The sequence below is a fragment of the Triticum aestivum genome, chromosome 4A (genome assembly GCF_018294505.1).
Source record: "Triticum aestivum cultivar Chinese Spring chromosome 4A, IWGSC CS RefSeq v2.1, whole genome shotgun sequence".
Taxonomy (NCBI): Eukaryota; Viridiplantae; Streptophyta; class Magnoliopsida; order Poales; family Poaceae; genus Triticum; species Triticum aestivum.
Genome location: NC_057803.1, coordinates 511,664,433 through 511,736,521, shown reverse-complemented (window position 1 = coordinate 511,736,521; position 72,089 = coordinate 511,664,433). Strand labels below are relative to the sequence as shown.

The 72,089-nt window shown below is 43.8% G+C and overlaps 3 protein-coding genes across 3 annotated transcripts; 2 read left to right on the top strand and 1 right to left on the bottom strand.

The window, feature by feature from the left end:
- Window positions 1-5,992: 5,992 nt before the first annotated feature.
- LOC123083872 (uncharacterized) lies at window positions 5,993-10,051 on the top strand. The gene is made up of 4 exons (XM_044505755.1): window positions 5,993-6,480; window positions 6,834-7,540; window positions 7,614-7,624; window positions 7,683-10,051. Exons 2-4 carry the CDS (start codon window positions 7,011-7,013, stop codon window positions 9,701-9,703), a joined length of 2,562 nt encoding a protein of 853 aa, XP_044361690.1. The 5' UTR covers window positions 5,993-6,480; window positions 6,834-7,010; the 3' UTR covers window positions 9,704-10,051.
- A 32,981-nt stretch (window positions 10,052-43,032) lies between these two features.
- LOC123086641 (uncharacterized) lies at window positions 43,033-48,985 on the top strand. The gene is made up of 7 exons (XM_044508416.1): window positions 43,033-43,400; window positions 43,642-44,316; window positions 45,419-45,771; window positions 46,271-46,482; window positions 47,847-48,103; window positions 48,183-48,361; window positions 48,441-48,985. Exons 1-7 carry the CDS (start codon window positions 43,172-43,174, stop codon window positions 48,519-48,521), a joined length of 1,986 nt encoding a protein of 661 aa, XP_044364351.1. The 5' UTR covers window positions 43,033-43,171; the 3' UTR covers window positions 48,522-48,985.
- A 168-nt stretch (window positions 48,986-49,153) lies between these two features.
- LOC123086642 (uncharacterized) lies at window positions 49,154-50,568 on the bottom strand. Its single transcript, XM_044508417.1, has one exon. It carries the CDS (start codon window positions 50,431-50,433, stop codon window positions 49,390-49,392), a length of 1,044 nt encoding a protein of 347 aa, XP_044364352.1. The 5' UTR covers window positions 50,434-50,568; the 3' UTR covers window positions 49,154-49,389.
- Between the last annotated feature and the right edge of the window lie 21,521 nt (window positions 50,569-72,089).

Below are 72,089 nucleotides of genomic sequence, written 5' to 3'. Positions count from 1 at the left end.
TATACGATCTCATGGTCGAAGGAAGAGATACTTTGACATTGCAAAAACTCTAGCAAACGAACTATACGATCTTGTGCTATGTTTAGGATTGGGTCTTGTCCATCACATCATTATCCTAATGATGTGATCCCGTTATCAATGACATCCAATGTCCATAGCCAGGAAACCATGACTATCTATTGATCAACGAGCTAGTCAACTAGAGGCTTACTAGGGACATGTTGGTGTCTGTTATTCGCACATGTATTACGATTTCCGGATAACACAATTATAGCATGAATAAAGACAATTATCATGAACAAAGAAATATAATAATAATGCTTTTATTATTGCCTCTAGGGCATATTTCCAACACGATCCACCCATATATCAAATTATCAAAGTAGCGAACGTGAATCAAATAAGCATGATGAAAGTGACTAGATGATAATTCCCATGTGTCCTCAAGAACACTTTGCCTATTATAAGAGAACATTCCGGCACGTCCTTTGATATAAAAAGGATTGGGGTACCTTGCTGCATCTTTCTTATTATTGCTACTTGTTACGAATTACCTTGCTATCAAACTATCTGTTACCGATAATTTCAGTGCTTGTAGAGAGTACCTTGCTGAAAACCGCTTGTCATTTCCTTCCGCTCCTCGTTGAGTTCAACACTCTTACTTATTAAAAGGACTACAATTGATCCCCTATACTTGTGGGTCATCAATCAACCATAGTATTACAGGACCAACCAAAGCGGGGGGAGCAGCCACATGGGTGCTTGGAACATGAGTAGTATTAGAGCCAATGTTAGGGTCCGGAGACTCACCAACGCCCTCCTCCAAATGGTCATCCTCCTGCTCATAGCCAGGATTTAAGAAGGGCACACCCAACTCAATCCAAATGTTGGTAGACTCCGCATCAAGCGGTGTTTCATTGAGATCAAACATTTCCCCCTCCTACTTGTTATTTTTCTCAACTCACCCTATAGAGAACTTTTTTGTTAGTTTTGTGGAAAGTTATATGTGAAGCACAATGTAACATCTCTTTGTTGGGAGGAGAAACAGAGGCAAGATTAGTACTATAATAAGGAGCAACCCTATGTAGTTTTTTGGGCAGCTAGATAGATAATCAGAGGCAAACTTTTTTGTTTTTTTACACAAGTGCTTTCGACTTTTTCTGTTTCTAGAAACATCAAACACATATGTCAACATTTTTTTTTCATTCACATGTGTTTTCTTTGTTCTTTTTCGCAGGAGATCACAAGTTTTCTATATGGAAAAAATGTGCATCTGAGGGTGAACTTAGCAGTGCGGAAGACCTATTTGGCGTAGAGATGACATTTTATTTCTTGTTTCTTTTCTTTTTCCTTTTATTGGTGAGACAATGCGCACCTAGTGAACTACCTGAAATGGGTTTATTTGGCATTTTTTGTTGTTTGTGGTTTGAATTAGCGAAATTGTATCCATGTCACTGCTACGTACACAACCACTCTTTTGTTTTATTATATACTCTATGTGTTTTGGGGTGTTATGCATGATCATTTTTAGGTGTAAAGTTCCTGATGCAAAATGCAGCTAAATCACACGGGAGTTGCCTCATCTTAATACTAGACTTGCCTTATTTCTTTCCAGTAGGTGTATCAAGCTACAAAGCGGACATGTATCTTTTTTTCTAGTTTCCAGTTGATCCATGCATACAATAGAGTTGCCTAAAAACCGAGGACTAGTTGCGCATTTTTTACAGGCATCTTAAACCCTATATTTTTCAGGAGTTGCTTGGATTTTTCTTTTGTTTACCTGCAACCTATAGTTTCCCAGCTTTGTACTATGTTCTTCTTCACCTCTTTTTCATCATAGATTTGGCAAAAGTTGAACCAGGTGGGGATTGGGGTGCAGAACAACGAGAGAGGGTGTGGATCAATGATTAAAGATCAAGGGGTGAGAGGGGGCAAGTTTTGGGGGTTCTTACCTTTTGATTCAAGACGCCATAGATGGGGGGAGCTATGGCTGGTTCTTTTCAGGTCTGTTTAGGAGGGAGAAAGGAGGAGCAGGGAGAAAGATGGAGCAGGTGGGACATGGGCTTGCTCTTCAATAGAGAGAGAGAGGTCACGTGAGAGGAGCGCGGAGGGGACCAGATGGGTGATACGTCCATTTTGCATCATGTTTTTGTGTTGATATTTATTGCATATTTGACTATTATTATACTTTATGATGTAATTATTATGCCTTTTCTCTCTTTTTTTGCAAGATTTACATGGAGAGGGAGAATGCCGCCAGCTGAAATTCTGGACCGGAAAGGAGCAAATCTGAGATCCTTATTCTGCACAACTGCAAATGTCTTGAAAATTTACGGAGAATTATTTTGAAATATATAAAAAATATTGGACGAAGAAATACTAGGAGGGGACCCACCAGGTGGCCACAAGCCTGGGGGCGCCCTACCACCCAGGGACGTGCCCCTGAGCTTGTGGGGCCCCTAGCCATCCTCCGGTGCCCATCTTCTGCTTATGAAGTGTTTTGACCTAGAAAAAAAATCAGAAAAGGGCTTTCGGGATGAAGCGCCGCCGTCTCGAGGCGGAACCTGGACAGGAGCATTTTTGCTCTCCAGTGGAGCGATTCCGCCGGGGAAACTTCCCTTCGGAGGGGGAGATCGAAGCCATCATCATCACCAATGATCCTCTCGTTGTGGGAGGACCAATCTTCATCAACATCTTCACCAGCACCATCTCATCTCAAACCATAGTTCATCTCTTGTATTCGATATTTGTCTCAAAATCTCAGGTTGGTACCTATGGGTTGCTAGTAGTGTTGATTAATCCTTGTAGTTGATGCTAGTTGGCTTATTAGGTGGAAGATCATATGTTTAGATCCTTAATGATATTTAATACCTCTATGATCATGAACATGAACATGCTTTGTGAGTAGTTACTTTTATTACTGAGGACATGAGAGAAGTCTTGTTATAAGTAATCATGTGAATTGGGTATTTGTTCGATATTTTGATGAGATATATGTTGTATTTCCTCTAGTGATATTATGTGACCGTCGACTACATAACACTTCATCATTATTTGGGCCTAGGGAAAGGCATTGGAAAGTAGGAAATAGATGATGAGTTGCTAGAGTGACAGAAGGTTAAACCCTGGTTTATGCGTTGCTTCGTAAGGGGTTGATTTGGATCCACATATTTAATTTTATGGTTAGAGTTATCTTAATTCTTCTTTTGTAGTTACGGATGCTTGGGAGAGGGGTTAATCATAAGTGGGAAGCTTGTCCAAGTAAGGACAACACCCAAGCACCTGTCCACCCACACATCAAATTATCAAAATAACGAACGCGAATTATATGAGCATGATGAAAACTAACTTGATGATAATTCTCATGTGTCCTCAAAAGCGTTTTGCTTTATATAAGAGTTCGTCCAGGCTTGCCCTTTGCTATAAAAAGAATTTGGTCACCTTGCTGCACTTTTGTTACACTTGTTACTTGTTACTCGTTACGAATTATCTTACTATCAAACTATATGTTACCAATAATTTTAGTACTTGCAAAAAATACCTTGCTGAAAACTGCTTGTCATTTTTTTCCGCTTCTTGTTGGATTCGACACTCTTACTTATCAAAAGGATTACGATTGATATCCCATACTTATGGGTCATCAGTGGGACGCCCGAACGTGTGAGCGCGGGGTGAGGCGCGACGCGAGGACCATGAGCCTGATCTTGAGCGTGGGGGCTGGCGGGACCAGGCGTGGGCGCGTGTTTTCTTTTTGGGTTGTCCGCGTCCCGCGCATAGCTGCTCCTTCCATATCGGGAAGAGCGCTCGCTCCTGCAACGGACGCCCGGGCGCCGTCTAGTCACGCCCAATTTTAAATCTCACAATTTCTTATTTTTCATTCCCTCTCTCTAATTACCTCCAATCAAATAAGCTGTTATAGAGGTGAACCTACCCAGCCCAGTTCATTTAATAAGAAAAGTAAAAAACATAACCCAGCTACCCCCTCGTCTTTTCTCATCTCTACGCCAAATAGTCATCCACCTCAGTCTTTCGAAGATGTTCATAGAGATAGGGTGTGCGTGCGTGTATTTATAGAGATGAGTGTATGCGCGTATATACGAGCTTCGGTGTGTACTATGTTAAGAAAAGAATAAATGCTACTCCCATCGGCCGTACTGGACACAAGGCCAGAAAGTAGAGTTCGCCAGTCACCACTTCACTTCACCTCCACAAGCCGCCGTCAAGAAGAAAAAGGGGTTCGCCTCCACAGCTCCCACTCTCCCAAAAGCCAAAACCCCACCCCGCCCTTTCAAAAAAAAAACCCACCCCGCCGATTGCTCCCGCTCCCTCACCGCCGCGCTAGGCTCGCCGGCTTCCGGCCACCGCCGATCGCTCCACTCCCAGCGCAGGTTATTTCTACTGCCCATGCTTTGGTTCCCCTACCTTACCCGTGTAGCATTTCAATTTCCCCTCTTCTCGTCTTTTGGCTGCGACTAATTCTGGTCGATGGGTGGCGCTTTGGTTGTCCGCTTGGCTCACCACTACTTCCGCATGGGCATTCTCGTCTTGCGCGTAGGCGTGGTTGGATCCTCGATGTATCGGCCGCCGCCGCCATGCCGCGAGGTTGCCGGACGGTGGTTGCGCGTAATCGTAAATGTGGTACCAAATTGTGAACGGAGGTGGTGGGTAGTGGCCTCGCAAGATGGGAGTGGGAGCAAATTTTACTTCCGCCTCCCTTTTTTTAGCCCTAGGGTTCGTAATTTAGCCCTAAATCGGGATGCTCTTAAGAGGATTAGTGTCCGTACTTAAGTAGAGTGGCGCCCATGCTGCAACAACGCAATTTTTTCCATGCGCTACTACTAGTTTTATGGTCTGATGGTCAAGGCAGTTCTTCAAAAAGGTTTTTTTTGGGTGGTCGCATAGGAGAGCAGATAAATGCTTACCAAAATTCGGATATCCTGTGGAGTTGCTTAAAGTCCTGGCAAAAATAAAAATAAAAATGGTGTTGGTTAAAGGAGTGAGCTCTTCAAGTGGTGTCACAAACAAAATAAAAATAGTATTATTTCTGATGATATCATCTATAAAGACTAAGAATGTGCAGGGGCACTACCGGCTTTTAGTCAACACAGAACTTGGGGCTTGAAATCCTGACCTCAACCATCATATCAAAGTGGTTTACCACTGCTACATGGTCTCATCAAATATTCTCATTAACACTGCTCATACCTGTGGAATTGCCGTCAAGGTTGCTCTGAAGATAGAACATTGATTAAGTTGCTTGGGATATGGTTTTGTGGAAATACCAGTCTTGTTGCATGGCGAGATATATTTTCCACAATCATCTCTGTCATGAAGAATTTTAAGATTGATGAATGCATAAGTGTGAACACTGTAATTTTACATGTATGCATTGTTCTAAGAGATGATCTATACAGAAAGTAACATTCAACTATGTCTTGTTAGGAAACTCCAGTTTCTTTTTAAAAAAATCAATCTGAGGTAAACTATTGTGCTGGACGCGGTCTTAGGCTTTTAGCGTAATCTGTTCCAAACCTGAAACTAAGGTGGTTATTGAATTTAATCTAGACAAAGGAGCAGTTCCATTTCCATTCGTTTGAGTCATGCCATTTGTGATACATTTGACAGTAGTACTGTCCCAAGCAAGTTGGGTTAAGCTACATTTGATAGTAGTATGCTCGCACAATTCTTTTCACATGCCAACCACATCAGAATCAAAGGTTCTAATTGTGATTTGGATGTTTAAATGTTATTTTAGCCACCTAGGTATTATAACAGTAATACGTGCTTAGAAGATCGTAAAGGCATGTGTATTGAGCCATGTAGGACATTTTTTATGATAATGGAAGTTCTTTCATGGCCAAGAGGTGAGAGCCATGATGGTCTATTCAAGCGTTTATCGTCAGCTTTGAGAAAGAAGAGAGAGAAAAAACTCTAGGGTGGGACAATTGAACTTATCATATTTACAACATTACTACTGTTCATCCACCATGAAAGACAACGCCAAACACACATCAAATTCCCTATTTGGTCCGCATCATGTTCTCGCTCACAAGTTTGAGTAATATTGAACTTAGCGTGTCATATGATTTATGTAAGTCGGTCTGATTACTTCACCAGGTGGATGGATACTCTATAGTCCATGCGACGATAAATTTTCAAAGAGTGTCTTAAAGCAGCTGCTCCCACACAAAACAAGCGGCTGCTAAGAAGTTTACTTGTCAGATTCCAGCGATTTGGTTTTCTTCTTTTATGGACTTGCTCCCACTAAGTTTGTGATCCAATTGTTTATGCTCATGTAGCCATATTTAAAACCTGCATACACCATGATCTATCTAATATCTACCTTTGGTTGTCCTATTCCATCTTTCATATGTTCATCATGCATCTCGTCCTACTTAACACTGCCTTCAGGAAGGCCTAGGAGTTGGTTAACCAGAATATGGCATACATGTTGGTCACAAGTTTAGGGCAGTAACAAAGGTATTTTTAAATTACTGTGTTGCTGAGAATGCACTGTTTCTTAAGTCTGTCGTATCTTGTTACATTCTACTACGTGATAAATAGTTTTTTTGTTTTATTCCATTTATCCTAGCATGCATACTGGCATATGTAGGTGGTATAGTACTTCATCTGCACTATAATCCTTGTTGTGGAATTTACATAACTACTCCCTCTGTCCCGGAATATAAGAACATTTTTGACACTATGCTAGTGTTAAAAACGTTCTTATATTTTGGGACGGAGGGAGTATGTATTTATCTGATCATAATAAAGGTTTTATCAGTTGTACATTTCTATTACCAACAGTTGCTTATTCTTTTCTATATCTACAGGGTGCAAGCGTGATGCGCTGCAAATTCTCTTTACATATTGTTGTTGCATAAAGAGATCAGAAGGTTTAGATCTGCTCTTACTAGATCATCATTAGAAACCTGTTATTTGGAGCATATTAATGCCAGGCTGCTAGTAGTATATGTGAAGGCTTTTGTGGCAATTTGCTAGATAATTTGATGGAGTGCAACAGAGAAGAGGGGTTGAGGGCCAGAGAAATAGCTGCAAACATGCTGGAAAGCAAAGACTTTCTTGGGGCTAGAAGGATTGCACTTAAAGCTCAAAGGCTTTTTCCAGGGTTTGAGAACATATACCAGCTGTTAACTATCTGTGAAGTGCAATGTGCAGCAGTTGCAAAAATCAATGAAGACTTAGATTGGTATAGTATTCTCCAGGTGGAGGCAACAGCAGATGAGACAGTCATAACAAAGCAATATGAGAAACTTGCCTTTTGGCTCCATCCTGATAAAAACACACTCCCTGGTGCTGAAGTTGCTCTGAAGTTGGTCTCAGAAGCTCGCAAGATACTGTGTGATCGTACGGAGCGGTCTTTGTATGACATCAGAAGGCAGTATGCTTCCAAACATGTGACAAGCAAAGCTACACAGCTACCAAATAAGACTGGTGGAAATGAGAGTCATGTGGATGGATGCAAACAACCACCTGATTTTGTGCTGGTGTTCTGGACTATATGCCCGCATTGTCGGAGGTGATTCGTGTACTACAAAAAGAACTTTTTGGTCACCTGTGATAACTGTGGTAAATTGTTCTTTGCATTCAAGCTGCATGAACAGCCAATGCCCTCGAGTTTTCTATCTCATTCAGCAAATAATGCTGAAGTTTCACCTGAGAAGATTTCATGTCAACAAAACATGGCATCACCAATCAGCAGGCCCAGACAGGGGGGAACATTTACTCTGAACCTACCATGAATGCTACTCGAACTGATGAACATAGAGAAAGGATTGACAGGGCAAGCGGTGATGAGGAAGGTAATTGTTCAGAGACAAGAAGCGATGTAGTTCAGCTTTCAGCAATGAACCAAGCTAAATCTTCTGCGCCTGCTGCAGGCAAGGAATCAGTTAGCAATTTGACATCAGCTCATCCTGATCCGAACTTCATTTCCACACAGAACTTTAGAAGTGAAGATGTATCTCTAGTGCCAAATATTGCAAGGTCCTCCAGCCTTCAGAGATTAGGTAAGAGAAAGCAAGATGATGGCCCAGACTGCAGCCACGGCACAGACTCCTCTAATTATAAGATGCAAAGGAACCATGACTCACCATCTAGTGCTTCTGAGCAAATTTCTAATGACAATGCTGCTGTTGCTGAGAATCAGTCTGCTGAGCATCATGCCTTAAGTAGCGTGGATAGCCAAGGTGGAGTAACTGCAAGTCGTGAAGCCAATCAGCAAAGTTACAAGGAAGCAAGTGGTAGTGCTCCTCAGAAGCTTGGCAGTCCTGTGATTACCTATCATCATCCTGACTTTTTTGACTTTGGCAAGATCAGAGATGTAAACCTTATTGCAGTTGATCAAATCTGGGCCTTTTATGATAACCTTGATGGCATGCCAAGAGATTATGCTCAGGTAAAGCACATTGATACTTCTGACTTAAGAGTTCAGCTGACATGGCTGGAGTACAATCCAAGGAATGAGCAAGAAGCCAATTGGAATAATAAGGAATTGCCTGTATCTTGCGGAAGCTTCTGCTTAGGAGGAGAAACAACAACCCTATTACAAGATCCATCCACATACCTGTCTCACAGAGTTCCATTGACAAGAGGCAAAAATGGGAACTCCTATGAAATAAATCCTAATAAGGGTGAGGTATGGGCTCTTTATAAAAGATGGAGCATGCAATGGATCTCCGATCCAGATAACTGTCGATCCTATGGACATGATGTTGTGGAAGTTATCTCTGATGGCTCAACGAGTGGCGATGTCATTGTTTCGCCGCTTACGAGGATTGAAGGCTTTGTTAGTCTGTTTGCACAAGCTAAGGACAAACGCTTCTTTTCGATACCATCAAGTGAGCTACTGAGATTTTCTCACTGTATCCCCTTTTATAGAACACATGAAAATGAAAGGGTGGGCGTTGCAGAAGAGCTCCTGGAACTGGATACAGCAGCTCTTCCAAGTGATCTGGAAACAGCATTTCCTTCCATTACTCTCAACTCTTACATGTCTTCGGAACTCATTTCTTATCCATATCCAGAATCTGAATTCCACAACTTTGAAGAAGACCGGTCATGTGAGAAGTTTGAAAGTGGCCAAATTTGGGCTCTCTACAATGACGCTGATACATTCCCGAAAGTGTATGGCTGGGTGAGCAAAGTTGAGATACAACCATTTGAAGTGCATCTGACCTGGCTCCAGGCCTGCCCTCAACAGGCACAGGAGAAGCTTTGGTTGGGGCAGAATGTACCTGTGAGCTGTGGCAAGTTTAAAATACGAAGCTGGAAAGCCAAGTATGGTGGAAACCACCCCTTCTCTCATTTGGTAGAAAATAGCCAAATCGATATGAACTGGCAGGTTAAAATTCTTCCCAAGGTCGGTGAAGTTTGGGCCATCTACAAGAACTGGTCACCTGATTGGGTTCCTTCCAGCAACAAGCACACTACTGATTATGCTATCGGGGAGATCGTCGAGTGCAGTAAACGAGGCACATTATTTTCTTTTCTGACTAAAGTTGATGGCTATGTCGCTGTGTTCAAACCTGACCTTACCAAGGGAGTACTGAAAATACCTAGGAAAGAGAACCTGAGATTTTCTCACCGAATTCCATCATTCCGTCTCACAAAGGAGGAAGGTGGCAAGCTCCGGGACTTCTACGAGCTCGACCCAGCTTCTGTCCCTGGCGATTTTCTATAGAAGAGCACCCCCTTGAATTGACGCTTGCCTTTTCCGAGGGCAGCAAGAGGGAATTAACCTCAGGATATAGCTATACAATGTTGTGTTTTGTGCCTGAACCTAGGGCACAGTATATATTGGCTAAATGTGACCATGCGTGCTAAGTTTCTTTCGGGGTCTCTTAATTTAGTTAGTACTGTTGGCGGTCATGTTGAACTGAAAGTAAACTTGCAGTGAAGCAAGTGGTGTTTGCTGGACGCAATGAAGCTGTTGGGCCATGGATTGATGCATGCATGCTCCATATTGTTGTTGTTTGCTTCATAATATTCCTGGTTACGTATTTGTGGCATGCTTGTGTGCCAGTCCAAATGCAGGTGTGAATTTCTTTCACAGTCAGCATGTAGTCAGTCAGCGACCACTAAGATTGGGCACACTTGTTTTGATGCACTGAAAATTTACAGGCTCCCTGCCTTTTACTGCTTATACTTGTGATGGTCTCTGCTTGAGCATCCGGATATTCAGGTTGAACTAGAAGGAACTTACCATTCAAGAACGTTTGCAAGAATTTAGTAGAAACGTATCAACAAGCCCCAAGCTTGGGGTTGGCACGACCGCACGCAGCACGCAACAGCATCAACCGCTGAAGAAACGCTCGATGAGGCTTTTTCTCGAATACACACAAGTGTGCATATCATATATTAAAGGATAAAGACCCCAGTCCACATGGAGGTGTTACAAATTACAAACTGTTTGTACACCGCCACATCGATCTAGCCTACTACTCACTCCTAGCCCACCTTTCTACGTCGGAGAGGCACACCTCCCAACTTCCCGGCTTGAAGCCATCGCTGGGCTTCTTCCAGTATGTGTGCCGCAAGTGCTGCAACCAAAGGCAAGGCTCCATCGAAGACGATGGCATTTCTGTGCTTCCAGAGTTCCCACATTACCAGCGTGAAAAGGGTTCGTATGTCCGTGGGTCAAGGTTCTTGCAAATTTTTGTGGTGTTTGAACATCTGAGGAGCTTGTGTCAAAACAAACAAATTTCCGGTGTGTGAGAAATGTTGAGATTAATTAGTAAATGTAATTAGGGATAATCTCCCTTTGACAACCAGTGTGTGCAGTTGCACTATGCAATGGACGCATTGTTGGGGAACGCAGTAATTTCAAAAAAATTCCTACGCACACGCAAGATCCATCTAGGTGTTGCATAGCAACGAGCGAGAGAGTGTGTCCACGTACCCTCATAGACCGAAAGAGGAAGCGTTTAGCAACGCGGTTGATGTAGTCGAACGTCTTCGTGATCCAACCGATCCAAGTACCGAACGCACGACACTTCCGCGATCTGCACACGTTCAGCTCGGTGACGTCCCTCGTACTCTTGATCTAGCTGATGCCGAGGGAGAGTTTCGTCAGCACGACGGCGTGATGACGGTGATGATGAAGTTACCGACGCAGGGCTTCGCCTAAGCACTACAACGATATGACCGAGGTGGAAATCTGTGGAGGGGGGCACCGCACACGGCTAAGACAATTGTCAACTTGTGTGTCTATGGGGTGCCACCCTCCCCCGTATATAAAGGAGGGGAGGAGGGGAGGGCCGACCCTCTCTATGGCGCGCCCAAGGGGGAGTCCTACTCCCAGTAGGAGTAGGTCCCCCTCCTTCCCTAGTTGGAGTAGGAGAAGAAGGAAGAGGGAGAGAGAGGGAAGGAAAAAGGAGGGGTCGGCCCCCTACCCAATTCGGATTGGGCTTGGGGGGGGGGGGGCTCCACCTGGCCGCCTCCTCCTCTCTCCCATTGAGGCCCAATAAGGCCCACTGACTCCCCGGGGGTTCCGGTAACCCCCCCGGTACTCCGGTAAATGCCCGAACTCATCAGAAAGCATTCCGATGTCCAAACATAGCCTTCCAATATATCGATCTTTATGTCTCGACCATTTTGAGACTCCTCGTCATGTCCGTGATCACATCTGGGACTCCGAACTACCTTCGGTACATCAAAAAACATAAACTCATAATACTGATCGTCATCGAACGTTAAGCGTGTGGACCCTACGGGTTCGAGAACTATGTAGACATGACCGAGACTCACTTCTGGTCAATAACCAATAGCGGAACCTGGATGCTCATATTGGTTCCTACATATTCTATGAAGATCTTTATCGGTCAAACCGTAGAACAACATACGTTGTTGAAGGAAATATGCCCTAGAGGCAATAATAAAGTTATTATTTATTTCCTTATATCATGATAAATGTTTATTATTCATGCTAGAATTGTATTAACCGGAAACATAATACTTGCGTGAATACATAAACAAACAAAGTGTTACTAGTATGCCTCTACTTGACTAGCTCGTTGATCAAAGATGGTTATGTTTCCTAACCATTGACATGAGTTGTCATTTGATTAACGGGATTACATCATTAGGAGAATGATGTGATTGACTTGACCCATTTCGTTAGCTTAGCACTCGATCGTTTAGTATTCTGCTATTTCTTTCTTCATGACTTATACATGTTCCTATGACTATGAGATTATGCAACTCCCGTTTACTGGAGGAACACTTTGTGTGCTACCAAACGTCACAAAGTAACTGGGCGATTATAAAGGTGCTCTACATGTGTCTCCGAAGGTACTTGTTGAGTTGGCGTATTTCGAGGTTAGGATTTGTCACTCCGATTGTTAAAGAGGTATCTCTGGGCCCACTCGGTAATGCACATTACTACAAGCCTTGCAAGCATTCCAACTAATGAGTTAGTTGCGGGATGATGTATTACAGAATGAGTAAAGAGACTTGCCGGTAACGAGATTGAACTAGGTATTAAGATACCGACGATTGAATCTCGGGCAAATAACATACCGATGACAAAGGGAACAACGTATGTTGTTATGCGGTTTGACCGATAAAGATCTTCCTAGAATATGTAGGAGCCAATATGAGCATCCAGGTTCCGCTATTGGTTATTGACCGGAGACGTGTCTCGGTCATGTCTACATAGTTCTCGAACCCGTAGGGTCCGCACGCTTAAAGTTCGATGACAGTTATATTATGAGTTTATGTGTTTTGATGTACCGAAGGTAGTTCGGAGTCCCGGATGTGATCACGGACATGGAGAGGAGTCTCGAAATGGCCGAGACATAAAGATTGATATATTGGAAGCCTATATTTGGATATCGGAAGTGTTCCGGGTGAAATCGGGATTTTATCGGAGTACCGGGGGTTACCGGACCCCCCCCCCTGGGGGGGGGGTTAATGGGCCAAGATGGGCCTTAGTGGATAAGAGGAGGGGCGGCCAGGGAAGGCCACGCGCCCCTCCTCCTCTAGTCCGAATTGGATAAGGAGGGGGACGGCGCCCCCCTTTCCTTCCTCTCTCTCTCTCTCCTCCTTCCCCCTTCTCCTACTCCAACTAGGAAAGGAGGGAGTCCTACTCCCGGTGGGAGTAGGACTCCTCCCTGGCGCGCCTCCTCCTGGCCATCCGCCTCTCCCCCTTGCTCCTTTATATACGGGGGCAGGGGGGCACCTCTAGACACAACACTTGATCTCTTGTATCTCTTAGCCGTGTGCGGTGCCCCCCTCCACCATAGTCCACCTCGATAATATCGCAGCGGTGCTTAAGCGAAGCCCTGCGTCGGTAGAACATCATCATCGTCACCACACCGTCGTGCTGACAGAACTCTCCCTCAAAGCTCGGCTGGATCGGAGTTCGAGGGACGTCATCGAGCTGAACGTGTGCTGAACTCGGAGGTGTCGTACATTCGGTACTTGATCGGTCGGATCGTGAAGACGTACAACTACATCAACCACGTTCTGCTAACGCTTCCTCTTTCAGTCTATGAGGGTACGTGGAAAACATGTTGGGGAACGTAGCAGAAATTCAAAAATTTTCCTACGCGTCACCAAGATCTATCTATGGAGAGACCAGCAACGAGTAGAAAGAGAGTGCATCTACATACCCTTGTAGATCGCTAAGCGGAAGCGTTCAAGTGAACGGGGTTGATGGAGTCGTACTCGTCGTGATTCAGATCACCGATGATCCTAGTGCCGAACGGACGGCACCTCCGCGTTCAACACACGTACAGCCCGGTGACGTCTCCCACGCCTTGATCCAGCAAGGAGAGAGGGAGAGGTTGAGGAAGACTCCATCCAACAGCAGCACAACGGCGTGGTGGTGGTGGAGGAGCGTGGCAATCCTGCAGGGCTTCGCCGAGCACCTACGGGAGAGGAGATGTGTCACGGGAGGGAGAGGGAGGCAACCAAAGGCCTTAGGTATGATTGCTCCTCCTTTTCCCCACTATATATAGGGCCAAGGGAGAGGGGGAGGGCGCAGCCTTGCCCCCTCCTCCAAGGAAGGGGTGCGGCTAAGGATGGGGAGGAGTCCATCCTCCCCAAGGCACCTCGGAGGTGCCTTCCCCCTTTAGGACTCTTCCCTCTCCAAGTTTCCTTGCGCATGGGCCTCTTGGGGCTGGTGCCCTTGGCCCATGTAGGCCAAGGCGCACCCCCTACAGCCCATGTGGCCCCCCGGGGCAGGTGGCCCCACCCGGTGGGCCCCCGGGACCCTTCCGGTGGTCCCGGTACAATACCGATGACCCCGAAACTTGTCCCGATGGCCGAAACAGGACTTCCTATATATAAATCTTTACCTCCGGACCATTCCGGAACTCCTCGTGACGTCCGGGATCTCATCCGGGACTCCGAACAACATTCGGTAACCACATACAAGCTTCCTTTATAACCCTAGCGTCATCGAACCTTAAGTGTGTAGACCCTACGGGTTCGGGAGACATGCAGACATGACCGAGACGTTCTCCGGTCAATAACCAACAGCGGGATCTGGATACCCATGATGGCTCCCACATGTTCCACGATGATCTCATCGGATGAACCACGATGTCAAGGACTCAATCGATCCCGTATTCAATTCCCTTTGTCTATCGGTATGTTACTTGCCCGAGATTCGATCGTCGGTATACCGATACCTTGTTCAATCTCGTTACCGGCAAGTCTCTTTACTCGTTCCGTAACACATCATCCCGTGATCAACTCCTTGGTCACATTTGCGCAAATGATGATGTCCTACCGAGTGGGCCCAGAGATACCTCTCCGTTTACACGGAGTGACAAATTCCAGTCTCGATCCGCATAAAACAATAGATACTTTCGGAGATACCTGTAGTGCACCTTTATAGTCACCCAGTTACGTTGTGACGTTTGATACACCCAAAGCACTCCTACGGTATCCAGGAGTTACACGATCTCATGGTCAAAGGAAGAGATACTTGACATTGGCAAAGCTCTAGCAAACGAACTACACGATCTTTGTGCTAGTCTTAGGATTGGGTCTTGTCCATCACATCATTCTCCTAATGATGTGATCCCGTTATCAACGACATCCAATGTCCATAGCCAGGAAACCGTGACCATCTATTGATCAACGAGCTAGTCAACTAGAGGCTTACTAGGGACATATTGTGGTCTATGTATTCACACGTGTATTACGATTTCCGGATAATACAGTTATAGCATGAATAAAAGACAATTATCATGAACAAGGAAATATAATAATAATACTTTTATTATTGCCTCTAGGGCATATTTCCAACAGTCTCCCACTTGCACTAGAGTCAATAATCTAGTTCACATCGCCATGTGATTAACACTCACAGGTCACATCGCCATGTGACTAATACCCAAGAGTTTACTAGAGTCAGTAGTCTAGTTCACATCACTATGTGATTAACACTCAATGAGTTTTATGTTTGATCATGTTGCTTGTGAGAGAGGTTTTAGTCAACGGGTCTGAACCTTTCAGATCCGTGTGTGCTTTACAAATCTCCATGTCATCTCCTAGATGCAGCTACCACGCTCTATTTGGAGCTATTCCAAACAACTGTTCTACTTGGAGCTATTCTAAATTATTGCTCCATTATATGTATCCGGTCTCTCTACTCAGAGCTATCCGGATAGGTGTTAAGCTTGCATCGACGTAACCTTTACGACGAACTCTTTTACCACCTCCATAATCGAGAAAATTCCTTAGTCCACTAGTTACTAAGGATAACTTTGACCGCTGTCCTATGATCCATTCATGGATCACTCTTGTACCCCTTGACTGACTCATGGCAAGGCACACTTCAGGTGCGGTACACAGCATAGCATACTGAAGAGCCTACGTCTTAAGCATAGGGGACGACCTTCGTCCTTTCTCTCTATTCTGCCGTGGTCGAGCTTTAAGTCTTAACTTCGTACCTTACAACTCAGGCAAGAACTCCTTCTTTGACTGGTCCATCTTGAACACCTTCAAGATCATGTCAAGGTATGTGCTCATTTGAAAGTATTATTAAGCATTTTGATCTATCCTTATAGATCTTGATGCTCAATGTTCAAGTAGCTTAATCCAGGCTTTCCATTGAAAAAAACACTTTCAAAATAACCCTATATGCTTTCCAGAAATTCTACATCATCTCTGATCATCAATATGTCAACAACATATACTCATCAGAAATTCTATAGTGCTCCCACTCACTTCTTTGGAAATACAAGTTTCTCATAAACTTTGTACAAACCCAAAATCTTTGATCATCATCAAAGCATACATTCCAACTCCGAGATGCTCACTCCAGTCCTTAAAAGGATCGCTGGAGCTAGCATACCTTTTAGCATCCTTAGGATCGACAAAACTTTTTGATTGTATTGCATACAACCTTTCCTTACGAAAACTAGTAAGGAAACTTGTCTTGACATCCATCTGCCAGATTTCATAAATGCAGCTAATGCTAACATGAATCCGACGGACTTTAAGCATCGCTACGGATGAGAAAAACTCATCGTAGTCAACTCCTTGAACTTGTGAAAAACTTTTCGCCACAAGTCGAGCTTCATGGACGGTGACATTACCATCCACGTCCGTCTTCTTCTTAAAGATCCATTTATCTTAATGGCTTGCCGATCATCGGGCAAGTCCACCAAAGTCCATGGATCCGTTCTCGGATTTTATGGCCTCTAACCATTTGTAGGAATTCGGGCCCACCATCGCTTCTCCATAGCTCGTAGGTTCATTGTTGTCTAGCAACATGACTTCCAAGACAGGATTACGTACCACTCTGAAGTAGTACGCATCCTTGTCATCCCACGAGGTTTGGTAGTGACTTGATCCGAAGTTTCATGATCAATATCATAAGCTTCCACTTCAATTGGTGTAGGTGCCACAGGAACAACTTCCTGTGCCCTGCTACACACTTGTTGAAGAGACGGTTCAATAACCTCATCAAGTCTCCACCATCCTCCCACTCAATTCTTTCGAGAGAAACTTTTCCTCGAGAAAGGACCCGATTCTAGAAACAATCCATATTGCTTTCGGATCTGAATTAGGAGGTATACCCAACTGTTTTGGGTTTCCTATGAAGATGCATTTTATCCGCTTTGGGTTCGAGCTTATCAACCTGAAACTTTTTCATATAAGCGTCGCAGCCCCAAACTTTTAAGAAACGACAACTTAGGTTTCTCTAAACCATAATTCATACGGTGTCATCTCATCGGAATTACGTGGTGCCCTATTTAAAGTGAATGTGGTTGTCTCTAATGCCTAACCCATGAACGATAGTGGTAATTCGATAAGAGACATCATGGTACGCACCATATCCAATAGGGTGCAACTATGATGTTCGGACACACCATCACACTATGGTGTTCCAGGCGGTATTAATTGCGAAACAATTTCCACAATGTCTTAATTGTGTGCCAAAACTCGTAACTCAGATATTCATCTCTATGATCATATCATAGATATTTATCCTCTTGTCACAATGATCTTCTACTTCACTCTGAAATTACTTGAACCATTCAATAATTCAGACTTGTGTTTCATCAAGTAAATATTCTCAACATCTACTCGAATCATCTGTGAAGTAAGAACATAACGATATTCACTGCATGCCTCAGCACTCATTGGACTGCACACATCAAAATGTGTTACTTCCAACAAGTTGCTATCTTGTTCCATCTTACTGAAACCGAGGCTTTTCAGTCATCTTGCCCATGTGGTATGATTTGCATATCTCAAGTGATTCAAAATCAAGTGAGTTCAAACGGTCCATTTGCATGGAGTTTCTTCATGCATATATACCAATAGACATGGTTCGCATGTCTCAAACTTTTCAAAAATGAGTGAGTCCAAAGATCCATCAACATGGAGCTTCTTCATGCGTTTTATACCATTATGACTTACATGGCAGTGCCACAAGTAAGTGGTACTATCATTATATCTTATATCTTTTGGCATGAAAATGTGTATCACTACGACCGAGATTCAATAAACCATTCCTTTAGGTGCAAGACCATTGAAGGTATTATTCAAAAATAGAGTAACCATTATTCTCCTTAAAATGAATAACCGTATTGCAATAGTCATAATCCAATCATGTCTATGCTCTACGCAAACACCAAATAACAATTATTCAGGTTTAACACCAATCTCGATGGTAGAGGGAGCGTGCGATGCTTGATCATATCAACATTGGAAACACTTCCAACATATATCGTCAGCTCACCTTTAGCTAGTCTCCGTTTATTCCGTAGCTTTTATTTCGAGTTACTAACACTTAGCAACCGAACCGGTATCTAATACCCTGGTGCTACTAGGAGTACTAGTAAAGTACACATTAACACAATGTATATCCAATATACTTCTATCGACCTTGCCAGCCTTCTCATCTACCAAGTATCTAGGGTAATCCTGCTCCAGTGGTTGTTCCCCTTATTACAGAAGCACTTAGTCTCGGGTTTGGGTTCAACCTTGGGTTTCTTCACTAGAGCAGCAGCTGATTTGCCGTTTCATGAAGTATCCCTTCTTGCCCTTGCCCTTCTTGAAACTAGCGGTTTCACAACCATCAACAATTGATGCTCCTTCTTGACTTCTACTTTCGCGGTGTCAAACAACGCGAATATCTCAAGGATCATCATATATGTCCCTGATATATTATAGTTCATCACGAAGCTCTAGCAGCTTGGTGGTAATGACTTCGGAGAAACATCACTATCTCATCTGGAAGATCAACTCCCACTTGATTCAAGTGATTGTTGTACTCAGACAATCTGAGCACAAGCTCAACGATTGAGCTTTTCTCCCTTAGTTTGCAGGCTAAGAAAATCGTCGGAGGTCTTATACCTCTTGACGTGGGCACGAGCCTGAAATCCCAATTTCAGCCCTCAAAACATCTCATATGTTTCGCGACGTTTCGAAAACGTCTTTGGTGCCTCAACTCTAAACCGTTTAACTGAACTATCACGTAGTTATCAAAACGTGTATGTCAGATGTTCGAAACATCCACAAACGACGTTTGGGGTTCAGCACATTGAGCAGTGCATTAAGGACATAAGCTTTCTACTGTCCGCATAATTGCTACTATCAACTTTCAACTATATTTTCTCTAGGAACATAACTAAAACAGTAGAACTATAGCGTGAACTACGACATAATTTGCAAAAGGTCTTTTGACTATGTTCAGGATAATTAAGTTCATCTTATGAACTCCCACTCAGATAGACATCCCTCTGGTCATCTAAGTGATCACATGATCCGAGTCAACTAGGCCGTGTCCGATCATCACGTGAGACGGACTAGTCATCATCGGTGAACATCTTCATGTTGATCGTATCTACTATACGACTCATGCTCGACCTTTCGGTCTCCGTGTTCCGAGGCCATGTCTGTACATGCTAGGCTCGTCAAGTTAACCCTAAGTGTTTTCGCTGTGTAAAACTGTCTTACACCCGTTGTATGTGAACGTAAGAATCTATCACACCCGATCATCACGTGGTGCTTCGAAACGACGAACTGTAGCAACGGTGCACAGTTAGGGGAGAACACTTCTTGAAATTTTAATGAGGGATCATCTTATTTACTACCGTCGTTCTAAGCAAACAAGATGCATAAACATGATAAACATCACATGCAATCAAATAGTGACATGATATGGCCAATATCATTTTGCTCCTTTGATCTTCATCTTCGGGGCTCCATGATCATCATCGTCACCGGCATGACACCATGATCTCCATCATCATGATCTCCATCATCGTGTCTTCATGAAGTTGTCACGCCAACGACTACTTCTACTTCTATGACTAACGCGTTTAGCAATAAAGTAAAGTAGTTTACATGGCGTTCTTCAATGACACGCAGGTCATACAAAAAATAAAGACAACTCCTATGGCTCCTGCCGGTTGTCATACTCATCGACATGCAAGTCGTGAATCCTATTACAAGAACATGATCAATCTCATACATCACATATATCATTCATCACATCCTTTGGCCATATCACATCACATAGCATACCCTGCAAAAACAAGTTAGACGTCCTCTAATTGTTGTTGCATGTTTTACGTGGCTGCTATGGGTTTCTAGCAAGAACGTTTCTTACCTACGCATGAACCACAACGTGATATGCCAATTGCTATTTACCCTTCATAAGGACCCTTTTCATCGAATCCGATCCGACTAAAGTGGGAGAGACAGACACCCGCCAGCCACCTTATGCAACTAGTGCATGTTTGTCGGTGGAACCGGTCTCACGTAAGCGTACGTGTAAGGTTGGTCCGGGCCGCTTCATCCCACGATGCCGCCGAATCAAGATAAGACTAGTAACGGCAAGCATATTGAACAATATCGACGCCCACAACTACTTTGTGTTCTACTCGTGCAAAGAATCTACGCAATAGACCTAGCTCATGATGCCACTGTTGGGGAACGTAGCAGAAATTCAAAAATTTTCCTACGTACACCAAGATCTATCTATGGAGAGACCAGCAACGAGTAGAAAGGAGAGTGCATCTACATACCCTTGTAGATCGCTAAGCGGAAGCGTTCAAGTGAACGGGGTTGATGGAGTCGTACTCGTCGTGATTCAGATCACCGATGATCCTAGTGCCGAACGGACGGCACCTCCGCGTTCAACACACGTACAGCCCGGTGACGTCTCCCACGCCTTGATCCAGCAAGGAGAGAGGGAGAGGTTGAGGAAGACTCCATCCAACAGCAGCACAACGGCGTGGTGGTGGTGGAGGAGCGTGGCAATCCTGCAGGGCTTCGCCGAGCACCTACGGGAGAGGAGATGTGTCACGGGAGGGAGAGGGAGGCAACCAAAGGCCTTAGGTATGATTGCTCCTCCTTTTCCCCACTATATATAGGGCCAAGGGAGAGGGGGAGGGCGCAGCCTTGCCCCCTCCTCCAAGGAAGGGGTGCGGCTAAGGATGGGGAGGAGTCCATCCTCCCCAAGGCACCTCGGAGGTGCCTTCCCCCTTTAGGACTCTTCCCTCTCCAAGTTTCCTTGCGCATGGGCCTCTTGGGGCTGGTGCCCTTGGCCCATGTAGGCCAAGGCGCACCCCCTACAGCCCATGTGGCCCCCCGGGGCAGGTGGCCCCACCCGGTGGGCCCCCGGGACCCTTCCGGTGGTCCCGGTACAATACCGATGACCCCGAAACTTGTCCCGATGGCCGAAACAGGACTTCCTATATATAAATCTTTACCTCCGGACCATTCCGGAACTCCTCGTGACGTCCGGGATCTCATCCGGGACTCCGAACAACATTCGGTAACCACATACAAGCTTCCTTTATAACCCTAGCGTCATCGAACCTTAAGTGTGTAGACCCTACGGGTTCGGGAGACATGCAGACATGACCGAGACGTTCTCCGGTCAATAACCAACAGCGGGATCTGGATACCCATGATGGCTCCCACATGTTCCACGATGATCTCATCGGATGAACCACGATGTCAAGGACTCAATCGATCCCGTATTCAATTCCCTTTGTCTATCGGTATGTTACTTGCCCGAGATTCGATCGTCGGTATACCGATACCTTGTTCAATCTCGTTACCGGCAAGTCTCTTTACTCGTTCCGTAACACATCATCCCGTGATCAACTCCTTGGTCACATTTGCGCAAATGATGATGTCCTACCGAGTGGGCCCAGAGATACCTCTCCGTTTACACGGAGTGACAAATTCCAGTCTCGATCCGCATAAAACAATAGATACTTTCGGAGATACCTGTAGTGCACCTTTATAGTCACCCAGTTACGTTGTGACGTTTGATACACCCAAAGCACTCCTACGGTATCCAGGAGTTACACGATCTCATGGTCAAAGGAAGAGATACTTGACATTGGCAAAGCTCTAGCAAACGAACTACACGATCTTTGTGCTAGTCTTAGGATTGGGTCTTGTCCATCACATCATTCTCCTAATGATGTGATCCCGTTATCAACGACATCCAATGTCCATAGCCAGGAAACCGTGACCATCTATTGATCAACGAGCTAGTCAACTAGAGGCTTACTAGGGACATATTGTGGTCTATGTATTCACACGTGTATTACGATTTCTGGATAATACAGTTATAGCATGAATAAAAGACAATTATCATGAACAAGGAAATATAATAATAATACTTTTATTATTGCCTCTAGGGCATATTTCCAACAAAACACTCTCCCCTCTCATTGCTATGCATCACCATGATCCTGTGTGTGCGTAGGTAATTTTTTGAAATTACTACGTTCCCCAACAATGGTTCCCTTTGTCATCAGTATGTTACTTGCCCGAGATTCGATCGTCGGTATCATCATACCTAGTTCAATCTCGTTACCGACAAGTCTCTTTACTTGTTCTGTAATGCAACACCCCGCAACTAACTCATTAGTCACATTGCTTGCAAGGCTTATAGTGATGTTGATGTAGGGTGGAACTGTAACGCCCCGAGACCGATGTGCCAGGTGTCCTCCAGTTATTCGTTGTTGTTTGTCTTGTCTTTGATTGTGTGTCATGCATTGCATATCATGTCATCATGTGCATTTCATTTGCATACATGTTCGTCTCATGCATCCGAGCATTTTCCCCGTTGTCCGTTTTGCAATCCGGCGCTCCTATGTCACCCGGTGTCCCTTTCTACCTCTTTTCGTATGCGGGTGTTAAACATTTTCGGATTGAACCGAGACTTGCCAAGCGGCCTTGGTTTACTACTGGTAGACCACCTATCAAGTTTCGTACCATTTGGACTTCGTTTGATACTCCAACGGTTAACCGAGGGACCGAGAAGGCCTCGTGTGTGTTGCATCCCAACACCCCTCCAATTTGGCCCAAAACCCACCAAAACCCTCTCCATCATCTAGAGCGTTCAATCACGATCGCGTGGCCGAAAACCGCACCTTATTTGGACTCTCCTAGCTCCTCCTATGTCTATATATAGCCCCCCTCCGAAATTCACGTCTCCTTCTTCCCCCGAAACCCTAGATCCACCCCACTTCGCCGCCGCCGGACGAAATTCCGCAGGCCGGACGTGTCCGACCCAGCCGCCGCCGCCACGTGGTGCTCTCCGGTTCGCCCGCCGCCAGCGCCCACTTCGCCGGCCCGCCAGGCCCAGGCGGGGCCCTCCCCGGCCCGCGCTCGGGCGCCGCCGCCCCACGGGCTCCCCGCGCCCCGCCGCCTTCTTCCCGCCGCCCGGCGACACCGCGCAGCCGCACGAAGCCGACGCCGGCCGCCGCGCCCTCGCCGGTGACCGCGCCGCCCCACCGGACACCAACCCCGTCGCCTCGTCCTCGCCACCAGCCGGCGCCGGAGACCGCGCCCGGCCACCGCGACGCCGCGCCCATGCCCTTCCCCGGCCGGATCCGCCAAGTCCGGCGAGTCCCACGGCAAGTCCGGCCACCGCCGCAGCCATTTTCTCAGGCGAGCTCGAGCTGCTATAGTACCAGGCGAAACCCTAGATCTGGATCCAAAAACGGCGGTTGACTTTTCCCCCTCTCTCCTTATTTTTTGCATACTTCATCGTGCCGCAACTTTGCATCCGTAGCTCCGTTTTGGGCGTGTAGCATATCAAAATGTTCGTCTCAGAGAGCACATCATTTTATCTCATTGCATCATGTTCATTTGAGTCCATCTTGATGCCCTAGTCATCGTTGCAAGAGAGCTATTTGAGTTAATTGTCAGATGTGCTGCACCAATTAGCTATTTGTCATTTTTGCCATGATTAATGTGTGCATGATATGACCCTGAGCTCTACATGTGTTTTGTTATATGTCATGCCATCTTTCCAGAGGTTCTGTCCATGTATTTTTGTGATATGTGTGGTGACTAGCACAAGCTTGCAAAGTAGTGCATTCGTTAATGCTGATTTCAGGGACTTAGAGATTTCACCAAGTCATTGATCTGTTCTTATCAATATGCCATATGTTCATGTTGTTTCCTAATGATCCGTGCCTCTTTTGAGGATGATCAGTAAGGATGATTTGTTAATATTGTGGTGCTCTATCCATCCATGTCTTTGTTTGCAATTATGGAGCACCCTAGCTTGAGTCAATCGAGCTCTACTTTTGCTACTTCGTGAATTTGGGCAGATTGTCTACTTGTTAGCGATTTTGCCGAGGATGTTGTTGTTGATCCGTGCATGCTATGTTGTTGTTATTGCCATGTCTAGCTTATATAGCATGTATTCTTGATGGGTGTATGCTTATATTGTCATGCCTTGCTCTGTAGTGAGTGCATCGAGCTCGTAAACATGCCTACTCATTAACAGATTTGCATGTTCCAGTTTTTCTTTAAGTCTGTAACCTGATTATGTTTTTGCCATGTTCACATGCTTGCAATTGTATTTTCTGATCCCTTTTGGCTCAAGGTCACTAAGGGACTTTTATTAAGCTATTTGAGTAGCTCCATGCCATGCTTTACTTTGCCATGTTAAGTTCCTGTAGCATATAGTTTTCTTGCTCCAAAGTGTGCTACCTGATCTAAAATTCCAGACTAGTGTTAATTTCACTAAGTCTGAAACCTGTTTACCAATTGCACTTTTGCCATGCTTGTTTGAACCTGTTAATGGATGAATTGGCCGTAGCTCAGTGTTCATCTTTTGTTAAGCATTATGAGTGGATCCCTGCCATGTATTTTGTTGCCATGTTTGAGTGCTGTAGCATAATTATCTCGATGCATTTAGATGGCTACTTGCTGTTTATCGCAGACCGATGCCATATTTGTTTTGCTTGCCATTTCCAAACCGTGCATCCGATTTTGGTGTTCCTTATACCGCTTTCAACCGAAATCACCTCACCTTTCCAGTGGCACTCTTGGATTTCCAAGTTGAGGCCAGGTTCCATCATTCCTTGTCAAATCTTGCATATGCATCACATACCGCATCCCGCATGTTCATACCATGTTCATGTGTTGGTTGTTTACTATGTTGTGTGCTTCTTTCTGGTGTTTGCTTCTTCGGGTTGGTTCCGGTAACGTCGCGTTTGTGAGGACCTGTTCGACTACGTCTGTTTGTCTTCTTGATGGACTCATTCTTCTTCCTTGCGGGATTTCAGGCAAGATGATCAGACCCTCGAAATCACTTCTATCTTTGCTTGCTAGATGCTCGCTCTTTTGCTATGCCTATGCTGCGATGCCTACCACTTGCTTATCATGCCTCCTATATTGTTGAACCAAACCTCTAACCCACCTTGCCCTAGCAAACTGTTGTTTGGCTATGTTACCACTTTGCTCAGCCCCTCTTATAGTGTTGTTAGTTGCATGAAGATTGAAGTTTACATGGAGATCATTCCTTGTTGGAACATTGCTTACTTGTTGGGATATCACAATATCTCTTATTTAATTAATGTATCTATATACTTGGTAAAGGGTGGAAGGCTTGGCCTTATGCCTGGTGTTTTGTTCCACTCTTGCCGCCCTAGTTTCCGTCATATCGGTGTTATGTTCCCGGATTTTGTGTTCCTTACGCGGTTGGGCTATTATGGGAACCCCTTAACAACTCGCCTTGATTAAAACTCCTCCAGTAATGCCCAACATTGGTTTTACCATTCGCCACCTAGCCTTTTCTTTCCCTTGGGTTCTGCAGACTCAAGGGTCATCATTATTTTAAACCCCCCCGGGCCAGTGCCCCTCTGAGTGTTGGTCCAAACTAGAGTCCTGTGCAGCGCCCCCTCGGGGAAACTTGAGGTTTGGTTTTAGTTGTATGGAGCGCTCATCTGAGTGTGCCCTGAGAACGAGATATGTGCAGCTCCTATCGGGATTTGTCGGCACATTCAGGCGGTGTTGCTGGATTTGTTTTAACTTGTCGAAATTGTCTTGTAGAACCGGGATGCCGAGTCTGATCGGAATGTCTCGGGAGAAGGTATATCCTTCGTTGACCGTGAGAGCTTATCATGGGATAAGTTGGGACACCCCTGCAGGGATTGAACTTTCGAAAGCCGTGCCCGCGGTTATGGGCAGATGGGAATTTGTTAACGTCCGATTGTAGAAAACCTGAAGTTGACCTTAATTAAAATGCATCAACCGCGTGCGTAACCGTGATGGTCCCTTTCCGGCGGAGTCCGGGAAGTGAACACGGTGTTGGAGTTATGCTTGACGTAGGTTATTCTAGGATCACTTCTTGATCATAGTTTTCTCGCATGTGCTTTGTCTTCTCTTCTCGCTCTCATTTGCTAGTTTAGCCACCATATATGCTAGTCGCTTGCTGCAGCTCCACCTCATACCTTTACCTTACCCTTAAGCTTAAATAGTCTTGATCGCGAGGGTGTGAGATTGCTGAGTCCCCGTGACTCACAGATACTTCCAAAACCAGTTTGCAGGTGCCGATGATATCGTGCAGATGATGCAACCAAGATCAAGGAGGAGCTCGATGAAGATCTTGTCCTTTGTGTTGTTTCGCTCTAGTTGATCAGTAGTGGAGCCCAGTTGGGGTCGATTGGGGATCTGTGTAGCATTTGGGGTAGTCTTCTTTTATTTTGGTTCCATAGTCGGACCTTGATTGTATCTGGTTGATGAAATGCTTTATTCATGTATTGTGTGAAGTGGCGATTGTAAGCCAACTATGTATCTCTTTTCCCTTATTGTATTACATGGGTTGTTTGCGAAGATTACCTCACTTGTGACATTTCTTTCAATGCGGTTATGCCTCTAAGTCGTGCTTTGACACGTGGGAGATATAGCCGCATCGAGGGCGTTACAGGAACCCTAGATTGCCGATCTTTCACGAAAGGAGCGGATCCCGCGATGAAGACGAAGAATACGAGGAGGGAAACAAGGGAAATCACAAGGGGAAACACAAGAGGAAACACTAAACCAACACGAATAAGTCACACATGTGCTAGATCCTCGAGTACATAAGGAAAGATACACGATCCATAGACAACTAAGGACGATACAAGGGTAGCCGGTCTTCTCCGTGAGGAGGTTTTAAGTTCTTCCCTAAAAGGGGTCTTGAATCCGCTTGGGGGATCTTCTCCGGTGGAGGCTCGAATCTTCGAGGAGAAGGTATCCAAGTGGATGAGCAAAGCTCTCACACAAAATATGAGCTAATCCTTTGCTAACCCTAGCTAGAAGGAATAGGAGGTTTATATATAGTCTTAGTGCAAAAGAGGGGGGCGAAGGGGTACATGGGCTGCGGCCCAACACGAAACAACACACAGGCGTCGGACGTCCGGGAGTCACCGGTCGTCCGGAGGCTCGCGAGGGTCCGGACGTCCGGTGCCTGTCGGACGCCCGTAGATTTGGCTCGGGTGGTCTTCGGTCGGTCGGCCGGTCGGGGTCGGACATCCGGGCGTCGGTCATCCGAGGGGCATCGGAAGTCCATAGTTTTGGCTGGGTGTGGAAGTGTCGGACGTCCGGAGGCTGGAGATCGTCGGACGTCCGGTCCTGGCCGGTCGTCCGGAGCCTGAAGCTTCTTCTTCATCACTTCTTCTTCTCCTTGCTCCTTAGCTTCTCTTGAAGGAAATATGCCCTAGAGGCAATAATAAAGTTGTTATTTATTTCCTTATTTCATGATAAATGTTTATTATTCATGCTAGAATTGTATTAATCAGAAACATAATACATGTGTGAATACATAGACAAACAGAGTGTCACTAGTATGCCTCTACTAGACTAGCTCGTCAATCAAAGATGGTTATGTTTCCTAGCCATAGACATGAGTTGTCATTTGATTAATGGGATCACATCATTAGGAGAATGATGTGATTGACTTGACCCATTCCGTTAGCTTAGCATTTGATCGTTTAGTATGTTGCTATTGCTTTCTTCATGACTTATACATGTTCCTATGACTATGAGATTATGCAACTCCCGTTTACCGGAGGAACACTTTGTGTGCTATCAAACGTCACAACGTAACTGGGTGATTATAAAGGTGCTCTACAGGTGTCTCCGAAGGTACTTGTTGGGTTGGCGTATTTCGAGATTAGGATTTGTCACTCCGATTGTCGGAGAGGTATCTCTGGGCCCACTCGGTAATGCACATCACTATAAGCCTTGCAAGCATTGTAACTAATGAGTTAGTTGCGGGATGATGTATTACAGAACGAGTAAAGAGACTTGCCAGTAACGAGATTAAACTAGGTATTAAGATACCGACGATCGAATCTCGGGCAAGTAACATACCGATGACAAAGGGAAAACGTATGTTGTTATGTGGTTCGACCGATAAAGATCTTCGTAGAATATGTAGGAGCCAATATGGGCATCCAGGTCCCGCTATTGGTTATTGACCAGAGAAGTGTCTCGGTCATGTCTACATAGTTCTCGAACCCGTAGGGTCCGCACGCTTAACGTTCGTTGACGATATAGTATTTATGAGTTATGTATGTTGGTAACCGAATGTTGTTCGGAGTCCCGGATGAGATCACGGACATGACGAGGAGCTCCGGAATGGTCCGGAGGTAAATATTCATAGATTGGATGATATGGTTAGGACAAGGGGTCAGGCCCACGGGGCTATAAGTCGGTACAAAAGGAGTTTAGCGGAGGCCACTGGGCCAGACGCCGAGGCCCATGGCGTCTGGGCCAGACGCCAAGGATTGTGGCGTTTGGTCCTGGAGTCCGAGTGGGACTCTTGCCTTTCGGGCAAAATCGACTTTGAGGAGGCTTTTGCTCCAAGTTTCGACCCCAGGGCTCAACATATAAATAGAGGGGCAGGGCTAGCACCAAAGACACATCAAGATACACCAAGCCGTGTGCCGGCTACCCCGTCCCCTCTAGTTTATCCTCCGTCATGGTTTTCGTAGTGCTTAGGCGAAGCCCTGCGGATATTGTTATTCACCAACACCGTCACCACACTGTCGTGCTGCCGGAACTCATCTACTACTTCGTCCCTCTTGCTGGATCGAGAAGGCGAGGACGTCATCGAGCTGAACGTGTGCTGAACGCGGAGGTGTCGTACGTTCGGTACTTGATCAGAACGGATCATGAAGGTGTACAACTACATCAACCGCGTTGATAAACGCTTCTGCTTATGGTCTACGAGGGTACGTAGACAACACTCTCCCCTCTCGTTGCTATGCCTCACCATGATCCTGCGTGTGCGTAGGAATTTTTTGAAATTACTACGTTCCCCAACAATGGCATCCGAGCCAGGTTTTATGCGTAGATGTTATATGCACGAGTAGAACACAAGTGAGTTGTGGACGATACAAGTCATACTGCTTACTAGCATGTCATACTTTGGTTCGGCGGTATTGTTGGATGAAGCGGCCCGGACCGACATTACGCGTACCCTTACACGAGACTGGTTCTACCGACGTGCTTTGCACATAGGTGGCTGGCGGGTGTTAGTTTCTCCAACTTTAGTTGAACCGAGTGTGGCTACGCCCGGTCCTTGAGAAGGTTAAAACATCACTAACTTGACGAACTATCGTTGTGGTTTTGATGCGTAGGTAAGAACGGTTCTTGCTCAGCCCGTAGCAGCCACATGAAACTTGCAACAACAAAGTAGAGGACGTATAACTTGTTTTTGCAGGGCATGTTGTGATGTGATATGGTCAAGGCATGATGCTATATTTTATTATATGAGATGATCATGTTTTGTAACCGAGTTATCGGCAACTGGTAGGAGCCATATGGTTGTCGCTTTATTGTATGCAATGCAATCGCCCTATAATGCTTTACTTTATCACTAAGCGGTAGCGAAAGTCATAGAAGCATAAGTTGGCGAGACGACAATGATGCTACGATGGAGATCAAGGTGTCACGCCGGTGACGATGGTGATCATGACGGTGCTTCGGAGATGGAGATCACAAGCACAAGATGATGATGGCCATATCATATCACTTATATTGATTGCATGTAATGTTTATCTTTTATGCATCTCATCTTGCTTTGATTGACGGTAGCATTATAAGATGATCTTTCACTAAATTATCAAGATATAAGTGTTCTCCCTGAGTATGCACCATTGCGAAAGTTCTTCATGCTAAGACACCACATGATGATCGAGTGTGATAGGCTCTACGTTCAAATACAACGGGTGCAAAACAGTTGCACACGCGGAATACTTAGGTTAAACTTGACGAGCCTAGCATATAACAGATATGGCCTCGGAATAATGAGTCCGAAAGGTCGAGCGTGAATCATATAGTAGATATGATCAACATAGTGATGTTCACCATTGAAACTACTCCATCTCACGTGATGATCGGACATGGTTTAGTTGATATGGATCACGTGATCACTTAGATGATTAGAGGGATGTCTATCTGAGTGGGAGTTCTTAAGTAATATGATTAATTGAACTTCAATTTATCATGAACTTAGTCCTGGTAGTATTAGAATATCTATGTTATAGATCAATAGCTCGCATTTAGCTCCTCTGTTTTATTTTTGATATGTTCCTAGAGAAAACTAAGTTGAAAGATGTTAGTAGCAATGATGCGGATTGGATCCGGGATCTGAGGATTATCCTCATTGCTGCATAGAAGAATTATGTCCTTGATGCACCGCTAGGTGATAGACCTATTACAGGAGCAGATGCAGACGTTATGAACGTTTGGCTGGCTCAATATGATGACTACTTGATAGTTTAGTGCACCATGCTTAACAGGTTTGAATTGGGACTTCAAAGACGTTTTGAACGTCATGGATCATATGAGATGTTCCAGGAGTTAAAGTTAATATTTCAAGTAAATACCCAAGTTGAGAGATATGAAGTCTCCGACAAGTTCTATAGCTAAAAGATGGAGGAGAATAGCTCAAGCAGTGAGCATGTGCTTAGATTGTCTGGGTACTACAATCGCTTGAATCAAGTGGGAGTTAATCTTCTAGATAAGATAGTGATTGACAGAGTTCTCTAGTCACTATCACCAAGTTACTAGAACTTCGTGATGAACTATAATATGAAAGGGATAAACGGAAATGATTCCCAAGCTCTTCGTGATGTTGAAATTGACGAAGGTAGAAATCAAGAAAAGCATCAAGTGTTGATGGTTGACAAGACCACTAGTTTCAAGAAAATGGCAAAGGGGAGAAGGGGAACTTCAAGAAGAACGGCAAGCAAGTTGCTACTCAAGTGAAGAAGCCCAAGTCTGTACCTAAGCCTGAGACTAAGTGTTTCTACTGCAAAGGGACTGGTCACTGGAAGCGGAACTGCCCCAAGTATTTGGCAGATAAGAAGGATGGCAAAGTGAACAAAGGTATATTTGATATACAAACTATTGATGTATATTTTATTAGTGTTCATAGCAACCCCTCGGTATTTGATACTGGTTCAGTTGCTAAGAGTAGTAACTCGAAACGGGAGTTGCAGAATAAACAGAGACTAGTTGAGGGTGAAGTGACGATGTGTGTTGGATGTGGTTCCAAGATTGATATGATCATCATCGTACACTCCCTACACTTTCAGGATTAGTGTTGAACCTAAATAAGTGTTATTTGGTGTTTGCGTTGACCATGAATATGATTTGATCATGTTTATTGCAATACGGTTATTCATTTAAGTTAGAGAATAATTGTTATTCTGTTTACATGAATAAAACCTTCTATGGTTATGCACCCAATGAAAATGGTTTGTTGAATCTCGATCGTAGTGATACACATATTCATAATATTGAAGCCAAAAGATGCAAAGTTAATAATGATAGTGCAACTTATTTGTGGCACTGCCGTTTAGGTCATATTGGTGTAAAGCGCATGAAGAAAATCCATGCTGATGGGCTTTTGGAATCACTTGATTATGAATCAGTTGTGCTTGCGAACCATGCCTCATGGGCAAAGTTGACTAAGACTCCGTTCTCTAGAACAATGGAGCGAGCAACTGACTTATTGGATATAATACATACTGATGTATGAGGTCCGATGAGTGTTGAGTCTCGCGGCGGGTATCATTATTTTTATGACCTTCACAGATGATTTGCGCAGATATGGGTATATCTACTTGAAGAAACGTAAGTCTGAAACATTTGAGAAGTTCAAAGAATTCCATAGTGAAGTGGAAAATCATCGTAACAAGAAAATAAAGTTTCTACGATATGATCGCAGAGGCGAATATTTAAGTTACGTGTTTGGCCTTCAATTAAAACAATGTGGAATAGTTTCACAAAACTCATGCCACCTAGAACACCACAGCGTAATGGTGTGTCTAAACATCATAACCGTACTTTATTTGATATAGTGCAATCTATGATGTCTCTTACCGATTTACCACTATTGATTTGGGGTTATGCATTAGAGACAGCTGCATTCACATTAAAAGGGCACCATCTAAATCCGTTGAGACGACACCGTATGAACTGTGGTTTAGCAAGAAACCTAAGCTGTCGTTTCTTAAAGTTTGGGGTTGTGATGCTTATGTGAAAAAGTTTCATCTTGATAAGCTCAAACCCAAGTCGGAGAAGTGCGTCTTTGTAGGATACCCAAAAGTAACTATTGGGTACACCTTCTATCATAGATCCGAAGGCAAGATATTTGTTACTGAGAATGGATCCTTTTTGGAGAAGGAGTTTCTCTCAAAAGAAGTGAGTGGGAGGAAAGTAGAACTTGATGAGGTAACTGTACCTGCTCCCTTATTGGAAAGTAGTTCATCACAGAAATCTGTTTCTGTGACTCCTACACCAATTAGTGAGGAAGCTAATGATGATGATCATCTAACTTCAGATCAAGTTACTACCGAACCTCGTAGGTCAACCAGAGTGAGATCCGCACCAGAGTGGTACGGAAATCCTGTTCTGGAGGTCATGTTAATTGACCATGACGAACCTACGAACTATGAGGAAGCGATGATGAGCCCAGATTCCGCGAAATGGCTTGAGGCCATGAAATCTGAGATGGGATCCATGTATGAGAACAAAGTGTGGACATTGGTTGACTTGCCTGTTGATCGGCAAGCCATTGAGAATAAATGGATCTTCAAGAAGAAGACTGACACTGACGGTAATGTTACTGTCTATAAAGCTCGGCTTGTTGCAAAAGGTTTTTGACAAGTTCAAGGGATTGACTACAATGAGACTTTCTCACCCGTAGCAATACTTAAGTCTGTCCGAATCATGTTAGAAATTAACGCATTTTATAATTATGAAATTTGGCAAATGGATGTAAAAACTACATTCCTTAATGGATTTCTTAAAGAAGAGCTGTATATGATGCAACCAGAAGGTTTTGTCGATCCTAAAGGTGTTAGCAAAGTGTGCAAGCTCCAGCGATCCATCTATGGACTGGTGCAAGCATCTCAGAGTTGGAATATACGCTTTGATGAGTTGATCAAAGCATATAGTTTTATACAGACTTACGGTGAAGCCTGTATTTACAAGAAAGTGAGTGGGAGCACTACAACATTTCTGATAAGTATATGTGAATGACATATTGTTGACCGGAAATAATGTAGAATTTTCTGGAAAGCATAAAGGAGTATTTGAAAGTGAGTGGGAGCACTACAACATTTCTGATAAGTATATGTGAGTTGTCATTTGATTAACGAGATCACATCATTAGGAGAATGATGTGGTTGACTTGACCCATTCCGTTGGCTTAGCATTTGATCGTTTAGTATGTTGCTATTGCTTTCTTCATGACTTATACATGTTCCTATGACTATGAGATTATGCAACTCCCGTTTACCGGAGGAACACTTTGTGTGCTACCAAATGTCACAACGTAACTGGGTGATTATAAAGGTGCTCTACAGGTGTCTCTGAAGGTACTTGTTGGGTTGGCGTATTTCGAGATTAGGATTGGTCACTCCGATTGTCGGAGAGGTATCTCTGGGCCCACTCGGTAATGCACATCACTATAAGCCTTGCAAGCATTATAACTAATGAGTTAGTTGCAGGATGATGTATTACAGAATGAGTAAAGAGACTTGCCAGTAACGAGATTAAACTAGGTATTAAGATACCGACGATCGAATCTCGGGCAAGTAACATACCGTTGACAAAGGGAACAACGTATGTTGTTATGCGGTTCGACCGATAAAGATCTTCGTAGAATATGTAGGAGCCAATATGGGCATCCAGGTCCCGCTATTGGTTATTGACCAGAGAAGTGTCTCGGTCATGTCTACATAGTTCTCGAACCCGTAGGGTCCGCACGCTTAACGTTCGTTGACGATATAGTATTTATGAGTTATGTATGTTGGTAACCGAATGTTGTTCGGAGTCCCAGATGAGATCACGGACATGACGAGGAGCTCCGGAATGGTCCGGAGGTAAAGATTCATATATTGGATGATATGGTTAGGACAAGGGGTCAGGCCCACGGGGCTATAAGTCGATACAAAAAGAGTTTTGCGGAGGCCAGTGGGCCACACGCCGAGGCCCATGGCGTCTGGGCCAGACGCCAAGGATTGTGGCGTTTGGTCCTGGAGTCCGAGTGGGACTCTTGCCTTTCGGGCAAAACCGACTTTGAGGAGGCTTTTGCTCTAAGTTTCGACCCCAGGGCTCAACATATAAATAGAGGGGCAGGGCTAGCACCAAAGACACATCAATAAACACCAAGTCGTGTGCCGGCTGCCCCGTCCCCTCTAGTTTATCCTCCGTCATAGTTTTCATAGTGCTTAGGAGAAGCCCTGCGGATATTGTTATTCACCAACACCGTCACCACACCGTCGTGCTGCCGGAACTCATCTACTACTTCGCCCCTCTTGCTGGATCGAGAAGGCGAGGACGTCATCGAGCTGAACGTGTGCTGAACGTAGAGGTGCCGTACGTTCGGTACTTGATCGGGACGGATCGTGAAGGTGTACGACTACATCAACCGCGTTGATAAACGCTTCTGCTTACGGTCTACGAGGGTACGTAGACAACACTCTCCCCTCTCGTTGCTATGCATCACCATGATCCTGCGTGTGCGTAGGATTTTTTTTGAAATTACTACGTTCCCCAACATCTCCATGGTACCTGAGTATGCATGATGTGTCCGTATGAGGTAGTAGCCATGTCTCATGTGCATCTAAGTGGAAATGTGAGAGGAGAGATGTCACCTCAGTTTCAAGAGCTCTTGCATGTGCTCGTTTCATGGGTCCGCTAGGCGCTTGGTGAGACGATGGTAGGTCCATGGGGATGACCTTGGGATGCTCCGCATCAGATGTGCATTACCGAGAGGGCCCAGAGATAGCTCTTCGACAATCAGAGTGACAAATCCTAATCTCGATCTATGCCAACTCAACAAACACCATCGGAGACACCTGTAGAGCATCTTTATAACCACCCAGTTACGTTGTGACGTTTGATAGCACACTAAGTGTTCCTCTGGTATTCAGGAGTTGCATAATCTCATAGTCATAGGAACATGTATAAGTTATGGAGAAAACAATAGCAATAAACTAAAGGATCAAAGTGCTAAGCTAACGGATGGGTCAAGTCAATCACATCATTCTCGAATGATGTGATCCCGTTCATCAAATGACAACTCATGTCTATGACTAGAAAACTTAACCATCTTTGATTAACGAGCTAGTCAAGTAGAGACATACTAGTGACACTCTGTTTGTCTATGTATTCACACATGTACTAAGTTTCCAGTTAATACAATTCTAGCATGAATAATAAACATTTATCATGATATAAGGAAATATAAATAACAACTTTATTATTGCCTCTAGGACATATTTCCTTCACGCATCTCTCTCTCCTCTAAGCGACGCATCTCTGGCAAGCGTCGCGTCCGTTGCGACGATATAAATAGTCGCTGTAACTATCAATCAATCAAGACAATCATTTGCTTCATTTGATTACAACAGGAAACTTAAAAGGCACTATTTGGGGCTGATTTATTATTATTATTATCATTGGTACGAGCTCCTCAGATGTGTAAACACCACGAAAATCCGCAAGTGATTAGCTTGGATGCCTAAAAAATTCAGTTTTTTTCACTATTTTCTTTAACTTACTTGTAACACCCACGATGCGGCTATATCTCCCACGTGTCGGAGCACGACTTAGAGGCATAACCGTATTGTAGGCAATGTCGCAAGAGGGGTAATCTTTACACATCCCATGTACTGAATAAGAAAGAGGTACATAGTTGGCTTACAATCGCCACTTCAAACAATACATAAATATAGCATTACAATCATGCAGACACAATCAAGGTCCGACTACGGAACCAAAATAAAGACAACCCCAAATGCATAAGATCCCCGATCGCCCCAACTGGGCTCCACTACTGATCGTCTGATGAACCCAGGCACCGTTTGGAAATATAGCAAAACAAAGCATCGCATTAACTACTTTGATAGTATAAGGTTTACAACCTCTTTTCGCAAAAAAGAGGTTGACAGCCTCTTAATCCCTACACCTACATCCATTGAGGGGTGCGGGATCGATTGTCTTTTTATCCTTAGTGGTGAGGATATAATGTGAGTTTTTATGCTTTTTGTTATGGCAACTAATCACTCATAGTCATAGAGATCAACCTAATAAACTAATGTACACTATCCCATCTTGCGGATCTTTCGTATATAGATATATACCTCTCCCATCTAGTTGTTTGTTTTGATACTTAAAACATCAATCTTAGATTTTTTGAAAATTCTGGGCTTCATGGAGTACAACAGCGTATATATCTATATATCATGCAAAAATCAAGGAAAAATTCATATAGAATTCGATCGTCAATAATTCATCACACCGCATAAAACATACCACAGATTACATCAAATTGATCACAATCATGTTAGACAGACATCTGATATTTGTATTGAAGAACGGACAGATGAACCCATCGTCCAAGAAATGACTACTCACGCATCACCATGAGGGAAGTAATGGCAAGGAAGAAGATGCGGATCATGATTTCCCGCTCTGACAGAGTACATAATGGACTCTAGAATGGATTGTTTACGAACATGTCAAAAGGACGGCGGAAAACCATGATGTAGTTTGGCATGGGGTTTTGAGGTATATATAAGTCATCGGAAGGAAGAAGTGTCATAGGTGGTGCCTAGGGCCCCACACGCCCCTACACAAGGCCCAAGATTAGGGTGCATGCACCAAGCGTGTGGGCCCTGGGTCTCCCCCCTCCAGGTGGGTCTCTGGCCCATGCTTGCTCCGGGTCCAAATTTCTTCATCATATTTTCCCAATTTTTTAGATCTCCGTAAAGAAAGATTTTTCGTAAAAAAAAATGCCTATTCTGTTAAACTAGGAACACTAATAAAAGTAGCAACTTGCACTGTTGCACTTTATTAATAGGTTAGTCCATAAAATGGAAAAAGTCTAAAGCATGTAATAATGACATGACTATGGCAGAGATGCTTCAAAAATTGTTGACACGCTTGAAACATATCAACATTCTTAAGCTGAATCCACACTCCTCCTTGAGCATGTAGATGATAAATAAACATTTTTTGAAGGGGTAAATGCTACCTTAACATAACCATGAAGATGACGCGATTCTCTATATGAATGTGAATAATTAGATGAAGGATACAAGGCATTTGTGTATGGTTTACAATTATAAAACTATTTCAACGCGAATACACAAATTCCCTACTACCCTTCCATAAATCAATGCATCAAAGTCAACATTCCCACTTGCCATAGGTATCGAAAGAGTCAATATTATGTTGGAAACTAAGCTTTGAACTATGTAAGACATCAATGTTTAGTGAAAATGTTGTCATTAGTCAACACCAAGGTTGACTAAGTACAATAATTGTATGACCTTTCTGCATATTATCCAAGCTCCACTTGGTGACATGATTGACAATGTGCTTCTTCATTATCCTTAAGTATTATCTCATGAGCGGCGATTCTACCAATGATCTTGGTTGGCTCAAGATCTTTGTATTTTGGTGAAATTTGAAAGAGAGTGCAAATGGTATCATGATTTCCATGTAGATCACGTAAGATCTTTTTAACGATGAAGCAATCAATCATCTCTTCACTACTAGGTCTAGTGACTTCATTGGTAACAAGAGAGTCTTGAGTACATTTTAGTGACATTTCATTGTCCTTCTTTTTGAACTTATCAAGTTAACTGTTGAAAATGTCGATCTTAGACAGGTCTCCATTCAGCGGTGTCAAGATGATGGTGTCGCTGTCGGCCTGGAATAAGATATCCCCATCTCACCCTCGTTCCGGTGATGCTTCCTCGTATCACTAGGAGGTGTGTGAAATATGGTGTGTTCTCAGATCCGTCTCTTCAGGTATGGCATTTTTTATGCAGGTTTGGCTCGGGCCCATTATTCCGCGGAGTACACAACGTTGTTCTATGTCTTGGTCCTTCAGCTCAAGTTTCGATTGGAGAAGATTGGCTTGTCTCGGCCTCGTTGAAGAGCGTGTGAGGTTTGCCTTCTCCAAGGGGTTTCTACCTGCCCTCTTCATCGTTTTATTCTCCGGCGTGATGATTTCCTACGTAGATCGTGGCCACTGATGTCTTCTAGTATACATGGATGACTTTTCGATTGTTGCTTCTACAATTTCCTAGGTTTAAACAAGTTTGCTTCGCTGAGACAGAGGTCCAGAGACGACAACAAGCTTTGCCCATGGTGCGTCGCCGATTTTTCTTCTTCTTTTTTTCTCGAAAAGGAGGCCATGATGTAACACCCCGGATGTAACTTACCATTTTTGTACTCCGACTCTTGTCATTTTCGACTCTAAGTTATGAGATTCCCTCGTGTTTGGGTTTTGTCTTTGTTTTGCATTTTTGCTCATGTCATGCATTTCATATCATGTCATCATGTGCATCTCATTTGCATACGTGTTCGGCTCATGCATCCGAGCATTTTCCCCGTTTTTTTGCAATCCGACACTCCTATGTCCTCCGGCGCCCCCTTTTGTCTCTTTTCGTGAGCGGATGTTAAACGTCATCGGATTGGACCGATATTTTCCAAGCGTCCTTGGTACACCACCGGTAGACCGCCTGTCAAGTTTCGTGCCATTTGGAGTCCGTTTGATACCCCAACGGTTAACCGGGGAACCATAAAGGCCTCATGTGTGTTGCAGCCCAACACCCCTCCAAAGTGGCCCAATAACCCATCCAAAACCCCTCCATCCTCTCGGTCGTTCAATCACGATCGTGTGGCCGAAAACCGCTCTCCATTTGGACACTCCCACCTCCTTCTATGTATAAATATGTGCACCCCCTCAAAAATTCGGGTCCAAACCAAAGCCCCCTCTCCCCTCTCCGCGCCGGACCTGTCCGTCCGCACCGAACGAAATCGCGCCGCCGCGCCAGACCAACCGCCGCTTGCCACATGGCGCTCTACCGCCTCCCATCGCTGCCGGCCCGCCAGGCCCGCATGGGCCTCCCCGGCCCGCGCGCCCGCGGCTCCCCGTCGCCCGACCGCGCGCGCCACCCGCGCTCCCTGCGAGCTCCCGCGGGGGCGCTCCGCCGCTCGCGCCTCGACTTCGCCACCGCTGACCGCGCCCGCCGTCGCTGGCGCTCCTCCACGCCGGCTGGTAGCCGCGCCGCTCCTCCGCCGCCGGCGCCCGTCTTCGCCACCTCCCACGGTCGCCGTTCGCCGGAACCCCCTCGCCGGCCTCCTCTACTTCCTCGACTCCGGCCGCCGTCCCCTCCATCTCCGACGAGGTCCAAGTGAACCTCGGTTCGCGTGCCAGATCCAGATCCAGTCAAACCCTAGGTTGACCCCGTTTTCGCTAAGTCCCTAGCATTTTCAGCCCATATTCATTGCATCATAACTCCGCATCCGTAGCTCCGTTTTGTGCGTGCCATATATCAAAATGTTCATCTAGATGTGCTCTTCATTTTGTTCCATTGCGCCATGCTTTTTTAGTCCATCTTGATGCCCAAATCGTTGATGCAAGAGTGCTATAAAATGTTAGTTCCTGTTACTTAGCAGATTATGGGCATTTGTCATATTTGCTACATTTATTGTGTGCTGCATATGGGCATGATATCTACATGTGTTTTGGGCTATGCCATGCCATCTTTACAGGGGTGTATGCCATGTATTTTTGTGATCAATGTGATGACTAGCACAAGCATGCAAAGTAGCTCTCGTAAAATTGCTGTTTTCAGGAACTTAGAATTTCACTAAGTCATTTCCCTGCTGTTATTTTTATGCCATGTATTCATGTTGCTACATTGAGATCCATGCTTCTTTTGAGTATGTTCAGTAAGGATGATTTGGACATATGGTTATGCTCTATCCACCCATGCCCCTGTTTGCATTTATGGAGTCCTCTAGAATGACTCAATCTTTCTCTACTTTTGTTATAAAATGTTCCCGGCAGATTGTTTAGATGTTAATCAATTTTGCCAAGGTTGTTGTAGTTGATCCTTGCATGCTATGAGCTTGTTCTTACCATGGTTAGCTCCATGAACATGTCTTCTTGCTGGTAGTATACTTAGTTTGTCATGCAATGTCTTGTGGTGAGTGAATCGAGCTCGCAAAGATGCCTTCATAATTCTGTTTTTGCCATGTCCAGTTTTCTGCTAAGTCTGAATATGTTAACGAAACTTGCTATGTTTATATGGATGCCATCATATTTTCTGTGCCCTTTTGGCTTATGGTCAGTAAGAGACTTTTGTTATGTGCTTTGAGTAGATTCATGCCATGCCTTTGTTTGATATGTTATGTTCCTGTAGCATGTTGTTAGCATGCTCTAAACATTGCCTCTTGATGTTAATTCCTGACATGTTAGTATTTTCACTAAGTCTGTGAAACTGATATCTTTTGCACTTTTGTCATGCTTGTTTGAACCTGCTCTTGTGTGAGTTAGTCATAGCTCAGTGTTCATATTTTGTCAAGCATCTTGAGTAGATCATTAACATGTGCTTTGTTGTTATGTTGGAGTGTAGCAGCTTAGTTTCTTGTTGCATTCTAGATGGCACCATGCTGTTAATCGTAGAATTGTGCCATTATTGTTTTGCTTGCCATTTGCAAACCGTGCATCCGTTTTCGGTGATCTTTATATTGATTTCGACCGAAATCAACTCATCTTTCGAGCGGCACACTTGGTTTGCCAAGTTGATGCCTTGATCAATCTTTTCCTTCCGGAGCACGCATATGCATTGTATATCACATCCCGCATGTCATGCCATGTTTTGCATCATGTTGCTTGCGCATTGCACCGTGATTGATTGTTGGTCCTTTGCTTGTGTTCTTGCTTTGGGTAGAGCCGGGAGACGAGTACGTGATCGAGGAACCCGTTGAGTACGCTTACGAGGATCAAGCTTTCGTCAACTCGGAGAACTTTGCAGGCAAGATGACCATACCCTCGAAATCACTTCTATCTTTACTTGCTAGTTGCTCGCTCAATTGCTATGCGCCGTGATACCTACCACTTGCTATATCATGCCTCCCATATTGCCATGCCAAGCCTCTAACCCACCTGTCCTAGCAAACCGTTGTTTGGCTATGTTATCGCTTTGCTCAGCCCCTCTTATAGCGTTGCTAGTTGCAGGTGAAGATGGAGTTTGTTCCTTGTTGGAACATGATTATTGTTGGGATATCATTACTATTATATCTTGTTTACTTTAATGCATCTATATACTTGGTAAAGGGTGGAAGGCTCGGCCTTATGCCTGGTGTTTTGTTCCACTCTTGCCGCCCTAGTTTCCGTCATACCGGTGTTATGTTCCTTGACTTTGCGTTCCTTACGCGGTTGGGTTATAATGGGAACCCCTTAACAGTTCGCCTTGAATAAAACTCCTCCAGCAAGGCCCAACCTTGGTTTTACCATTTGCCACCTAAGCCTTTTTCCCTTGGGTTCCGCGGACTCAAGGGTCATCTTTATTTTAAACCCCCGGGCCAGTGCTCCTCTGAGTGTTGGTCCAAACTAGAGCCCCTTGCAGCGCCACCTCAGGAAAACTTGAGGGTTGGTTTTAGTTGTACGGATTGCTTATCCGGTGTGCCCTGAGAACGAGATATGTGCAGCTCCTATTGGGACTTGTCGGCACATTCGGGTGGCTTTGCTGGTCTTATTTTATCATTGTCGAAATGTCTTATAACCGGGATTCTGAGTCTGATCGGGTCTTCCTGGGAGAAGGAATATCCTTCGTTGACCGTGAGAGTTTGTGATGGGCTAAGTTGGAACACCCCTGCAGGGTTTTCAACTTTCGAAAGTCGTGCCCGCGGTTATGGGCAGATGGGAATTTGTTAATATCTGGTTGTAGAAAACTTGACACTTAACTTAATTAAAATGAATCAACAGCGTGTGTAGCCGTGATGGTCTCTTTTTGGCGGAGTCCGGGAAGATAACACGGTCTCGTGTTATGCTTAAACTAAGTAGTTTCAGGATCACTTCTTGATCATTATAGCTTATCGATCGTGCTTTGCTTCTCTTCTCGTTCTCATTTGCGTAAGTTAGCCACCATATATGCTAGTGCTTGCGGCAGATCCACCTCACTACCTTTTCCTACCCATAAGCTTAAATAGTCTTGATCGTGAGGGTGTGAGATTGCCGAGTCCCCGTGACTCACAGATTACTTCAAAACAGATGCAGGTGCCGATTTTGCCAGTGCAGGGGACGCGACCGAACTCAAGTGGGAGTTCGACAAGGATTCGGGACGTTACTATGTTTCTTTTCCGGACGATCAGTAGAGGAGCCCAGTTGTGGCGATCGGGGATCTAGCATTTGGGGTTGTCTTTCTTTATTTGGTTCCGTAGTCAAACCTTGATTGTATTCTGAATGATGTAATGCTATATTTATATATTGTTTGAAGTGGCGATTGTAAGCCAACTCTTTATTCCTTCCTTATTCAGTACATGAGATGTGTAAAGATTATCCCTCTTGCGACATGCCTACTATGCGGTTATGCCTCTAAGTCGTGCTCTGACACGTGGGAGATATAGCCGCATCGTGAGTGTTACACATGACCCGTGGCCTCTGCATCATTTCGAAAAGGAGGTCGCCGCTGGATGCGGGAGGAAAAAGACTTCGGCAACCCCATAAATTTGAATGTATTTTTTTTTTAAAATTGTCAGCGTGTTTTTTGCAAGGATTGTCATTTGTGCTAGTTAATACATGGCATTTGACGTTTTTCAATCATCAAAGAAAAAGAAGAAGACCACATTATTTGATAAAAATATCCCCGTTCGATGCCTAACATGTCGGCTCCCATCTCACTAACCTCGCAGTGTGAGGGAGAGAGAGATACCTCTTCTCCTAACCCCATCACCGTCACGTGCAAACTAACCAACTCCCTCCAACCATCCCGTTCAAATTACAGAAAAGCCCCTCCGTTTCACTCCGGTCCGCTTCCCCCACCCACCGTCCTCCGTCCCGTCCATGGTGGCGGCCGAGCACCAGCAGTAGCACCGCCTCTGCTTGATGGCGCAGTACAGGCAATCCGGCGGCGGCTTCTTCGACTCCCGCGGCGGCGGGGCCCACCACCCGCTCCCGGACTACCACCGGGCACACCCCTCCAAACCCTCCCGGATCCGCCGCCCCGGCAAGCCCGCGCGCCGCCGCTCGCCGGCCGTTGCCGCAGCTGCCGCTGCAGTCCTGCTCCTCGCTGGCGTCTTCATCCTCTCGCGCCGCCTCTCTCGCGACCCCGCAGGTTCGTGGTTTCACACTCCCGGCACGGTGGTTTCTCCGGGGATGGGTTGAGGCGGTCCGCTCGGTTTTCTTGTTGCTTCGACAGGAGTAGTGAGAGAGGAGAGAGCAAATGGCATCTTTGACGCTCTTGGGATCGTCCATGGCGTGGCTGGATGCGAATGGGATCCAAATTCTGTTCGGTTGATCTGGTTATCTGTTAGTTCGGTTGTCTTAATGCACCACATGTTCGTACTGCTTTGCAGAGATCGGAGAGGATTCGGGAGGCGGGGAGGGTTTGCCGGAGTGGAACCGGAGCAAGAACTGGAAGGAGCTCAAGTTCGGCCATGGCGGTGGTGGCAGGAGTGCGCGGGATTCCAGGTACTGGGACCAGGACGATCGACGGCGCGACGAAGACTACTCGGAGGACGAGAAGGAGAAGGTCTCAGGTGCAGCTGGAAACACTGCTGATGCTGGTGGTGGCAGTGAGAAAAGCGTGAGCTCTGATCCCGGTATTGAGGAGAAAGGGTTGACCTTGGATACCAAGGGTGGTACTGACAAGGAGGTTCCAGAGTTGGCTGAAGGGGGGAAAGGAGGCACCTTGTACAATGAGGGTGGCAGGAAAGAGCTGGAGCAGTATGAGGCGGCCTCCATGGGTGCGTTGGGCACAGGAATGAGGGAGGTTGATCCAGATGATGAGTATGATGATGGCATTGATGATCCTGATGATTCTCAGATGCATTCTGCCGGTAGGAAGCTTGGTGATGGTATTCATGAGAACATAGGGAAGGAAGAGAATGCTGCCTTGGAGAGACACATGAAAGCAGCAGGTGGAAGGATTAGTGATGACAGTGATGCTGTTAACACGAATCAAAAGAAAGCTTCGGGTACTGGTGATAAGAAACATGGGTCCAAGAAGAAACCAAAGCAGAAAAAGTCTGGTGAGTTGTTCTCCCTTTTCAAGTTTGAAAGCAAGAGTCGGCCAATTTGAATTTAGGATCATGGTTTTCTTCCCTGAATTGGCGGAATTTGATCCCATCCACTTAAAATAACATAAGATTTTTGTTGTTACTATCGTAATAGCTTTATGAGGTAATTCAGCTAGCTAAGTAGCTATATATATGCGTGCTATTTTTCTGCTGTAGTGAGATCATTATTTTTTTAGAAACATGAGATTTGATTGTAAGAATCTAATAGGAGACGCTGTTAGCATGTATAAGATGTGTACTGTACGTAGTGACTATTCAAGTGTTGAGTCATGAATAAAATATGAGCATGCATATTGTACCCAGTGGCTACCTAAATATTGCGACATGCATGACATGACCGTAATACTGGATGTCTTGAACATGTTAGACTGCCAACTGATAGGCTTGTGGCATAACATCTTCATAGTTTGCTGTTGGATTTAAGAATCGTAGATATGGTACTGATCTTGGATGACCAGGTTTTTGCCTGGTGAATTAACTGAAAATGTTAGCACGCAATGGTATCATGATAGTTGTATTATTTATTATGCAAGTCAAAATCAGTATCTGTGAGCTTTCTTATTCGGTCTATCAGTACCTTTGCTATATTCTATATACCTAAGAGAGTCATCCCCACTAACTTATTTATCTCAACATGCAAGCATGCCACCTCACCATACAATTATGAATGGGATAAAGCCCGCCTCAACATGGAATTATGCATGGGAAAAGACCCACCACAACATTCAACCATGCATGGAAAAATGTTTCCCATTCAATTATTATACTTACATTCAATAAATATTTTTGCAACTATACATAATCAAATATAATAAATCATATGTATTTTTAATTTTGGTTCTCATGTTATCAACCTAAATATTCATCAACCAATTCCCACGGCAACACGCAGGGTATCCTCTAGTTTGATAATTTGTTGTACCATAAGTTCTGTTGATATCAAATATGACACTTTTTTTGCAATCAAGCTTGTTTCATGTCTTTAATATCTAATCATAAAATATTTAGCCTCTGTTCTTGATGGTTACCTAATTTGTTGGAACACATTAACCAGGTTCAACTTGTGAAATGAAGTTTCTGAACTCCACTGCTCAACTTGTAGAGCCTGCAAAAAATGAAAAATTTGCTAGCTTTAAGTTGGAGTATGTAGAGATTGAACAAAAACCAGCTGGATCAGAAAATTGGGAGCCAAGATTTGCTGGCCACCAGACTCTACAGGAAAGGGAGGAGTCATACGTAGCTCATGATCAACAATTGACATGTGCTTTTGTTAAGGGGCCTAATGGATCAAGCACTGGTTTTGATATATCTGAGGATGACAGGAAGTACATGAGCAAATGCCGCATTGCTGTATCTTCCTGCATCTTTGGAAACTCCGATCGTCTGAGGACTCCATTTGGCAAAACAGTATGGCATTTCTTGGCACATAACTCTTTGACAAATTTACACTTTTATTATGATTCCTCCATCCTGTATAAGTTGCAATAAGCAGCTTATAACAATTTGTTTCTGTAGGTTCCTTTGTTCTTGGTATGGTTTGTTGCAGAAAGTTTAGGATCTCATTAGCCTCGCTTTACTGTTATAGTCTCTAGGTACTTGTCAAAGTTAAAGCAGTATTTTCACTGCTGATTAGTTTCACATACAGACATAGAAAACCTTATATAATAGGTCTATGAAATGCAATCACATCTCCATTAATAGTATAATGATGCTATCTTTCGCTAAGTCCTTTAATGTCGATATGTGATACAAGATTGAAAACTCACTTTTCACATTTTTCTAAAATCACCATAACCACACTCTAAACTTAAGCAATTCCTGACCTTTTCTTTTGCTATGCCGCAACATGAAGTATCCTGTAGTATCCATTCATCCATTTAAATTTCTTTCTATGATATCTTTGCAGATTACAAGTCTCTCAAAGAAGACAGTTTGTTTTGCTATGTTTTTGGATGAAGTCACATTGCAAACTTTGCTATCTGAAGGCCAAAAAATGGACAGCATGGGTTTCATTGGTGTATGGAAGATCATATTGATTAAGAATATGCCTTATAATGACATGCGGAGAGTTGGGAAAATACCAAAACTTTTGGCGCATCGACTTTTCCCATCGTCAAGGTAAGAGCGAGTTTCTGCATAATATCTTCTGTCCTGATTGCCATGCATGTATTTCAGTGAAGGACTCAACTGTAGTTTTAAGTGTTATGCATGTAATTTCCCCATTGACAAATCATAACCTTGTGATCTCCCAAAAAGTCTTACCTTTTGCTCAACACACACTGGTTTGCCATGTGTTTGTTTTTCACAATTTAATCAAGGTTGTTTTGCACCAGGGAGTCAGTTGTCCCAGTCCTTATCGGGACAAGTAACAGTACATACTATCCAAAATTATCGAAATCCAAATTTCAATGTCAAATTTAATTTGTGGCGCCCTATTTGCTGTTTTGATTCAGAATATTGGATGGTCAGTATGCTAGCATAAAACTGCATGATTAGAGGTTTATGAGAAAAGGATGATGTTGTCACCATGTACCAATTCGGAAAAGATGATATTTGTAGTTAATTGAACAAAAATACCGTGGCTACTTATCTGTGGTTGCTGTAATTTTTATCAAATGGGTAGTTAGACAGCTCTGGAAAATTATTGGTTAACAGCATAATTGGCTGAGAACCAGTCAGCGACACCATATAGGTCCAGTAGTTTCAATACAGAATTTTGAACCCTTTTCCACTCCCCTTCATATCCTGGGACTTGGGTATTTGTTCCAGGCAATACTGTCACATCGGGGACTCATCCCATCCCCATCTGTATTGTGTGCCTGTCTGCTTATATCTTTGCTCAGAGTAGTAATCCATCTTGGTTTCTAAAACTCGATAGTGTCAGTGTCGCTGTCTCGAATACGCAGACCTGTGTTGGATGAATAATTGGTTTTCTGTTTCTGGTTTGTTCTCTTCCTGTCCAATAGCAGTGCGAGCACTGGCACAAAATGCCTGTTTCCCATGGTTTGTTCTCTCCATTGACACTGGAACACTAGCTTTTTTATACCCAGAGATTGTGTGTGGTCTGCTCTCCGGTATCTTTCTTATACTCTGAAGAAACCAATTGGTGGTGACAGTCATCCACTTTGGAATCGTACCAGCTGTCTGATTTGCTGCCAACTTGATCATCACCCATTTAAAATATGTTTTACAAAACACCCTGAACTACCATGGTTTTTTCTGACACGCCGATCAGCACTTCAGTTTGGTAAAATATATAATCTTGTAAACATGTACGTCTTTTAATCTGTAGCATAAGTTGTAAATATGTAGTGTTTTTTTCTGCTAATGTATTATCGTGCTTTTTGTAACTCACAGTATGAAAAGGTAAATGTGCTTTGTCAGATAATTAGTGTGGGGCTTGTGCTTTAGTTTTACATCTTTAATGTGATGAACCATCCTGTTCTGCAATATTGTTTGTCTAAGAACATTACTTGTATCAGATTCTCGATCTGGCTGGACAGCAAATTGCGACTACAAACTGATCCTATCCTTATCCTAGAATATTTTCTTTGGCGGCATGGTTATGAATATGCTATTTCCAATCATTATGATCGGCACTGCGTATGGGAGGAAGTGGCACAAAATAAAAAGCTGAACAAGTTCAACCATACAATAATTGATCAACAGTTTGAATTTTACCAAGCTGACGGACTGACAAGGTTCAACTCATCGGATCCCCACAAGCTGCTACCAAGCTGTATGTTCTCTTACCTGCTGGTATTATTTCTAGTGTATGAATTGTGTTGACCTAAGAGATCTTTTTCCTCTTGTTGCAGATGTCCCTGAAGGTTCTTTCATCGTGAGGGAACACACATCGATGTCCAACTTATTCTCTTGTCTGTGGTTCAATGAGGTTGATCGCTTCACACCTCGTGACCAGCTCAGCTTTGCATATACATACTTGAAGCTTAGAAGAATGAATCCTAAGAAGTCGTTTCGCCTCAATATGTTTAAGGTGGGTGTGGTAAACCATCATAGCTAGGATTTATACAATACATCCGTTTAAGTTTAATCGTTATCCTATAAATTTTCAGGATTGTGAGAGGCGATCAATGGCAAAACTATTTCATCATCGATCGGAAGAGAGACATAGCAGTGGACAGCTAACAAGATAACAAAGATATTTTCAAAGGGTGGGTTTAGAGAGAAAGCAGAGATAGCACAAGGATTATACCTTTGGTACAGCTCACGAAGTTCAACCACTGTCAACATCTATGTCGGGCCAGGGAGTCGATGCTGAATGGATGGCCGCAAGCGATCGCATGTACATCATGATCCTGCAGATTAGTTCCGCCGTTCTTTTTGTACTCTACAAAGGCGGATTAGGAAATGCTAGCTGTTTGGTTTCATAAGTTCTTGTTGCTTGCCGTGAAGTTTTGTTCATTCTTTTGGGGAAGAAACGGTCTGGCTGCACATGAACTCCTTGAGCCGGCCAGGCTCTGTGTACCATCATATGGTGTATTCTCATGTAATCCAAAATGGTTTAGTGAAATGTAATATTATGACAGGATGCTGCACTCTGTAATTCTCTCCAGGATAGGAAGTTAGTGATTTTTTGCATGAACTTTTGGAATCTTCAGTCTTGATTTTTTATGTGATCTACAAAATCAAATGACCTAAATTTGTCTGATATTTCCAAGCACATTACTTTGTGTTGAATGTGCAATAAACAATATGTTGCTTCACAAAAAAAAGGCATAGGTGCTCTTGCTGGTTCAGGCTTGAAGCTATTTAACTCGTGGAAGAATAAATGAAATGTCATTTGCTTTATTGATCAGTCCCGGGACACTGTCAATACAAGTTACAAACCAAATTAAAGTGCAAACACATAAAACCACACGCTACAACAACTTCTACACCCTTTACAAAGAAGGAAAAAAGATACAGAAATTTCAGCTGATCGATGAATTAGCAATTCAGGATATCAAATCCAACATTACAAACATCACCAAATTTTTACACGGGATTAAAATCCAGAGGTAATTAAAATTCACCCCGATTCAGTTTTGTGAGGACCTTGTCTCTGAAGATCCCCAGCATCTCATTCCTGCCCCTGATCACCTCATCAAAGACCTGATCAAGAACACAGTCGAACATCTCCACCCCCTCCCGGAGCTCGCCGGACCTCGTCCTCAGCAGCTCCACATGATCCTCGGACTCTTCCGTCTTGCCGCCGATCATGTCCCTCACCGCCGTGACGACACTCTCGTGCTCCGCGATGCTCGCCGGCAGCGCCGCCACACGGTCGTTGATCGCCGACAGCGACTCGCGCCACGGCCGCAGCTGCTCTGGGACGGCGGCGCGGGCGAGCGTGCTGCTGCGCGGGTGCGCGCCGCCGACGCCGACGTCGTCGTCGAGGAGGGAAGGGGGTGAGGCGTGGGTGAGCGCGTGGAGCACGGAGGTGGCCACGACGGCCATTGTGATCTTGGCGACGAGCGTGACGAGGACCATGCTGCCGCTTCCGGTGGAGCTGGAGATGATCTTTCCCCCCAGCCGCTCCGCCTCGCTCACCACTGCCTTCACGTCCGACAGCTTAGCGCGGACGGCGGCGGCCGGCGAGGACGGCGCGTCCGTCTCCTTCGGCGGCCCGGCGCTCTCAGCAACGAGCGAGGCGGCGACACCCCCGGCGCCGGCGCAGCCCACCTGCGCGGCGAAGTCCACCACCATGCAGTAGCGGTGCATCCGCGACACGGCGGACTTGAACGCGTTGCAGAAGTCCAGCAGCGCCGCCGTCTCCTGCATGTACTGCTCCAGCCAGTCCTCGCCGCCGCAGGGGTCGGCCCGCGCGTCGGCGCTCCTGAAGACGGCCAGCAGGTCCCGCTGCATCCGCCTCACCAGGCGCATGGCGTCGGCGCACCACCTCATCGACACCGCGGACCCGCCACCGCCGTCATCATCTTCGGCGGACAGCGTGGCCTCCAGGTGCGCGAGCCCGTCGACGAGCGAGGAGCAGAAGGCGGCGAGGAGAGGGCACTGCCGGCGACGAGCGCCGCCTGGTCTGAGGCATCTCATGGCCGCCATGCTCATGCATGCATAAGAAGATGGAGCAAGAGAGATGACCTGCGTATTTGCATGGTTTGGTTACTTGGAGGAGCAGGGAAGATGGATTTTTTCAAAGGGAGGGAAGAGGAGGAGTGAAGCAAGAGAACAACTTGTATACTATTCCATGCACCTCGTCTACTTTGCTTAACCTCTCCGCACTTCTTCTTTTGATTTGACCTGGGACCGGTTCTTTTTTTTAAAAAAAACTTTTAATCATGACGGTACAATGAACATAAAAAATAACAAAAACTACATTCAGATTCGTAGACCGCCTAACGACAACTACAAGCATTGAAGCGAGCCGAAGACACGCCATCGTCATCGCCCCTTCCTCGTGGGAGCCAGGCAAAACTCGTCGTAGTAAAGAGTCGGGAAGTCGTCGTGCTAGTGCCCCATAGGACCAGCGCACCAAAACAGCAACCATCGTTCTTTGCGTAATTTGACCGGGTTTTTGGTGTTGAATCGAACCGGTCAAAAGTCGGAACGACATTTTTCAACCAAATGAAGATTGCAAGAAAGGTGTGCTACCAAATTGAGTCAATATTCATAGGAAGCAAACCCAATTCAAGAAATTGCAGAGAAGTCTGAAATCCAAAGTCTGGATACTGTTGCAGATGGTAACAGGTAGTACTCACACGGTCACACCTACCGAAGGGGGTTTGTCCTGGCAAGTTTCAGTAGCTTGGTCCAACCAACCAGCCTTCACCTTGGTGTTTGTCCAGGTGTTTGGATTTGGATGTAGGAACAACCATTAAGTTATTGATTGACTTGCAAGGATGGATGGGATGGGGGGCCCTTTTGGGAGTGATGCCCTGACAAGGGAAGTAGTTCACTCTAAGTCTGTCACTGATTAAAAATGGCCCCATGCATGCTTGGCGCAATTCCTTCAAAATGATACTGGTCTTGGGGTTCATCATGAATATATAAACCACATTAGTCCAGCTGTTTGGGTTGGAATTATGCTTCCTAATTTGTGTGGATATCTTGCCTCCAAAACTTTGTTTGGATCGAAGGTTTGGGCTCGTTTCTGGTCAAAATAAATATCAGTGCCTTTGTTAAAAAAATAGTTTGAGAACACGCAATGTGTGCCTTAGCTTTATAAAAAACAGAGGTAAAATATAAGGGCATCTCCAGCCGCGCCCCCAACAGGCCCTCTCCAGGCGTTTTTGCCGCGCCGGCGTCAAAAAAACGGCCCAGTCGCGCCTCCAGAAGCCCGTTTTTCGCCGGCTCGGGCCAAAACTGGTGCCGGCGGACCCAGGCCGAACCCGGAGCCCTGGGGGGCGCTTGGGGAGCCGGCACAAGCGAAAAAGGCGCGTGGGTCCGTCCTGGCGGCGACCCGAGGGCCTTTTCCCGCCGTTTCTTGACGCTTTTCCCTCGCATCTCTCCCGTTCGCTCGCCTTCCTCCCGCCATTCTCTCCCTTTCTCCCGCCAAACCCCCTCCCGCTCGCCTTCCAGTCGCCGCCATGCCGCCGAAGAAGTACGCCATGCCGCGCGCGGCGGCAACCGCGACTGGCGCCGTGGCCCAGCCGAAGCAGAGGAAGCCGAGGGCGCCGCCATCGAAGCCACCGGGCCTGTCGAACGCCGAGTGGAGGGTGGAAGTTCAGCGACGCGAAGCAGTCACCACCGACCGGCGGAACAGGGCCATAGCCAAGAAGGCCCGCGACAACGCGGCGCGCGCGACGGCGTCTTCCTCATCGGTCGACCAGGCGGGGATGAATTCACCCGTCGTCAGCCACGCCCAGTACGCGCCCTGGGGACAGCAAGCCGTTGGATCTCCATGGGGTTCATCGTCGCCCGGCTACGCCGACGGCGACGCGCACGGTGGGTTCAACCCAAACGTGCCCTTCCCTCATGGTCACCCCGCGACGCGCACGCCCTCGCCCGCCTTCGTCGGCGTGCAGTACCCTCCATACAACTACTCGCTGCCCGCCGCCTACGCGTCCACATCGACGCCCCATCTCTACCGTGGACCGCTGCCCTTCTCGCACCTCGGCGACACCGACGACACGGGAGCCGACATGGACGACATCATCGCGATAGGATCGACCGCGGCCGCCGCGTCTCTCGGGTTCGCCACCCAGGACGAGGTAGTGGATCTCAACGGCGACATGGAGGCCGAGCTCGGCTACGTCTACGGCGAGGACGCGCACGAAGCGCAGGAACCCGAGGAGGAGGAGGAGGACGAGGAGGAGGAGGAGGAGGAGGAGCCGGCTCCTGTTCCGACGAAGGGGCGCCAGAAGAAGAAGAAGTGGGCGGCTAGGTTAGGCGAACCGCGCATCAAGTGGACGTCCAAGGAGGAGGAATGCCTCGCCGAAGCATGGAAAGTCGTCTGCCTCGACCCGACCACCGGCGCGAACCAGAGCTTGGAGACGTACTGGGACCGCATCAAGGCCGAGTTCGACGAGCGGAAGCTCGTTGACCCCTACTTCAAAAGGTCTACATGCAGCGCGGCTCCAAGGCGATGGCGAACCATTGGGGGCGTATCCAGTTGGCGTGCAACAAATGGCATGGAATCATCGAGGAGGTCGCGGCTCGCCCGGAGAGCGGCGCCAGCGTTGAGGATCAGGTACGCACGCCGTTCGCCCGCATATCTTTGTCGTCTACGCCCGCCGCCCGCCAACTGTTTGTCCCTCCGCGCAGCTGCTGCGTATGTTCGCCATGTATCGGGGCGACAACCAAGACGCCGACTTCAAGCACCTCCACGTCTACAAGCGCATTGACAAGTGCGAGAAGTGGGCGGAAGTCTGACGTGCCCTCGACAAGGCCAAGGAGACATACAAGCCGGATGCGACGACTCCGGGCGCGTCAGAGGGGCGGCCGGACGACCACAAATTGGCAAAGAAGGGGAAAAACACCGACGCGGCAACCGCACGAGTGCAGGAGTCCATCGAGCATTGCCTCGCCGACGCCCAGGCCCCTGGGGGCGTGCCGGAATGAGCCGAGCCGAGGACAGAGCATGCACATATTCTATATTTTTGCTGCTCGGGAATAATTAATAAGTCATTAATTAACAATTAATGGACGCGTTAATTACTCAACCGTTTCCGATCCTTTTGGATCGTGGGGCTGTTACTTGGACGTGGGGTTTTCTCCACGACCTACCCGGCTCGCATTATATAGTCAAGCAGACGTCTACCCTAGTCGCCGCCGCATCGTATGGTTTTACACCACCATTCCAGAGAATTACGCCGCCATGCAAGTCTTCTCCATCCCCCTTTCCTGCGTGCACCGCGAGAAGGGATAGCAGGCCTCCGGAACCCCGCCTCTCGTGATCCTGTACGGGAGAGGGCGATCAGGTTTTTAGGGAGCGTCCTCGCGCAACTGCTGGCAGCGACGACATGGGCGACAACATCAACGCCGGTGGTGCTGCTCCCACTGCATCGTATGTGATTCTATCCCTCTTGTTCGAGATCGTGGTAGAATTCATGTTTCTAGTATGTGCCCTAAATGTGATCTGTTCATCTACTATGCTAGTTCACATGATTAGTTTAATCTCTGCTAGTGTTGTCATGATTTATCTTCTGTTTATTTGGATTAAATCTCGTAGTAATTTTCTCATATAGGTAGAATTCATGTTTCTAGTATGTGTCCTAGATGTGATCTGTTCATCTACTATGCTAGTTCGCATGATTAGTTTAATCTCTGCTAGTGCTGTCATGATTTATCTTCTGTTTATTCGTATTAAATCTCGTAGTAATTTGCTCATATTTTCAACAACCCAAAAACGTGATTATAGGCAATTTACACCGACTAGTTTTGCTGCGCATTTGAAGCCGCCTACCTTTAAGGGGGGTGCAATATAAGAGGTGGCGCATGAGAGCAGTGTACTGGTTTTAGACCATGTGCTGCTATGACGCCACTAAGGGCAAGCCTGAGGGCGATCTTAATCCAGCACAGTTGAAAGCTTTTGAGAAGATCGATACTCTCTTTAAAGGCGCCCTTCTGAGTGTTCTTGATGATTCCATTGTGGATTCGTATATGTCGTTTGACAATGGCAATGACATGTGGGCCGCGCTCGAGACCAAGTTTGGTGCCTCGGTCACTTGCAGCGAGTTGTATATCATGGAGCAATTCTATGACTACAAGATGACTGATGAGCGCTCTGTTGTACAACAGGCTCATGAGATACAATCATTCTCCAAGGAACTTGAGTACTTTAAGTGTGTGTTGCCGGACAAATTTGTTGCCAGGAGCATCATTGCCAAGCTTCCACCTTCGTAGAACAATTTTGCTACTTCCCTAAAACACAAGAGACAGGAGTTTTCCGTTTCGGATCTCATTGGTACTCTTAATGTTGAAGAGAAGGCGAGAGCAAAAGACACCCGTGCTCGATTTGCCCAGGGAGCTTCTTGAAGGAAATATGCCCTAGAGGCAATAATAAAGTTGTTATTTATATTTCCTTATGTCATGATAAATGTTTATTATTCATGTTAGAATTGTATTAACCGGAAACTTAGTACATGTGTAAATACTGTTGGGGAACGCAGTATTTCAATTTTTTTACCTATGATCACGCAAGATCTATCTAGGAGATGCATAGCAACGAGAGGAGAGAGTGTGTCTATGTACCCTCGTAGACCGGAAGCGGAAGCATTTAGTAACACGGTTGATGTAGTCGAACGTCTTCGCGATCCAACCGATCCAAGTACCGAACGCACGACACCTCCACGATCTGCACACGTTCAGCTCGGTGACGTCCCTCGAACTCTTGATCCAGTTGAGGCCGAGGGAGATTTTCGTCAGCACGACGGGTGGTGACGGTGATGATGAAGTTACCGACGCAGGGCTTCGCCTAAGCACTATGACAATATGACTGAGGTGGAAAACTATGGAGGGGGGCACCGCACACGACTAAGACAAATCTCGGAGTGCCTTTGGGGTGCCCCCCTGCCCACGTATATAAAGGAGGGGGAAAGAGGAGGCCGGCCTAGGAGGGGCGCGCCTATAGGGGGAGTCCAACTAGGATTCCCAATCCTAGTTGGAGTCCCCTTCCTTTTCCAAGAGGGGAGAGAGAGAGGGAGAAGGAAAGAGAGGGGGCGCCGCCCCCTCCCTAGTCCAATTCGGACTTGCCATGGGGGGGGGGGCGGCGGCCACCCCTTGAGGCCCTTCTCTCCTTTCCCTTATGGCCCATTAAGGCCCACTACTTCCCCCCCCCCCACCAGCGAATTCCTGTAACTCTTCGGTACTCCAAAAAATACCCGAATCACTCGGAACCTTTCTGATGTCCGAATATAGCCTTTCAATATATCGATCTTTATGTCTCGACCATTTCGAGACTCCTTGTCATGTCCGTGATCTCATCCGGAACTCCAAACAACCTTCGGTACATCAAATCACATAACTCATAATACAAATAGTCATCGAACGTTAAGCGTGCGGACCCTACGGGTTTGAGAACTAAGTAGACATGACCGATACACATCTCTGGTCAATAACCAATAGCGGAACCTCGATGCTTATATTGGCTCCTACATATTCTACGAAGATCTTTATCGGTCAAACCGCATAACAACATACGTTGTTCCCTTTGTCATCGGTATGTTAGTTGTCCGAGATTCGATCGTCGGTATCCTTATACCTAGTTCAATCTCGTTACGGGAAAGTCTCTTTACTCGTTCCGTAATGCATCATCCCGTAACTAACTCTTTAGTCACATTGCTTGCAAGGCTTATAGTGATGAGCATTACTGAGAGGGCCCAGAGATACCTCTCCGACAATCGGAGTGACAAATCCTAATCTCGATCTATGCCAACTCAACAAACACCATCGGAGACACCTGTAGAGCATCTTTATAATCACCCAGTTACGTTGTGACGTTTGATAGCAAACTAAGTGTTCCTCCAATATTCGAGAGTTGCATAATCTCATAGTCATAGGAACATGTATAAGTCACGAAGAAAGCAATATCAACAAACTAAACGATCATAGTGCTAAGCTAACGGATGGGTCGTGTCCATCACATCATTCTCTAATGATGCGATCCCGTTCATCAAATGACAACACATGTCTATGGCTAGGAAACTTAACCATCTTTGATTAACGAGCTAGTCAAGTAGAGGCATACTAGGGACACCCTGTTTGTCTATGTATTCACACATGTATCAAGTTTCCGGTTAATACAATTCTAGCATGAATAATAAACATTTATCATGATATAAGGAAATATAAATAACAACTTAATTATTGCCTCTAGGGCATATTTCCTTCAGTCTCCCACTTGCACTAGAGTCAATAATCTAGTTCACATCGTCATGTGATTTAAAACCAATACTTCACATCTTTATTTGATTAGTTCACATCTCCATGTGACTAATACCCAAAGGGTTTACTAGAGTCAATAATCTAGTTCACATCGCTATGTGATTAACACCCAAAGAGTGATCATGTTTTGCTTGTGAGAGAAATCTAGTCAACGGGTCTGCCACATTCAGAGCCATATGTATTTTGCAATTTTTTCTATGTCTACAATGCTCTGCACGGAGCTACTCTAGCTAATTGCTCCCACTTTCAATATATATCCAGATTGAGACTCAGAGTCATCCAGATTGGTGTCAAAACTTGCATCGACATAACTCTTTACGACGAACTTTTTGTCACCTCCATAACCGAGAAACATATCCTTATTCCACTAAGGATAATTTTGACCGATGTCCAGTGATCCACTTAGGGATCACTATTGTACCCTCTTGCCAAACTCTTGGTGAGGTACACAATAGGTCCGGTACACTGCATAGCATACTTTATAGAACCTATGGCTGAGGCATAGGGAATGACTTTTCATTCTCTTTCTATTTTCTGCCGTGGTCGGGTTTTGAGTCTTTACTCAACTTCACACCTTGCACCACAGGCAAGAATTCCTTCTTTGAGTGTTCCATTTTGAAATACTTCAAAATCTTGTCAAGGTATGTACTCATTGAAAAAATATATCAAGCGTCTTGATCTATCTCTATAGATCTTGATGCTCAATATGTAAGTAGCTTCACCGAGGTCTTTCTTTGAAAAACTCCTTTCAAATACTCCTTTATGCTTTCCAGAGAACTCTACATCATTTCCGATCAACAATATGTCATTCACATATACTTATCAAAAAGGCTGTAGTGCTCCCACTCACTTTCTTACAAATACAGGCTTCACCGCAAGTCTCTATAAAACCATATGCTTTGATCACTTTATCAAAGCATATATTCCAACCCCGAGATGCTTGCACCAGTCCATAGATGGATCGCTGGAGCTTGCACACTTTGTTAGCACCTTTAGGATTGACAAAACCTTCTTGTTGCATCATATACAACTCTTCTTTAAGAAATCCATTAAGGAATGCAGTTTTTACATCCATTTGCTAGATTTCATAAAATGTGGCAATTGCTAACATGATTTGGACAGACTCAAGCATCGCTACGAGTGAGAAAATCTCATCGTAGTCAACATCTTGAACTTGTCGAAAACCTTTTGCGACAATTCGAGCTTTGTATATAGTAATACTACTATCAGCATCTGTCTTCCTCTTGAAGATCCATTTATTCTCAATGGCTTGCGATCATTGAGCAAGTCAACCAAAGTCCACACTTTGTTCTCATACATGGATCCCATCTCAGATTTCATGGCCTCAAGCCATTTTGCGGAATCTGGGCTCATCATCGCTTCCTCATATTTCGTAGGTTTGTCATGGTCTAGTAACATGACTTCTAGAACAGGACTACCGTACCACTCTAGTGCGGAACATACTCTGGTTGATCTACGAGGTTTAGTAGTAACTTGATCTGAAGTTTCATGATCATCATCATTAACTTCCTCACTAATTGGTGTAGGCATCACTGGAACTGATTTCTATGATGAACTACTTTCCAATTCGGGAGAAGGTACAATTACCTCATCAAGTTTTACTTCCCCCCCACTCACTTCTTTCGAGAGGAAATCCTTCTCTAGAAAGGATCCACTCTTAGCAACAAAGATCTTTCCTTTGGATCTGTGATAGAAGGTGTACCCAACATTTTCTTTTGGGTATCCTATGAAGACACACTTCTTCGATTTGGGTTTGAGCTTATTGATGACCCACAAGTATAGGGGATCTATCGTAGTCCTTTCGATAAGTAATAGTGTCGAACCCAACAAGGAGCAGAAGGAAATGATAAGCAGTTTTCAGTAAGGTATTCTCTGCAAGCACTGAAAATTATCGGTAACGGATAGTTTTGTGATAAGGTAATTTGTAACAGGTAACAAGTAATAAAAGTAAATAAGGTGCAGCAAGATGGCTCAATCCTTTTTGTAGCAAATGACAAGCCTGGAAAAACTCTTATATAAAGGAAAGCGCTCCCGAGGACACATGGGAATTATCGTCAAGCTAGTTTTCATCACACTCATATGATTCACGTTCGGTACTTTGATAATTTGATACGTGGGTGGACCGGTGCTTGGGTACCGCCCTTCCTTGGAAAAGCATCCCACTTATGATTAACCCCTCTTGCAAGCACCTGCAACTACAAAAGAAGTATTAAGGTAAACCTAACCATAGCATGAAACATATGGATCCAAATCAGCCCCTTACGAAGCAACACATAAACTAGGGTTTAAGCTTCTGTCACTCTAGCAACCCATCATCTATTTATTACTTCCCAATGCCTTCCTCTAGGCCCAAACAATGGTGAAGTGTCATGTAGTCGACATTCACATGACACCACTAGAGGAAAGACAACATACATCTCATCAAAATATCGAAAGAATACCAAATTCACATGACTACTTATAGCAAGACTTCTCACATGTCCTCAGGAACAAACATAACTACTCACAAACCATATTCATGTTCATAATCAGAGGGGTATTAATATGCATAAAGGATCTGAACATATGATCTTCCACCAAATAAACCAACTAGCATCAACTACAAGGAGTAATCAACACTACTAGCAACCCACATGTACCAATCTGAGGTTTTGAGACAAAGATTGGAAACAAGAGATGAACTAGGGTTTGAGAGGAGATGGTGCTGGTGAAGATGTTGATGGAGATTGACCCCCTCCCGCTGAGAGGATCGATGGTGATGATGATGATGATGATTTCCCCCTCCCGGAGGGATGTTTCCCTAGCAGAACAGCTTCGCCGGAGCCCTAGATTGGTTCCGCCAAGGTTCCGCCTCGTGGCGGCGGAGTTTCGTCCCGTGAGCTTGCTTATGATTTTTTCTCAGACTAAAGACTTCACATAGCAGAAGATGGGCACCGGAGGCCTGCCCGGGGGCCCACGAGACAGGGGCGCGCCGGGGGGTAGGGTACGCCCCCACCCTCGTGGCTAGGGTGTGGCCCCCCTCTAGTTAATTCTTTCACCAGTATTTTTTATATATTCCAAAACATGATCCCATGAAGTTTCAAGACTTTTGGAGTTGTGCACAACAGGTCTCTAATATTTGCTCCTTTTCCAGTCCAGAATTCCAGCTGCTGGCATTCTCCCTCTTCATGTAAACCTTGTAAAATAAGAGAGAAAAGGCATAAGTATTGTGACATAATGTGTAGTAACAACCCATAATGCAATAAATATCGATATAAAAGCATGATGCAAAATGGACATATCAACTCCCCCAAGCTTAGACCTCGCTTGTCCTCAAGCGGAAGCCAATATTGAAAAATATGTCCACATGTTTAGAGATAGAGATGTCGATAAAATAAAATACAGACATGAGGGCATCATGATCATTCTTAGAACAGCAAGATATATATATATATATATATATATATATATTGTCATATGATTTCTTATGCTAAAGTAACAATTCATTCACAATTTCAAGTATGAATCAGAAACTTCATTGAAAACTAACAAATATAATCTCATTCATTGAAGCAATTGCAATTTATTATAACATCGGAAAGAGTCAATATAAGAGCTTTTCAGCAATTCCACATACTCAACTATCGTTTAATCTTTCACAATTGCTAACACTCACGCAATATTTATGGGTATGGAGTTTTAGTCAGACACAGAGAAAGATAGGGGCTTATAGTTTTGCCTCCCAACCTTTTACCACAAGGGTAACGTCAACAATAATAGTTCATGAAAACTCACATCCAATTAGCTATATATATCAAGATCTTTCCAACACATGTGCTTGCCAAAGGATAAAATGTAAAAAGGAAAGGTGAAGATCACCCTGACTCTTGTATAAAGCATAGGACAAGAATAAAAGATAGGCCCTTCGCAGAGGGAAGCAGAGGTTGTTATGTGCTTTTATGGTTGGATGCACGAAATCTTAATGCAAAAGAACGTCACTTTATATTGCCACTTGTGATATGGACCTTTATTATGTAGTCCGTCGCTTTTATTTCTTCCACATCACAAAATCGTATAAAGCTTATTTTCTCCACACTAATAAATCATACATATTTAAAGAGCAATTTTTATTATATGCAACAATGAAACTTACTTGAAGGTTCTTACTCAATCCATAGGTAGATATGGTGGACTCTCACGGCAAAACTGGGTTTAAGGATGTTCGGAAGCACAAGTAGTATCTCTACTTGGTGCAAAGAATTTGGCTAGCATGAGGGGGAAAGGCAAGCTCAACATGTCGGATGATCCATGACAATATAATTTATTTTGGATGTAAGAAAACATAACCCATTACGTTGTCTTCCTTGTCCAACATCAACTTTTTAGCATGTCATATTTTAATGAGTGCTCACAATCATAAAAGATGTCCAAGATAGTATATTTATATGTGAAAACCTCTCTTTCTTTATTACTTCATATTAATTGCAACGATGACCAAAACTATGTTTGTTAACTCTCAACAACTTTTATTCATCATACTCTTTATATGTGAAGTCATTACTCTACATAAGATCCATATGATCTTTTTATTCTTACTTTTATTCCCTCAAGATCATAGCAAGATAGAAAAGCCCTTGACTCAAAACTAATCTTTATTATGTAAAGCTTATGGACTCGATTACTTAGAAGGATCGTAAAGCAAAACTCAAAACTAGATCATACTAAACTTTATTCTACTAGATCAAGATATTACCAAAAGAATCGAACTAAGAAAAACGGTAAAGGTAGGAGTGTGATGGTGATACGATACCGGGGCACCTGCCCCAAGCTTGGCAGTTGCCAAGGGGAGTGCCCGTACCAGATACTCAGTTCTCTTTTGCTGGTGAACAAGATGGCGGTGATGATGGATAGTCACACATCAAGCATAGGAGATCCTCCAATTTGCGGATAATTCCCTTGAGTGCGATGATATGCTCCTTCAACAAAATATTTTCACATGTGAGATACTTGTTTTGTATGCGAGCTAACTCAATCATCTTGAAATCTTCAATCTCCATTGGGGTAAGAAGATTGTGATGAGGTTGAAGGATGTCTTCATCTTCTGCTGCCAGAACTTGATCCTCCATGGCCTTCTTGATCCCATCATCCTTGTTGATCTCCCAGGGTTCTTCTCTCTTCAGCTCTATCGTCATTAGCCAAGCATCATTGCCCTCATTGTTGGAGGAGGGGGACGACATGATGCCTGGCCTTGATAACTCTGGCAGAAAATAGCTCGAAACAAAAACAGGAGATATTTGCGTGGTACGGTGATCAAAACCTTCGAGGGATTATATAATGAATTTTTACCGACCAAAGTAAGTATCGTGCAAGAAAACGGAGTCCGGAGAGCACACGAGGTGCCCACGAGGCAGGGGCACGCCCAGGGGGGGTAGGGCGCGCCCTCCACCCTCGTGGACGCCTCTTGTCCTTCCCGGACTACTTCTTATTTTCCTATTTTCTTAAATATTCCAAAACGGAGAAAAATTGCTATTAGAACTGTTTTGGAGTCGGTTTACTTACCGTACCACATACCTATTTCTTTTCGGAGGCTGAAACGTTCTGGCAAGTGTCCCTTATGTATTCCTCCAGGGTTACGGTTTCAATAACATTAGTTTCAACATTTATAGGATTACCTGAGATATAATGTTTGATTCTTTGACCATTCACCACCCTCGAATTTGTTCCTTCGAACTTGTTGATTTTTGTGGCACCGGAACGATAGACCTCCTCGATAACGTAAGGTCCTTCCCATTTAGAGAGGAGTTTTCCTGCAAAAAATCTCAAATGAGAGTTGTATAACAATACATAATCACCTACATTAAACTCACGCTTTTGTATCCTTTTGTCATGCCATCTTTTAACTTTTTCTTTAAACGGTTTGGCATTCTCATAAGCCTGGGTTCTCCACTCATCAAGTGAGCTAATGTCAAATAGCCTCTTCTCACCGGCAAGTTTGAAATCATAATTGAGCTCTTTAATGGCCCAATATGGCTTATGTTCTAGTTCGAGAGGTAAGTGACATGCTTTGCCATAAACCATTTTATACGACATACCCTTAGGATTTTTATATGCAGTTCTATAAGCCCATAATGCATCATCAAGTTTCTTGGAGCAATTCTTTCTAGATATGTTAACGGTCTTTTGCAAAATTAATTTGAGCTCTCTATTACTCAGTTCTACTTGACCACTAGACTGTGGGTGGTATGGAGATGCAATTCTATGATTAACATCATACTTAGCAAGCATTTTACGAAAAGCACAATGAATAAAATGTGAACCACCATCAGTCATTAAGTATCTAGGGACTCCAAACCTCGGAAAAATAACTTCTTTAAGCATCTTAATAGAGGTGTTATGATCAGCACTACTAGTTGGAATAGCATCTACCCACTTAGTAATGTAATCAACAACAACTAAAATATGTGTACCCATTAGAGGAAGGAAACGGTCCCATATAATCAAAGCCCCAAACATCAAATGGTTCGATAACAAGTGAATAATTCATAGGAATTTCTTGACGTCTACTAATATTACCAATTCTTTGACATTCATCACAAGACAAGACAAACTTACGGGCATCTTTAAAAAGAGTAGGCCAATAAAAACCGGATTGCAATACCTTATGCGCAGTTCTATCTCCAGCATGGTGTCCTCCATAAGCCTCGGAGTGACACTTACGTAGGATCTGTTCCTTTTCATGCTCAGGTACACAACGTCTAATAATACCATCTACTCCTTCTTTATAAAGATGTGGGTCATCCCAGAAGTAATGTCTTAAATCATAGAAAAACCTTTTCTTTTGCTGGTATGTGAAACTAGGTGGTATAAATTTAGAAACAATATAATTAGCATAATTAGCATACCATGGAGCAATACAAGAAGCAATTATGACAACTAATTCTTCATCAGGAAAGCTATCATCTATAGGTAGTGGGTCATCAAGAACATTCTCTAACCTAAACAAATTGTCTGCAACGGGGTTCTCTGCTCCCTTTCTATCAATAATATGCAAATCAAATTCTTGTAGCAAGAGAATCCATCTAATAAGTCTAGGTTTAGCATCTTTCTTTTCCATAAGATATTTAATAGCGACATGATCAGTGTGAACAGTTACTTTAGAATCAACAATATAAAGTCTGAACTTATCACAAGCAAATACAACTGCTAAAAATTCTTTTTCAGTAGTAGCATAATTTCTCTGGGCACTGTCTAGAGTTTTACTAGCATATTGAATAACATTTAATTTCTCATCAACTCTTTGTCCTAGAACAACACCTATAGCATAATCACTAGAATCACACATAATTTCAAAGGGTAAATTCCAATCAGGTGGCTGAACAATAGGTGCAGAAATCAAGGCTTTCTTAAGTTTTTCAAATGCTTCTACACAATCATCATGAAAGACAAAAGGAACATCCTTTTGTAAGAGATTAGTCATAGGCCTAGAATTTTTTGATAAGTCTTTATTGAACCTCCTATAAAAACCGGCATGACTAAGGAAACTTCTTATACCTTTAATGTCCTTAGGACACGGCATCTTTTCAATAGCATCAACTTTAGCTTTATCAACTTCAATACCTCTTTCAGAAATTTTATGCCCCAAGACAATACCTTCATTAACCATAAAGTGGCACTTCTCCCAATTCAAGACAAGATTTGTTTCTTCACATCTCTGCAAAACTCGCTCGAGGTTGCTTAAGCAATCATCAAAAGAAGTTCCATACACAGAGAAATCATCCATGAAAACCTCAACAATCTTTTCACAGAAGTCAGATAATATAGCCATCATACGTCTTTGAAAGGTAGTAGGTGCATTACATAAACCAAAAGGCATACGTCTATAAGCAAAGGTACTGAAAGGGCAAGTAAAAGTGGTCTTTTCTTGGTCCTCTTTTAACACAGGTAGTTGAGAGAAACCAGAATAACCATCTAGAAAGCAAAAAATGTGTATGTTTGGATAATCTTTCTAGCATTTGATCAATAAAAGGTAAAGGGTAATGATCCTTTTTAGTAGCTTAACTTAATTTGCGGATATCAATTACCATTCTATAACCTGTAACAATTCTTTGTGGGATCAATTCATTTTTATCATTAGGAACAACAATAATACCTCCCTTCTTAGGGACACAATGGACAGGACTTACCCACTGACTATCAGCAACGGGATAAATTAGACATGCCTCCAGAAGCTTTAGTATTTCTTTTCTTACCACTTCTTTCATCGTAGGACTTAACCGTCGTTGGTGATCAACAACCGGTTTTGTGTCTTTCTCCAACTTTATTTTGTGATGGCATAGAGTGGGACTAATGCCCTTAAGATCATCAAGAGTATATCCAATAGTAGCACGGTGCTTCTTTAGAGTTTTCAATAATTTCTTTTCTTCATGCTCTGAAAGGTTAGCACTAATAATAACAGGATATATCTTTTTCTCATCAAGGTAAGCATATTTAAGAGTATCAGGTAATGGTTTAAGCTCAAACACGTGATCACCCTTGGGTGGAGGAGGATCCCCTAGGATTTCAACAGGCAAGTTGTGTTTCAAAATATATCCTTGTTTAAAGAATACTTCATCTATTTCCCTTCTTTCATTCATAAACATATAATTTTCATGGTCGAGCAAATATTGTTCTAAAGGATCATTAGGAGGCACGGCAATATAAGCAAGACCAATAATTTCATCTTTACTAGGCAATTCTTTATCACGGGGTTGTCTACGAAATTTAGCAAAATTAAACTCATGAGACATATCCCCCAAACCAATAGTAACAACATCCTTTTTACAATCTATCCTAGCATTAACAGTATTCAAGAAGGGTCTACCAAATATAATGGGACAAAAGTTATCTTGTGGGGAACCAAGAACAAGAAAATCAGCACGATATTTAACTTTCCCACACAAGACTTCAACATCTCTAACAATCCCAACTGGTGAAATAGTGTCTCTATTGGCAAGCTTAATTGTAACATCAATTTCCTCTATCTCAACAGGTGCAATATCATGCATAATTTCTTTATATAAGGAATGAGGTATTGTACTTGCACTAGCACCCATATCACATAATCCATGATAGCAATTATCTCCTATGTTAATAGAAATAACAGGCATGCCTACAACAAGTCTATGTTTATTTTTAGTGTCAGGTCTAGCAATTCTAGCAGCTTCATCACAGAAGTTAAATAACATGCCCATCGATATTATCGGCCAAGAGATCTTTAACCATAGCAATACTAGGTTCAACTTTAATTTGCTTAGGGGGTGTAGGTTTTCTAGTATTACTCTTACAAACCACAGTTGAAGTTTTAGCATGATCCTTTATTCTAACAGGGAAAGGTGGTTTCTCAATATAAGCAGTAGGAACAACATGATCAACATTATAAGTGATAGTCTTTTCTCCAACTTTAATAGGTGCAACTACTTTTACTTCAATGGAAGGATTATATTTAATCCACTTCTCCTTAGGGAGATCAACATGAGTAGAAAAAGATTCACAGAAAGAAGCTACTATCTTAGAGTCAAGTCCGTATTTAGTGCTAAATTCATAGAAAACATCGGTATCCATAAAAGACTTAACACAATCAAACTTGGGTGTTATACCTGACTCCTTACCTTCGTCGAGATCCCAATCTTCAGATTTGCGTTTAATTCTTTCCAATAAATCCCATTTGAATTCAATAGTCTTCATCATAAAAGAACCAGTACAAGAAGTATCGAGCATGGAGCGATTATTGAGAGAAAGCCGAGCATAAATATTTTGAATAATAATTTGTCTTGAGAGCTCATGATTGGGCATGAATATAACATTGACTTAAGCCTCCCCCAAGCTTGAGCGATGCTTTCTCCTTCGCGAGGCCAAAAATTATATATATAATTACGATCACGATGAACCAGATGCATAGGATAAAACTTCTGATGAAATTCCAATTTCAATTGGTTGTAGTTCCATGATCCCATATCATCACATAGCCTAAACCATGTCAATGCCTTTCCCTTCAAAGATAAAGGGAAGACCTTCTTCTTGATAACATCCTCGGGCATACCTACAAGGTTAAATAATCCACAAACTTCATCCACATAGATTAGGTGCAAATCGGGATGTAATGTTCCATCACTCGTGAAAGGATTAGCTAGCAGTTTCTCTATCATAACCGAAGGAATTTCAAAGTAAACATTTTCAGTAGGTTCAATAGGTTGAGGAGCAACTCTTTGCTCTACTGGTCGGGGTGAAGATACCCCGAACAAGCCCCTCAAAGGATTATGTTCCATAGTAACAAGTGACAGTAAATTTCAGCACACTATATAAAATTTTCCTTACCAAATTCCACCTACCAAAGGCGCTTCACTCCCTGGCAACGGCGCCAGAAAAGAGTCTTGATGACCCACAAGTATAGGGGATCTATCGTAGTCCTTTCGATAAGTAAGAGTGTCGAACCCAACGAGGAGTAGAAGTAAATGATAAGCAATTTTCAGTAAGGTATTCTCTGCAAGCACTGAAATTATCGGTAACAAATAGTTTTGTGATAAGGTAATTTGTAACGGGTAACAAGTAATAAAAGTAAATAAGGTGCAGCAAGATGGACCAATCCTTTTTGTAGCAAAGGACAATCCTGGACAAACTCTTATATAAAGGAAAGCACTCCCGAGGACACATGGGAATTATCGTCAAGCTACTTTTCATCACGCTCATATGATTCGCGTTCGGTACTTTGATAATTTGATATGTGGGTGGACCGGTGTTTGGGTACTGCCCTTCATTGGACAAGCATCACATTTATGATTAACCCCTCTTGCAAGCATCCGCAACTACAAAATAAGTATTAAGGTAAACCTAACCATAGCATGAAACATATGGATCCAAATCAGCCCCATACGAAGCAACACATAAACTAGGGTTTAAGCTTCTGTCACTCTAGCAACCCATCATCTACTTATTACTTCCCAATGCCTTCCTCTAGGCCCAAACAATGGTGAAGTGCCATGTAGTCGATGTTTGATACGTCTCCAACGTATCTATAATTTTTGATTGTTCAATGCTATATTATATTATGTTTTGGACATTATTGGGCTTTATTATACACTTTTATATTATTTTCGGGACTAACCTATTAACCGGAGGCTCAACCCAGAATTGCTGTTTTTTTGCCTATTTTAAGGTTTCGCAGAAAAAGAATATCAAACGGAGTCCAAACAGAATGAAACCTTCGGGAACATGATTTTCGGAACGAACATGATCCAGAGGACTTGGGCCCTATGTCAAGACATCAACCAGGAGGCCACGAGGTAGGGGGGCGCGCCTACCCCCCCAAGCGCGCCCTCCACCCTCGTGGGTCCCCTGTTGCTCCATCGACGTACTCCTTCCTCCGATATATACCTACGTACCCCCAAACTACCAGATACGGAGCCAAAACCCTAATTCCACTGCCGTAACTTTCTGTATCCACGAGATCCCATCTTGGGGCCTGTTCCGGAGCTCTGCCGGAGGGGGCATCGATCATGGAGGGCTTCTACATCAACACCATAGCCCCTCCAATGAAGTGTGAGTAGTTTACTTCAGACCTACGGGTCCATAGTTATTAGCTAGATGGCTTCTTCTCTCTTTTTGGATCTCAATACAAAGTTCTCCCCCTCTCTTGTGGAGATCTATTCGATGTAATCTTCTTTTGCGGTGTGTTTGTAGAGACCGATGAATTGTGGGTTTATGATCAAGTTTAACTATGAACAATATTTGAATCTTCTCTGAATTCTTTTATGTATGATTGGTTATCTTTGCAAGTCTCTTCGAATTATCAGTTTGGTTTGGCCTACTAGATTGATCTTTCTTGAAATGGGAGAAGTGCTTAGCTTTGGGTTCAATCTTGCGGTGTCCTTTCCCAGTGATAGTAGGGGCAGCAAGGCACGTATTGTATTGTTGCCATCGAGGATAACAAGATGGGGTTTTTATCATATTGCATGAGTTTATCCCTCTACATCATGTCATCTTGCTTAAAGCATTACTCTGTTATCTTGAACTTAATACTCTAGATGCATGCTGGATAGCGGTCGATGTGTGGAGTAATAGTAGTAGATGCAGGCATGAGTCGGTCTACTTGTCTCGGACGTGCTGCCTATATACATGATCATACCTAGATATTCTCATAACTATGCTCAATTCTGTCAATTGCTCAACAGTAATTTGTTTACCCACCGTGAATACTTATGCTCTCGAGAGAAGCCACTAGTGAAACCTATGGCCCCCTGGTCTATCTTCCATCATATTAATCTTCCAATACTTAGTTATTTCCTTTGCCTTTTATTTTACTTTGCATCTTTATCATAAAAATACCAAAAATATTATCTTATCATATCTATCAGATCTCACTCTCGTAAGTGACCTGTAGGGATTGACAACCCCTTATAGCATTGGTTGCGAGGATTTATTTGTTTGTGTAGGTGCGAGGGACTCGTGCGTGGCCTCCTACTGGATTGACACCTTGGTTCTCAAAAACTGAGGGAAATACTTACGCTACTCTGCTGCATCACCCTTTCCTCTTCAAGGGAAAACCAATGCAAGTGCTCAAGAGGTAGCAAGAAGGATTTCTGGCGCCGTTGCCGGTGAGGTTTACGCAAAAGTCAACATACCAAGTACCCATCACAAAACCTTATCTCCCGCATCACAGAACCTAAGATCTATGGATCCTCATACGCTTGCTAATATTTTTAAGAGATACAATTATGATGAACCAATTTCTAGTGAGTTTTATGCACTAGATTATCTTTATAAGGTTTTGCTTGAAATTCGTGAATCTGAAAAGTGTGATGAATTACTTTATGAAGCGATTCACGATAGATCTTTGAATAAAAAGCATGATTGCAATGATTTTATTATAAATTCTATTTATGTAAATTGTGCTAATAATATGCAAATCCCTAAGCTTGGGGATGCTAGTTTTGCTACGTCCTCTACTTGTTGTGATGATCATGATTGGGGTGATTCTTCTTATGATCTTGAAAATTTATTTAAGCCCCGTGATGAATGTGATATTGATAATAGTGTTTGCAATAATATTGAAAGTGGGTTTGGAAGAGTGTCAACTTTAGATCCCACATATTTGGATAATGTTCAATCTTATAAAGTTTTTGATAAAAGTGGGTTTGAAGAGGTCATGACTTTAGTTAATGTTAATCCCACTATTTTGAAAGAGTGTCAACTTTGCATGCATGTGGATCGCGTTGAAAATATTTTATGTGATAGCTATTTTGTTGAATTTGCTTATGATCCCACATGTAATTATTATGAGAGAGGAAAATATGGTGGTAGAAATTTTCATGTTACTAAATTACCTCTCATTATGTCGAGATTGCTATTGTTTCTTTCCGCTTCCTTGCATATGCTAGTTTTTGCTTGCCTTGATAATTTGTTTACCTATAATATGCCTATGCATAGGAATTATGTGAGACTTAGATGTGTTTGTCACGCGTTTTATGATGCTCTCTTTGTGCTTCAATTCTTGTCTTTCCTGTGAGCATCGTTGAAATCTTATGCCTAGCTATAAGGCTTTCAAGAAAAGCGCTTGTTGGGAGACAACCCAATATTTACCCTTGCTGTTATTCAATAAATAATTTATCTAGACTCTGTTTTGGTTGTGTTTTTTGTGTTTAATTAGTGTTTGTGCCAAGTAGAACCGTTGTGAAGACTTGGGGAAAGTCTTTTTAATCTTGCTGTAAAAAACAGAAACTTTAGCGCTCACGAAAACTGCTGCCATTTTTATTTGGAAAGTGATATTTAGTTAATTATTTTTGCAGATGATTAATAGATAAATTCCTCACGTCCAGCAATTTATTTTAGAATTTTTTGGGTTCCAGATCTTGCGTTAGCTACAGATTACTACAGAGTGTTCTGTTTTTGACAGATTCTGTTTTTCGTGTGTTGTTTTCTTATTTTGATGAATCTATGGCTAGTAAAATAGTTTATAAACCAAGAGAAGTTGGAATACAGTAGGTTTAACAAAAATATAAATAAAGAATTGAGTTAATTACAGTACCTTGAATTGGTGTTTTCTTTTCTTTCGCTAAGGGAGCTCACAAGATTTTCTACTTTAAGTTTTGTGTTGTGAAGTTTTCAAGTTTTGGGTAAAGATTTGATGGATTATGGGACAAGGAGTGGCAAGAGCCTAAGCTTGGGGATGCCCATGGAAGCCCCAAGATAATCTAAGGACACCTAAAAGCCAAAGCTTGGGGATGCCCCAGAAGGCATCCCCTCTTTCATCTACTTCTATCGGTAACTTTACTTGGAGCTATATTTTTATTCGCCACATAATATGTGTTTTTCTTGGAGCGTCTTGTATGATTTGAGTCTTTGCTTTTTAGTTTACCACAATCATCCTTTCTGTACACACCTTTTTGAGAGACACACACATGATTCGCAAATTATTAGAATACTCTATGTGCTTCACTTATATCTTTTGAGTTATATAGTTTTTGCTCTAGTACTTCACTTATATCTTTTAGAGCATGGTGGTAGATTTGTTTTATAGAAACCATTGTTCTCTCATGCTTCACTTATATTATTTTAAGAGTCCTAAAAAACAGCATTGTAATTTGCTTTAAATATTTTAGGCATTCAATATTAATAATAAAATTTTCTTTATGAGTGTGTTGAATACTATGAGAAGTTTGAAACTTGATAATTGTTTTGAGATATGGAGATGGTGATATTAGAGTCATGCTAGTTTAGTAGTTGTGAATTTGAGAAATGCTTGTGTTGAAGTTTTTGATTCCCGTAGCATGCACGTATGGTGAACCATTATGTTAAGAAGTCGGAGCATGAGGTATTTATTGATTGTACTCCTTATGAGTGGCGGTCGGGGACGAGCGATGGTATTTTCCTACCAATCTATCCCCCTAGGAGCATGCACGTAGTACTTTGTTTTGATAACTAATAGATTTTTGCAATAAGTATGTGAGTTCTTTATGACTAATGTTGAGTCCATGGATTATACGCACTCTCAACCTTCCACCATTGCTAGCCTCTCTAATACCGCGCACCTTTCGCTGGTATCATACACCCACCATATACCTTCCTCAAAACATCCACCATACCTACCTATCTTGGCATTTCCATAGCCATTCTGAGATATATTGCCATGCAACTTTCCACCGTTCCGTTTACTATGACACGCTCCATCATTGTTATATTGCTTTGCATGATCATGTAGTTGACATTTTAGTTGTGGCAAAGCCACCATGCATAATTCTTTCATATAAGTCACTCATGCATCATTGCTATCCCGTTACACCGTCGGAGGAATTCATATAGAGTCATACTTTGTTCTAGTATAGAGTTGTAATCATTGAGTTGTAAAT

Excerpts from the sequence above, each read along its gene's own strand:
- LOC123083872 (XM_044505755.1), top strand. The coding sequence starts at position 7,011 with ATGGAGTGCAACAGAGAAGAGGGGTTGAGGGCCAGAGAAATAGCTGCA.
- LOC123086641 (XM_044508416.1), top strand. The coding sequence starts at position 43,172 with ATGGCGCAGTACAGGCAATCCGGCGGCGGCTTCTTCGACTCCCGCGGC. Across the intron at positions 45,772-46,270 it reads GGACTCCATTTGGCAAAACA|ATTACAAGTCTCTCAAAGAA; the intron begins GTATGGCATTTC and ends ATATCTTTGCAG. Across the intron at positions 48,104-48,182 it reads CCACAAGCTGCTACCAAGCT|ATGTCCCTGAAGGTTCTTTC; the intron begins GTATGTTCTCTT and ends CTCTTGTTGCAG.
- LOC123086642 (XM_044508417.1), bottom strand. The coding sequence starts at position 50,433 with ATGAGCATGGCGGCCATGAGATGCCTCAGACCAGGCGGCGCTCGTCGC.